Source organism: Pinus tabuliformis, chromosome 5_2, assembly GCF_031772625.1.
Source record: "Pinus tabuliformis cultivar Carrire ecotype Pingquan chromosome 5_2, CPIR1, whole genome shotgun sequence".
In the NCBI taxonomy this organism is placed as follows: Eukaryota; Viridiplantae; Streptophyta; class Pinopsida; order Pinales; family Pinaceae; genus Pinus; species Pinus tabuliformis.
Window position 1 is genome coordinate 441569157 of NC_142306.1, and position 72089 is coordinate 441641245.

The following is a 72089-nucleotide window of genomic DNA, read 5'->3' on the forward strand; positions in this document are numbered from 1 at the left end:
CCCATGCAACTTCAGGTGAGACCTCTATCCACACTCAGCAGACTGTTGCCGAAAGGGCCAATAGTACATGGATTTGTTTGGCTAATTAACTCTGAACCTAGGTCAGGCCCCAACAAGCCAACAAATGGTTCTGTTGCCTGGACCGACATCTTCCTAGAGATGTCTAATTTCGTATCATTGGAATTCGACAAAGAAAGGAGTTGAATATTGGTTGGACAGAAAGATTCACAAGTTCGCAGCGCAGAAAACAAGAATCCACGACTATCAAAGGAAGAGTGGTTAGATTGCTACTTGTATACGGAGATCCACAAAATTTTCTTCGCATCCTTCCCCACTGAGTTGTACGAGTGGATCACGAAGCTACCGAATAGCCAAGGAAGGTGTAAACTCGACAAACCTATTGTGTGGACTCTAGAGTTGGTGCACAGATTGGAAGCATCGAAAGACAAGATCGCGTGCACTATCGATCACTGGCTCGATCAAATCATAGGAGGATTCATCACTGAATTCACAGCAGAAATGTCAGTCAGCTATAGCTAGGAAGAATGATGCTTCCTCAAGGGACCACGAGGTAAGTACATTAAATATTTGAACACTTGGATTAAAATGCTACTGTGTGAAAAACAGGTTATGAAAATAAATTGATGTTTGGGGCTACACGGAGTGGGAGAATCTACAGAAATGAAGGTAGCATAGAACTAGAGACTAGCCCCTTGATTTCACCTCCACGAGGAGGCAAAGAAGAGGTCGTGAAGGTCTCTCCAATAAGTGCGATCAATATGATAAGATAGAGAATTCTGTGCATACCACCCCCCCACACCACCACCAATTTCACCATCTTCACCCCCATCTTTGACCATACGACCTCCACCAACACCGCGAAGCAGTATGGCAAGTGCGATAAACCTACCAATGTTCAAGGGAGTAGGGAATGAAGATTTGGAATAGTTTTGGTTCATAATAAAAGCTGTATGGGAAGCACAGGGTGTCACAGACTACAATATAAAGAAGGCAACACTTGTCAGCACTCTGCAGGATCGCATGTTGATCTAGTACATTAAGCATTCCAATGACAATCCAAATGCAGGGATTGCAGATATCCAAGCTACACTAAACAAAGAATTTAGCAGGCTAAAGTCCGAGGCACAGTCGATCATTGGATTCAAGGAGATCAAAATTCTACCAGGCAAGACCCCGTGGGAATTGGATCAAAAACTGAAGTGCACAATCCTCGAAGCGAACATGACATTAACAGATGGGCAACACTGCGAATGGTTTGTAGCATCGTTAACACCACATCTACGGAACACGCTGTCGCAACAAAGACTAACCACTCAAGCTGAGGCTTTGGAGGTCGTGATGAGATTGCATGAGACTCCAATACAAGATCCTAACCTGGGAGTTTAGCATATTCACACACAGTTGAAAAACTTGTGCCTAGAGATGCAGAGTTTGAAACAAGACAGGACGACTTGACCAGAAGTGCGCGACGAGGTATGGTGCGTAAAATGCAAAGGCCAGGGGCACGACAAGGACCACTGCCCGGTATTCACGAATTACCTTGCGAGAGGAAGGCCAATGCCACTAAGACTGGAGGCACAAGCAGGACCAAGTGCAGCACCTGCACTATGGTGCATGATTTGTCAGATAGGAGGAAAGCATCCTACAGATAATTGCCATCTATTACAGATGTATACGGAGAATTAAGAGCAGTTGTTCTATAATTTCTGTAGGTTAGTAGGACATGATGAGGGCACCTATCAAAGTTACGAACTAATGATGGATCGAACTCCTATCTATAGAGTTTAGGCCAAAACATGGCCCCTCAATCAAAACGCAGGAATGGCGCGCACTAGATTTCAAGGGTGCAGACGAGACCGAGGTGGAAGGGGGCCAGGAAGAGGTCACGAACAACTGATATGTTACAATTGCGGAGGGTCGGGGCATTATTCCCACAATTGTACGAATCCAACATTGTATTGTACGTTGTTTGACCATGAGATGGAGGATTGTCCCACACTGATAGCAAGGTTGCACAATAAAGGAGCAGTCCAACCTCCCCCGACTTAGAACCTGGAAATGATGAGGTCTGAGTTGCGCAAGGAAGACCCTAATGTAAATATCATGCTTCAGAGTGGTATTACGATAGGGGATGACAAAGGCAAGCAGCCTGAAGAAAGTACTTGGGTTCACAACGCTCCAATGAAGGAACTAGAATTTGATTTGGAGCGCGCTAAGGAGACCTTCATGGAAGCTAAGAGGAGCTTCACTAATGCTTCCACTTTAGGAAGTAAAGACAGACTGGAGCTGGAAATGGACCCATTGATAGTCACTACATTCCTAGAGACATGCATGAAGCTGCTACACAATAGCAAGGCTATAAAGGGGCTGCAAGAACTCATAACTAGATGCGCTGGGACCGCGCCAGGAGAAGCATGCGTAGTCCAAAAGCTCAAGAAGCACACGATGTGAATAGGAAGGGAGATGAGATTGACTGCGTATATCAGGGAATATGATATGGACCAAGTGATTCTAGATCTAGGATCGGACGCGAACGTCTTGCCGAAGTATACATGTGAGCACATGGGCAGGCCTACGTTGTAATGGTCTCCTATCCAACTGCGAATGGAAAACCAACAAATGATGCTACCTATGGGGAGATTGCAGGGAATCACAGTAGATATCGGAGGAGCAAGCGCACTAGCATATTTCAAAGTGATAAATATTGTTGATGACAGCAATCCCTACCCCATGCTATTGGGAATAGATAGGGCCTAACATGAATGGAGTGATAAGTCTAAAGAAGCGCAAGATGATCTTTGAGAAAAAGTCATTGCGCGTAGTGGTACTTTTAGACCCTGCAGAGGGATCACGCTACATGGAGCTGGTGCGTGAGTATGATAGCGACGATGACTTGGACTGAATCTACAAGATAAATGCGTGGGAGCAAGACTGGGTAAATCCAACCATAGATGGCTAAATCTCATGGGAGCGTGACAGCTCTTGCACATCAGAATCCGACGACGAGATAGAACGTTGGCAGAACCAGTTACACGAGGTAACCACGCGCAATTGTAACATGATAACAATTTCATTACGCTGTGTAGCAATAGAGGTAAGAGATCTGCCTATGTATGATGGGTTATGCGAGGTGGATGACTTCCTCAAAAAAATTGAAAGAGAAGTACCAGAACAATAGCGTTTCGATGCTCTAAAATGGGTACTACGCGCTACACCTGCAAGATGGTGGGATACACACCAAAGAAGTTTTGAGGACTAGCGTGAATGCAGAAGAATGATGTGCATGCAGTTTAGGAAGCCTCTGATGTGATTAAAAAACAAAATTTTCGAGCGAACTAGCCCGTGTACCCACCTATCCAGGTGGATACAGGCATATGGTGCGAAACCTATACAAATGCACACCATCCTCGCGGTAGGGAACATGATCAGTAAGAAGGTGCAGGTAAGGCAATGGCACAAACAACTCCTCCGGTTGGGACCATGAAGTATGGAAAGATCAAGTGCGCAGAAGAATATCCACACATAAGATTTTAAAAAAGTAAGCGAAGTCCTAAACAAGGTCCTCAATGTGAAGCGGATTGATTGGCACCTGTGCGTACCAGCTGTTAGCCCCCTAATTTGATCTCTTTTTTCCATTTTCCCCTTCCTAAATCATAACCATTTACCATTGTTTTACCTCTCTTACACACGCTCATCTTGCACTAGTCCAAGAACGGTGACATATTTCATATAAACTTTATTTTTCATATTTTTAATTCAACTTAGCATTAATTAATCATTTATTAAAAGATTTCTTGCTTATAATCACTCTTTGTAACTTATCGATATCTCCAATGTTTGTTTGGTAGTTATAAGTACTTACCATCACCATTGATCCTACTGCAGGATAGAATCTTGCACAATTGCCAGCACAAGGAAATCCTCACAGCAGATCGGAACCTCCTTGATCACTGCCTCATTTTGAGCAGCTTCAGCCACGACAGCAAGATCGATCTAAAGGCAGCCGAGCTTCAGCCATGACAGCAAGATCGATCTAAAGGCAGCCGATCTTCAGCCATGATAGCAAGATCAATCCAAAGGTAGCTAAGATCGAATTTACGAAGAACAAACAACTAGAGATTGGCTACGGCCAGTTTTGTTAAACTGTCTAATTTTGAAGGCCGAAAAGCTAAATTCTACATTTGGTTATGTAATCGGTTGAATGATCTATTTTGGCCTTTGGCCAAAGATCTATATAATGAAGAATGTAAATAGGACGAGGATAGTTTTTTATAAGATTTTTCTTGATAGAACATAGACACAGCTAGAGAGGCGATAACAGGTTGTTGTATTTTGTTATCGCCCGCATCTGGGCTGGACAATGTATTAACACATGTACTTGCCTCAGTGAATTAATAAAAAAGGAGCTCTGCCTCATGTTTTATAAATCGTATTCTTGTTGATGAATTGATTAAAGTACAGAGTAGAATTTCCATTTAAAAATGGAAAGGTGCTGGTTGGCTAGGGCCCAGCCAAGCCAACACATTTACCCTATTTCCTGTTTCTTGAAATTTGTGTTTACATTGTCAAGTGTGATTTAATTCAAACCCATGCATTCCTATATGAGTGAAAGCAGATCCATTGTGTGAAGAAGCTAAATTTCCTTTTCATGCACTTGATTTCAGATTGGTTTTCCCCACCAGGTCCAAGCAAGAGAAATAACCTTGCACCAGTGCACGTTGGTGTGATATTTCCTTTTCTGCAATTTTGTTTGGTTGGTTTTCCCCGCCTGGTCCAAGCAGGAGAAACGAACCTGCACTAGTGCACGTTGGTGTGATACAACAAGCCTTCTTAGTCTACTTCCCACAATCTTCTTTCTTTCATTAAATGTTTTATGACAGGATAAATGTATATGGATTGTTTCTTTATTCCTACACTCTGTCAAGATCAGAAATATTCATTTTTATGTATGCAATTTGATTTAATAGTATAATAGCACTTGCAATAACTAAACACTCTGTTACAGAGTAATTTGTCACCATTGGTCACCGTCCCTGTTACCCCTGTTTTCGTACGTTGGAGGACGCATTCCGGGACCTGTGAGCAGCGACATAACCTAAAAACACTTGCATTATGTTCCCCTGAGTATGTACTTCATGTTCCCTGAAGACACTTTCTGCAAAATATCCCTGAAAAGTGCCCTTTTTCCATTAGCGCGGGTTCACAATGTCTTACCCGCGCCAATAAGTGAGATCCTCAAAAGAGGGTGCGACCATTGGCGCTCTGTCTTAGAACAACACTCGCGCCAACCAAATTTGGAAAATATTTTTGACAAATGCGCGCCCGGATGTTTTTTTCCTTTTATTGTCATCAGTATTTTTGGAATAAAGCTGGCTTTAAAGATGTCGAGACTCATCATCTATCCTCATCATCTATCCACAGTAGCTTTTTGGGGATAATGTCAATCCACAATGAGTGTCTGGATGCATTGTATCTTCTTCCCTTCTCCATCTATAAAAGCCCATCCTCATGCACTTGACAAGCTAGTTCCGAAGTGTTGGAGTTCTTGAGTTCTGATGTATTGGTGCTAGTATTGATTATAGTGAGGTTATGCTACCGAAAGTCTAAACTGTGTATCCACAAGTAAAGAGAGAGAGAAGGATCTATTGCAAGGCATATGTAGCTGCTTGCCCAGCCAGAGGAGAGATTCAACGTCAGAACATTGGTTGTAATTTTCTCTGTTTGTTCATTAATAAACGACTATTATTATGGTTCCAATCTTACTATTCATGATGATGATGTTTGATTTATGTCCTTTCTGACTGATATATAGTTGTATATCGTGGATTTTATGCTTGTATTCGCTTCGTTCTTTGCATGTGCAGGTGTCCATACGCGGAGATCGCTAGGATTGTGACCTGCCGGAGCTAGAGAACAGAGATATCGACTCATCTACGACAATAGCGTTGGATTCCAGGTTGGTTCTTCTTATCCACTTTCGATTTACGACTAGGAACTTGCATAATAGCGTGATTGATTGTTGCTAGACCCATTTTGGGCTAGTGGGATCACCTCTGTCCGCAGAGGGGATTTACCTCTCCAACAATTTGGCGACTCCGCTGGGGAAGAGCTATTTATTGTTTGATTTATAAACCTTGGAGTTTGTCTTGCATGTTATTTTTCTCTTGTCTCCTTGCGTAAATGAGCTTTCTGGGTCAGTTTTTCTTGCTGTTTGAATATTGTTGACCAGACACTGGCTGTTTTATTTATTTATTTTTTGGGCCAGCAAAGCTGACAGTCGCGCCAGTCCTGTAAACTTTGCCAATGTGTGTGTTGAAAGCTCTTCAAAATCAGATTTTCGTCTTTTTGCATATTTTGCAGCTTCTGGACGTGTGTAGAAACTCTATTTGATTGGTTTTTTACCTTTATCCTTCGGTTGTTTGCCTATTTCTATTGATCTTGTATCCCAGCCCTAGAGCATCTAGTGGCTTGGCGCTTCTAGCCTTCCATAGGAGTGTTGGTTTTCGTTTATCTAGTCAGCTCTTTGCTTGTTTCCCGCACTTTTTCACTTGACTTTGTGTTGGACTTAGATCACATAGTTCATTCAATTCTTTGTGAGCTTTTCGACAGGTTGTCTTGCTGTTTCGGATTTGGTTCTACTTGCATTGAGTGAATTTGTGTGTTTCATTGTGTGATCATCTCTCGAACTTGTTTATATGCATCATGCCATTTTAAAAAGAAAGAAAAACAAATGATCTTTTTTGCATTACATTAGTTAGCACTTTGCATTGTTATTAGCAATTAGTTACTTTTAAAAAGAAAAGAAAAAAATTTCATTTCTTGTTATTAGTTGCATTAGGATCTTTGTTGCTTAGTGATCATTTTGTTTGTGTGAAAAGATCTCAACTCTCCTGTAGATAGCATTCATTGAATGAAATGTTTTATTTTGGCATATAGTTTGCATGCAAGAAATTTTTGAGAGATCACATACGGTAGGACCTAAAAACTAAGACATAACTGAAGATAAACTGTAAAATGAACTCAATTAACCTAACAACGCATTGGAATTTAACGCAAACATTCTAGAGGTCTAGGCTAAAGACGTGTTCGAGCGTCGTAAAGCCTGGTAGCTTACCGTCGAGTGGTTGGGTGATCCTCCACGGTGAAACGATAAGTGCCAGTACGGATTGTGCTCCCACGTACCGTCGAGTATATATTGGGAGACCCCTATATGCTTAAAACCTTTTATCCATAGGAAGCCGTGTCGGCCGCCCTACTGATCGCAATGCACTGAACACAGCATTCGGGAAGATTGACCGCCCATACCCTTAAAAGTATTATGCGGTTTTACGAAAAGTTTGGCACACCCTCTACCTAGAACTCCAGAGCAGTTCCTTTTGGCCTTTTTCAGACTCTATAACGGAAAAAGTCCGCCTGAGCATTTGTCACTTTGGGCTCACTAAATATTCAAAGGAGACTAGAGTCATCTTTTTGTCCTTTTCTCGACTCTTAAAATATGAAAAGGTCAAGTTGTGTCTTTGCGTCCTAAAATTTATTCGGCCACGATAACATTTACCCGATTAGATTTTTTTTGCGTTAGCTTGAGTAGGGTTCTTTCTCATTTTCAATGGCATCCTTCCCTGAGTCTACCGGCCAACGTGTTCCCCCAGATGGAAACCCTAGTCCATTTCCTTCTTTTGGAAATGTCGGTGCTCCGTATATGGCAACTTTGTCTTTGCCTGGGTTAACCATCGGTTTGCCCGTATGTTTTTTTTCGACCTCGATAGTCCCGAGTGTGATGACTCCTATTCCACCGTCTCCTCCACCCGAACAACATCATGTTGATTCCAAGGTGGGCCTCTTTCCTTCTTCGCCTGTTTCTACGTCCTCATCTTTTACTTCGCCTGGCGAAAGTCTGGATTCAAGTAACCAGGTGGCTAAGAAGAAGAAGAAGAAGACAAAGAAGAAGAAGACTCCTAAACGAGAGGTTAAAAGTACAACTCAAGTCGAGCCACCTTCTGCTCCTCCGCGAAAGGTCAAATTTCCTTGTAGGTTGTGCAAGGAGGACCATCTTCTTCGCGATTGTCCTGGTATTCCCAAGGTCTTAGAAGTATGGTCTCGTGATCCGGCCCACCCCTCATAGTCCTCTGAAGTTCACAGCGATGCTACCCTATTAGCTGGAAATGTTAAGGGAAAAGGGAAGCTTCGAATCCCCTGTAGACTTTGTGAAGGCAATCATCCCCTTCACCTTTGTCCGCTCATGGATAAAGCCTCTGTTGTCTTGGAAAGTCTTACAGCTCCCTCATCCCAACTTCCCATTGGTTATCAACGTCTCTCTACAGCCACAGATCGTTGCCTTGCTGACAAAGAGATCGACCAAGATTCCTCTCTTGTCCAGCCTCCTCTTCCTGAACCTGGCTCTGCCAAGCCTGTTCCAGACCAACCATTGGTCAGAAACAGTGTCGACTTGAGTTCACCAGCTGTCGACCACTCTGTTTCGGAAGAGCATAATTCCTATGTTTTTCTCGTCTCCTCAGATTCTCCTGAATCCGGAAATGACTCTCCTATCCCAGCTATTCCCGAGAGTCCTGCTTCGGTTCCTTTAGAGCAGGGGAGCAATCATACGATTCCCCTCCAAGTAGTTCAGTCGTTTCCTTCGTCTGGAGTCGTTTGACTACCTCCCGCCTCCCATCCCATGTGCCTTTCTGGGTCACGGTACATGCCTATAATAAAGCGATACCTGGCATTGTTTTGGATGAGGGTGCATCTGTCAGTCTTATGCCTGCTACTACTTGGCAAGCTTTGGGCTCCCCACAGCTTGTGCCAGTCGCACCGAATCTGACGGCTTTTGACGGAGGAATTAGTCAACCATTAGGGATCCTTCCAAAGTTCCCTATTACTTTGGGAGGCAAAACCGTCTATATAGACGTATCAGTTACCCAAGGTGCTTTAGATTTCAATCTTCTCCTTGGTCGTGACTATGTATATTCCATGGGGGCCCTTGTCTCTTCACTTTTCCGTGTAGTTTGCTTTCCACATGATGGAAGAATTGTGACTATCGATCAATTATCGTTCGTTCGTCCATGGGTGCCTCCTGCGCAGTCGTCATCCACTCCTGGTTTTCATCCACCAGTTACATCTGCCCCACCACAGATCAACTACGTGGCCACCTATCCCGTGCTTGTCTCCAGCAATGCCGCCGTCATGCACAGTGTCCTGGGGGCATTGGGTCTTGACTTCCAAGATGTTGTCCTTCCACCGGGAGTGGCACTCTTGGAAACCCTGACTTCCTGTTCATTATGACGAAGTTTGGGCGGAGCATAGTTCGTTTTCCTAAGTCAAGCTCCTTAAAAAATGAAACATCTCCTTCTTTCCAAATTGAGTCTTTGATTAAGATCTCGTAAAATAAAAGTCGAGTCTTTCCTAGATCTCGAGAGTGAACCTTCATTCCATCCACCTCGTTGAATGCAATGAAGCTTGGGGGCATGTACCTCGATTTGCGTTATCATGCTGGGGGCATGCGAACTTATAACAAGCATAGTTTTTCGTTTCAAGCTTGTGTAAACATGAAACCGAATCTAAGCAGAGTTCTCCATGCTTCAAATGAACCCATACCTGATTTAAATCTCGTGATTGACTTTTATCTGCTAAATTTTGTTAGATGAGCCTTGGTTGTTTCATTCCATCGCCATCATCTCTTTGGCCGATCATATGCTCTCACTTGGTTGTTTATCCTTTCCTGAGGAACCGCAGCAATGAGTGGTTTTATTAGCTAGCCTCTTGACCATTACATGTTTTGAGCAGTTCCACCATTACTGGAACCAGTTGCTACCCTTTACACCACTCATTCCTTCAGGACGAGTCGCCTTTACGCTCTTTTCTGACTCGTAAAATATTAAAAGATTGCCGAGTATTTTTCCTTTTTGACTCGTTAAAGAAAATAAAAATGGAGGTCCGCTTTCAGCTCTTTTCTGACCATTTAAAGATGAAAAGATTGCCGAGTTACTCCTCTTGACTCGTTAAACGTTAATAAGGGGCGGTCGTTTTAAGTTCTTTTTGTCGACCGTTAAAACATAAAAAGATTACCGGGTTTTTGTCGTTTCAAGCTCGTTAATGGTTACGAAATGACGTGGTTTTGATCGCTTTTTTACTTTTTCGGGTCGAAATCACTATTTATGAAAAGTATCCTCGATCGTAATGGTCGGGCGGTTCTTTCGAGCATTTTTTTATACTTTTTCGGGCTCGAGAGACACAACTTTACGAAAAAGGACACCCTGGAGTTTCCTTTTTCGCTGTCTTTTCAAACTCTCTAAACATGAAAAGACACTGAGTTCTTCCTTTGTCAGACTCGTTAAAACCTGACGACATCGGATGTTGTCGAAATGACGCACCAAAAGCATATGCTATCCCCATCAAGCTTGTTAAAAATAATTGGGGTACTCGCCAGAAATGGTGGGGGAAAAAGAAAAATTTTGGAACCATAACTATTGTCGTGTCGGCAGTATGTCACTCTTGAACATGGCACTTCTGTGCTTTCGTGTCTGGGTGGGGATATCTCATCTCATTTTTCACTTGCCTCCATGGGTTTGGGTAATCCTGTTTGACCTCTCATCTGCTCATTGCCTCGTCATCATGACCTCTGATCCATTGATGTCAAATACTGCCAACTCGACTGTCGTGCCGCCGATATGTTCAAGAGAAGTTGAACTTTGCAGAAAAACAACCTCTGATAGCTCATATAATCCTGATTCACAACATTATCTCTCCGTCTCGTGTCGATGATGTGGGAAACATTATGGCCCACCTTCGATCAAGGTCACTTCCTGTCGACTTCAGCTCATTATCCAGGAAGTTGATCTAGAGACTCCCTACCGGTGCCTTGGAGCCTGCATGCCTTAATGGCAGGTTCTTCGTGTTCGACGCGAGGTTTTCATCATTGGCCTCCGATCGAATGATTCTACGGGTGTTCGACATCAGATCACTAATTCACACGCCATAGATTGTACCTATAGTACCTTGAGGGCCATTGTCATTATTGGTGGTACCTCTCGCGTCTGTTAACAGTTTCCATTATTGACTGGTAATTAGACGATGTTCATGCATGTTCGACTTCAGCTCATATATTCGCATGTTTGAACTTGTACTTTTGTTCGGGTCGAGATGGAGTGCAAGACCCTGGATTTTGCTATTGTAATCCAGGTGTGATACATGACTAAATCACTGGATGGCTGCGACCATATCTGAGTCTATTCATTGATCCTAACCAGATGGCTGCGCCCATACTATGGATCTAGATTATTATGTACTCTCTTATGGATGGCTGCGACCATACCACATACATCATGTACTTGAGCTATCAGTTGTATCTCTCAATGCAGATTCTCGGCAGCAGCTACATGTGTTCTTGTAAAGCATTTCACCCCTCTCTCTCTCTCGGGCCTCATGCTTTAGGGGGCATCTGTTACACAGTAATTTGTCACCATTGGTCACCGTCTCTGTTACCCCTGTTTCCGTACGTTGGAGGACACATTTCGGGACCTGTGAGCAGTGACATAACCTAAAAACACTTGCATTATGTTCCCCTGAGTATGTACTTCATGTTCCCTGAAGACACTTTCTGCAAAATATCCGTAAAAAGTGCCCTTTTTCCATTAGCGCGGGTTCACAATGTCTTACCTGCGCCAATAAGTGAGATCCTCAAAAGAGGCTGCGACCATTGGCGCTCTGTCTTAGAACAACACTCGCACCAACCAAATTTGGAAAATATTTTTGACAAATGCACGCCCGGATGTTTTTTTCCTTTTATTGTCATCAGTCTTTTTGGAATAAAGCTGGCTTTAAAGATGTCGAGACTCATCATCTATCCACAGTAGCTTTTTGGGGATAATGTCAATCCACAATGAGTGTCTGGATGCATTGTATCTTCTTCCCTTCTCCATCTATAAAAGCCCATCCTCATGCACTTGACAAGCTAGTTCCGAAGTGCTGGAGTTCTTGAGTTCTGATGTATTGGTGCTAGTATTGATTATAGTGAGGTTATGCTGCCGGAAGTCTGAACTGTGTATCCACAAGTAAAGAGAGAGAGAAGGATCTATTGCAAGGCATATGTAGCTGCTTGCCCAGCCAGAGGAGAGATTCAACGTCAGAACATTGGTTGTAATTTTCTCTGTTTGTTCATTAATAAACAACTATTATTATGGTTCCAATCTTACTGTTCATGATGATGATGTTTGATTTATGTCCTTTCTGACTGATATATAGTTGTATATCATGGATTTTATGCTTGTATTCGCTTCGTTCTTTGCATGTGCAGGTGTCCATACGCAGAGATCGCTAGGATAGTGACCTACCGGAGCTGGAGAACGGAGATATCGACTCATCTACGACAATAACGTTGGATTCCAGGTTGGTTCTTCTTATCCACTTTCGATTTACGACTAGGAACTTGCATAATAGCGTGATTGATTGTTGCTAGACCCATTTTGGGCTAGTGGGATCGCCTCTGTCCGCAGAGGGGATTTACCTCTCCAACACACTCATTTTAAGAATTAAATGCTAAGTGCAAGAAGCTCTGATCCAGTGCAAGAACTAGTTTCTTGCCACGGGATCTGAGTGCTTTGAACCTGGAAAAGTTCAAGCCTTACAGGAAGTAAAAATCCTTTAGTAAAGATACCATTTATACCTTTTGCATGAATCTCTATCCCTGCACTAGTGCAAGCAGACTGCGATAGTGCAGGACAGATTAGTGCAAGAAGGAAATCTCTAAAGGAGCAGGTTTAAGGGCCCATTTGATGAGACTGCTAAGTGTCTCTGCTAAAGAAAAACACCAAGTCAGTAGTTAAACAATAATTAGCTAGAGTGATTGCCCTTTGTCTTTAATTCCCTCTTGCAAATGCATTCTTCCTTGTTCGAGTCTTAGATTATTTTGATGGTTCAAGTTGCCTTTTTCTCTTTTTAGTCTAATTCTGCAATCTTTCCTTTAAAGAAAGTAGGGATTTATATTAGAAAGATTCATACCATCTTTGTCATTGCCTGTGCTTCGTCTCTAAGTTTATGGATCCCCTGGGTTGACAAATTAAGTGTTGAGGAGTTTGCTTAAGTGTAATTCCTGCACCCAAAATTTTGGCGTCGTTGCCAGGGAGGCGATTTGATTTTGTAAGAATTTTCTGATTATACAATAGAGGTCATTTTTTCTTTATTTTTGCAGTATTGTTTGGAAAATCTACTTTGAAGGAATTTTACTCGTGTTGATTGATTTCTGACAGCTTTTTTTTATTAGAAGTTGTTTGTTATTTTTATTTCTTTTTTTGAAATGAATGCCTAGAAAAGGTAAGGGTTCAAAGCCCACTAAGGGCCAAAATAATTATGAAAACAATTCTCATATTGGGTCTCCTTCTGTGAGCAGGATGCCCAATCCAATTCAAACCCATCACGCAGGAACATTCCACCTAGATTCTGGTGAGAATAGCTTAGGTGTGGTTCAGTCTGTTGGGAGCAAAAGGGAAACAATGGCAAACCATGAAGATCATGTGGAAGGGACTGGTGAAAACCAGGTAAGTAGGGAACAATCCACTTTTGTGTTTCCAATTATGGAACCTGATACTATGGCGAAAATGAAGAATATTCCACCATCAGCTCTCCCTTATTTCCATGGTAAAGTTCATGAAGATCCTGACTCTTTTCTATTCGAGTTTGATATTCTGTGTAGAAGTTATGATTATTCAACTAATGCTCAGAAGTTAAGATTATTTTCTCTTACTCTCAAGGACTCAGCTCTATGCTAGTTTGTGGGGTTAGGAGGAAACACTATAGCCTCTTAGGATCATATGAAGAGAGTTTTTTTGTCTAAATATCAAGAATATTTCAAAACTCGGGACATACAGGATGAGATTTTTACAATCATACAATATGATGACGAAACTCTTGAAGATTACCTAGAAAGATTTCTGTATATTTTGCAAAGATCGAAACTTAAGCTTGATTCTAGTACTATTAAAACCTTTTCCTTAAGAGGACTTATTGATAATGATAGAAATAATTTAAATCTGTTAGGACAAGGTGATATTTCTCAACAAACTTTTGAACAAATTTGTGAACTGTGTAGGAAATTTTCAAGAAATCAGTATATATCCAGTAGAGGAACTTGAAACAGAAGTAGAAAAACTGAATCTACTGATGCTATGATTATTGGACTAGAAAATAAAATGGAAAACTTGAAAAATTGATATGATGAATACTGTTACCAAACAGTTGGACTCTTTAAAATTTCAGCAAAAACTCATGAAGGAACAAGAGTCATTATGTATTTTCTGTCCTAAATGTAGAGACAAGAATCCTCCTAAAGAGTGTCCTCTTAATTTGAAAGAAACTAATAAGTGTGTTATTTGTGCAGAAGACCATGTCACAGAAAAATGTCCCTCTATACCAGGACTTTAAGTTGTATTTACACGGGGACAGCCTGAAGCTGAATACTTGTATACTATGGGAGAAAAAAGAAATTGGCCTAAGGTAGGTGCAGGTATGGCTCCTGAATTTTATCCACACTATTTTGGTTATAAATCACATGCATATTCCTATCCTAACACTAATTAGCAGTGGAAGTATGGGAATCAATATTAGCATGGGAAACCTTCTCAACCATGGCAACAAGGTTGGAGAGGGCCAACTCATTCTCCATATTCCTACCAGCCACCCATGTAGTCATATCCATCTATGCATACACCTTATTCAATGCCTCAACTTCCAAGTTAGTCTACTCCACCATTCCCTTTACCTCCACCTTTTTGGCCTCCTCAGTTTCCTGCTCAACCTATGCCCAATCCTAACAATAATAAAGCCATGCAAATTATCTATGTAACAAACCTACCTATACCATTCGAGTACCAGTCTATTCTAGTTGGGGTTCATGATATTCAATTAAGATCAGGAAGGACTGTCACATCAGAAAATTAGAAGCAACCTAGAGTGATTATTGAAGAGAAAGGAGAAGAGGAAACTCTTAACCATTCTTCGAAAACTATCACTAAGCAGTGCTTACCCTTTGAATCCTTGCCATCTTCTTCCAACCAACCTCACTTCCCAGAGAGACTAGTAATGGAAAGAAGTGAGCCTATTTCTGAGACTAGCTTGGAATCAGAGCTTCGGAATCCTTTCATTAAGATACCTTTGCTTCAAGCCATCAAAGAAATCCCCATTTGTACCAAGATTATTAAGGAACTTTGTCTCAAGAAACCCGGGAGGAAGAGATTGGAACCCCAAACCATTCAATTTGTTGGTAGGGTGGCAGAGTTGATGACGGGATGTGTGTCTATGGAAAAATATACAGATCTTGTAAACCCTATTATCTCAATTCAGATTGGTAATGTCATTGTCTCTAATGTTCTTATAGATCTGGGGGCAGCCATTAATGTCACGACTAAGCAAACCATGTATCGAATTCGGTTATCTCATCTTCGCCATACTCCCACTGTTCTTGAATTAGCAGATAGATCTAAAATTAAGCCAGAAGGAGTATTGGATGATGTGATCATCTCATTAGATTCTTGGTAATATCCTGTTGATTTCATTGTGCTTCAGCCAAAGAACCTAGTAGGAGGACATCCATTGATCTTGCGATGACCATGGCTTGCTACAACCGATGCATATATTGGATGTCGTTCCGGTGATATGTATATTTCGCATGGAGATTCTAGGAAGAAAGTTACCTTGTACCCCCTGCCAGATCCATTCAGGATCTTCAATACACTTTATGGTTGGATCAAAGTAGTGATGAGGAGACTCAACCCATTTCCCTTATCCATCAATATACTAGGTCTTCACAAGAAGATGAGATTCAAAATTTCCTGAATAATCTAGACACTATGAATAATTTTGAGCTATTGAGCCAAATTTTCAGCCTAGGTTTTCAAGATAATCATGATTCTCATTCTTTTGTACCGCTGCATTTGACCAACCCCTTGATTACTCCTGAGCCTAATACTACTATTGTTGAGCTTAGCCCCGATAAATCCTTGCATATTACTTCAGATTTGGACTCATCTTAGCAAGAGCATCTTGTGAATTTGTTGCAAAACCATCTTTGTGCCTTTGCATGGGGCTATGAAGATATGAAGGGTATTCCTCCTAAAACTTGTACATATCATATTTATATTCAAGAAGGAACCCGACCTACCTGACAACCCCAAAGACAAATGAATCCAACTCTAAGAGATATTGTGAAGGAAGAAGTACAGAAACTCTTGGATGCTGGTTTTATCTATCCTATTTCCGATAGTCAGTGGGTCTCTCCATTAGTGCTAGTACCTAAGAAAGATGGAGGATGGCGTATTTGTATTGATTATTGAGAATTAAACAAAGCCACTCTCAAATATTATTTCCCTTTCCCTTTCATTGACTAGGTGCTTGATACCCTTGCAGGAAAGAAATATTTTTCCTTTTTGGATGGCTTTAGTGGCTATAACCAGATACAGATTGCACCAGAAGATCAGAATAAAACTAATTTTACATGTCCATGGGGTACATTTGCTTATAGAATGCTTCCCTTTGGTTTATGTAATGCCCCGACTACCTTTCAAAGGGCAGTCCTGGCCATTTTTGCTGATCTAGAATTTGTAGAAATTTAAAGGATGGCTTTTCTGTGTTTGGTGATTCTTTTCAGGAAGCTCTCGAAAATTTGGAGAAATTACTTCTTCATTGTCAAGAAGCCCATCTCGCCTTGAGTGACAATAAATGTAGATTAATGTGCAAAGCGGGAGTGGTACTTGGCCATTTGATTTCTGGTAAAGGTATCTAGGTTGATCCAGCAACAATTGAAATCATTTTGCATCTTCCTGCACCCAAAACTCAAAGGGAAGTAAGAGATTTTTTAGGACATGCTGGTTACTATAGGAGATTCATTGAAATTTTTTCTAAGATAGCTACCCCTCTTTTCTGACTTCTAGCTAAGGATAGTGAATTTTCTTGGACCATAGCTTGCCAATAGTCTTTTGAAACATTGAAGGAAAATTTAGTACATGCACCAGTTTTGAGAGGACCTAACTAGTCCCTGCCTTTTCACATTTCCTTTGATGCTTCAGATTTTGCCATTGGCGTAGTTTTAGGACAAGAGGAAAATAAACAATCTTATGCTATTTATTATATTGGTAAGAATTTGTCTTCCACTGAATTAAATTATACAGTTACAGAGAAAGAATTTTTAGCTGTAATTTTTGCAATTAATAAGTTCAGGCACTATATTACAGGATATGAAGTATTTGTACATACTGATCATTCCGCGATTAAATATTTGATGAACAAGCCATTGACTAGTGGTAGAGTGACTAGGTGGTTATTATTGTTGTAGGAATTTAATATTACTATTGTTGATAGACCAGGAAAATCTAATGTTGTAGCAGATTTTCTTTCTAGATTAGATAATCTTGGTGAAGCAACTCCTGTTAATGATGATTTTCTGGATGAACATCTTTTTGCTATGTCAACAGATTCTCCGTGGTTTGCTGACATTGCTAATTACTTGGTTACTGGGAAAACACCACCCCACTTGTCTACTCGTGAAAAGCGGAATATTATTCAGAAAAGTGTTGCATACTCCTGGATTCAAGGAGATCTCTTTTACACTAGTCCAGATCTGATTATCGTAAGAGAGGAGGAAGTGTTTGACATATTAAAATATTCTCATGATGAACCTTGTGGATGCCACTTCGCTGATAAGCAAACTACATATAAAGTATTGTGTGTGGGTTAATTTTGGCCTTCCTTGTTTAAGGATGACAAAAAAAATGTCAGGCGATGTGATAGCTGTCAACGAATGGGCCAGCCTAATCAAACCAATGAAATTCCTTTGTGCCCCCAAGCCATTTGAAAAATGGGTTATTGATTTTATAGGGCCAATAAATCCAACGCCACTAAGTAAAAATCATATCTTGGTTTGTACAGAATTTGTTACAAAATGGGTAGAAGCTGAAGTTGTTTCCTTTTCTACAGAAAAAGTTGTTGTTGATTTTCTTTTTATTGAAATCTTTACTAGATTTGGTGTGCCTAGAGAAATTGTTTATGACAATGGTCTGCAGTTTATTTCTAATCTGTTACAGGGTGTGATGGAGAAATATAAGATTCGGCACAGGAAATCCACGTCGTATCACCCACAAGCAAATGGCTAGGTAGAATCCACAAACAAAGTGATCGAGTCCATTCTTACAAAGGCAGTAAATATGCATCGGAAAGACTGGGCTGAAAGATTACCAGAAGCTTTGTGGACATACAGAACCACTTGGAGCAATAACACGATACATAGACCATATGAGCTGGTATATGGAAAAAAAGTTCAGTTACCAATTGAATTCCAGATCAAAACTTTCAGAACTGCAGTTCAGTTGGGACTAGATCTCTCTGAGGCACAACAACAGCGTCTTCTCCAATTAAATGAGTTAGATGAATTTCAATAGAACATACTAATTCAGTAGCAACGCAAAAGGTGGCATGACAAGTCTATTCAGAAAAAACAATTCCAACCAGGTGATTGGGTGCTCCTTTATGATTCTAGATTTAAAATCTTTAACGGTAAATTCCATACACGTTGGATGGGACCTTATGAAGTGATTCGAGTATTTGAGAATGGAGCAATAGAAGTTAAAACTATTGATGGAAAAAATTAATTATTCTTCGTAAATGGACACAAGTTAAAGATGTATTTTCAGCCACTTACCAGGAAAGATTTTACACAGCAAGTCCAACAACAATTTGGGACGGTAGTGATGAATGGTAATACCAACCTTTTGAAAACATGAATTCTTCTTCTTCTTAAAATAAAAAATAAGAAAAAAAGTAAAGAAAAAAAAAACATTTTCCTGTAATTATGAAAATCAGTTCGTTGACATGATTGAAGAAGGATCAACGTGAAAACCAGCTTGCTGACGGGAAGATCAAAAATTTCTAATAAAAAGAAAATGTTGCTTGATCTTTAGATATGATAGCGACCAACAAGTAAAAGCAGGTTCAGCAAAACCAACCTTTATACAATTGGGGTAATTAGCATGGATATTTTTATTCAAGTAACGCTTAATTTTCGCTGCAGTTATTTTTTTCTTGCACCAATGCAAGCAGACCTTCCAGAAAATTTTCTACCTTTCTTTATATTCCACTTTCATAATATTCCCTCAGTTTTCTTCTTCAATCCCAAAATGATTTACCTTCCCATATTCTTCTGAATATACCCTATCCGTTTCGAAAAAATCCCACTTTACCCTTGATTGCTTTCCCTATCCACTTTTGTTTATCCCCTCTTACGATATTATTCCTGGAATCCCTGTAACAGAATTCCTTCCCATTCTGAAATTTCCCTTTTCCCACTTCTTTGTTCCCTCTTGAATTCATTGCAGGATCTCGTGCACAAAGATCAAAAGGATATGCTATGAAGTATCAAGAAAGGGCAAAGAGAATTTCCAGTATAAAATTGAGGAAGTCCAGCCTATATTTTATTTAAGTTCTCTATTCGTTTTTGCAGATATTATTCTTGCACTAGTGCAAGCATGTCGTCCTATATAATAATGCAAGAAAAATGGTACCAGTAGAATAGCATAGTTTAAGTGATGCAAGCAGACCATGCAAGCATGCACCCCATCAAAAACATAGTACAATTTTCTCTCTTCATAGCATACGACATAGGAAATTGGTCATCATGAAAGTGTATAAGAAGTCCTTTCACTTAGTTGATGAGTACTTGTGCTATCATATTAACTAGGAGAAAATTATTTAAAGTACAAGGTGTTTTTAAGTTAAGAATCATGATCATTTTTAATGAATGCTAAGTTCTTTTTTTGAATTATGAAGGAATGCAGAAGTTTTTAACCATTGCTTCAACATAATTTCCCCTTTCTGCCATAATCATAGATGTCTTTCACTCATAATGATTACCTTACCTAGCCGTTAAAACGCCGCCGCATGTACCAATCCGGCCTGATCTCAAATATTTCATGCATCCACGACTATTTCAGTGGAATGAATGGGTGATAAGATGGAAAGGATGGTGGATTGTTGGATCCCTATCTATAAGAACCAATTTTCTTGGTGTTTCATGTAAAATTCTCAACTATTCATAGCCATTAAGCAGCGATGCCACCTATTTGAAGCGAACCATCGTCTCTCAGTAGGGTAGAAGAGACTATCGAGTATCGAAATAGCCTTTCACTATTGCAAGACTTGGGTTTTCTTTAGTTCTTGCAAAAGTTTGATGGGCACAACAGAGAAGTGGCCTTACAGTTTGCCAAAAGTTTCAAAAATGGCCAAGTAAAAATTGGGCCTCTAAAATTTGAAGTTATGGAAGAGTTTGTACCAGTAGTGATAGGTTTTGAAAATACTGGTGAGCAGTGGTTTGAAAATTAGAAACTAGAAAGGAAGTGATGCCATCATTTTGTCATCGACAAGAAGATGAAGGTAGATTGGAAGGAAGGAGTTCCGCGCAGTGCCCTACTGGGACAGTGGTAGGACCTCCTTTTCATCCTACAGAAGTTTGTAACCTGTGAGGGAAGGTACTCCCGCACTTTTGTATACCATTTCAGGATGTTGCAGAATTTCAAAGCCACCTAGCACATCCAGTGGAGGATGAATTTCCCCTATTTTTGGCTTAAGAGCTTGGAAAAATGGCCAAAGGTGTGCGGGATGGACGGGAAGACCAGGCCAACAGGAAGTTATATCACGAAAGCATGATAAAGATTTTGGTCTAGAAACAACTAGAAGTTAAAGGCATGACCTGGGAGGCACTGTTAAAACAACTACATAAAAAGATAGCTACCGGAAAGGAGACAGAGGACCCCACCAACACAAGCAAGGGTCCGAGTAAGAATGAAAAGGGGAGGCTTTCTTGCACCAGTGCAAAAAGGAAATGATCTGAAAAAGTAGAAAAGGCCCCATCTTCAAATAAGAAGATAGGTAGCACACCTATTGAAAATACTCCTTCTACGCCACCATTATAGGCACAGACCCCCGAAGATGACAACCTGTCAGTCCTTGGAGATGCAAAAAATTTGAAGAGGTCGAATATGATACTCTGTTGGTCGGTTTCATTAAAAAGCCCCGGAAAAAGAATAAAGAATCTAATGTAGGCAAAGAACCATAGTCCCCACAGGGGGTTGAATCCCCTCCTGCACCAGTAAAAGAAGAAGAAGCAGAAGAAGAAGAAGCAGAAGAATAAGAAGCAGAAGAAGAAGAAGCAAAAGAAGAAGAACCAGAAGAAGAAGAAGCAAGAGAAGAAGAACCAGAAGAAGAAAAAGCAGGAGAAGAAGAACCAGAAGAAGAAGAACCAGAGGAAGAAGAATTTCCTGATGTAACCATGAGGGATATTGAGGTCCCTGAGGAAGACACAACCCCTATTGAGACAAAAAAAGAAAAATATTTGGTAACTCTTGCTGCTTGGGTAGTTGAACTAGAGCTTCAAGTGCAGAACTTAGAACATCTTATAGCTAAAGCACGGGAGGATAAAGAGAAAAGTAAAGGAGAATTGACTGCCGAGATCCAGAAAAAGAGAAGGGAAGTTAAATTCTGGAAGTACCGAGTTGTGCAATGTTTCAAGCGAATTAAAAAGGTGACAAATAACTAAAGAACATATGAAAGAAGAAGTCTAAAACATTGCAGGCTGATTCCAGTATGCCAGAGCAAGATTGAGCTAGAATGCTCAAAGTTTTAAAGGTTGTTTGCAAAGGTAAAGAGTTGTGTGAGGACACACAATAGTTTAGGGATGGGAGGATGTTAGCCCCCTAATTTGCTCTCTTTTTTCCATTTTCCCCTTCCTAAATCATAACCATTTACTGCTTTTTTACCTCTCTTACACACCCTCATCTTGCACCAGTCCAAGAAAGGTGACATATTTTGTATAAACTTTATTTTTAATTCAACTTAGCATTAATTAATCCTTTCTTATATGATTTATTGCCTATAATCACTCTTTGTAACTTATTAATATCTCCAATGTTTATTTGGTAGTTATAAGTACTTACTATGACTATTGATCCTAGTGTAGGATCGATCTTGCACCATTGCGAGCACAAGCAAATCCTCACAGCAGATGCAAACCTCCTTGATCACCACCTCATTTTGAGCAGCTTCAGCCATGATAGCAAGATTGATCTAAAGGCAACAGAGCTTCAGCCATGACAACAAGATCTATCCAAAGGCAGCCAAGATTGAATTTACAAAGAACGAACAGCTGGAGATTGGCTACGACCAGTTTTGTTAAATTGTCTAATTTTGAAGGCCAAAAAGCTAAATTTTGCATCTGGTTATGTAATCGGTTGAATGATATATTTTGGCCTTTGGCCAAAAATATATATAATGAAGAATGTAAATAGGACGAGGATAGTTTTTTGTAAGAGTTTTCTTGATAGAACAGAGACACAGCCAGAGAGGCGGTAACATGTTGTTGTATTTTGTTATCGCCCAAATCTAGGCTGGATGATGTATTAACGCATGTAATTATCTTAGTGAATTAATAAAAGGGAGCTCTGCCTCATGTTTTATAAATCTTATTCTTGTTGATGAATTGATTAAAGTATTGAGCAGCATTTTCATTAAAAAATGGAAACACACTGGTTGGCTATGGTTCAACCAACCCAGCAAGTTTACCCTATTTCCTGTTTCTTGTAATTTGTGTTTATATTGTCAAGTGTGAATTAATTTCAAGCACATGCATTCCTGTCTGAGAGAAAGCGGGTCCATTGTGTGAAGAAGCTAAATTTCCTTTTCCTGCACTTGATTTTAGATTGGTTTTCCCCAGCTGGTCCAAGCAGGAGAAATAACCCGTCACCAGTGCACGTTGGTGTGATATTTCCTTTTTTGCAGTTCTGTTTGGTTGGTTTTCCCCGCCTGGTCCATGCAGGAGAAATGAGTCTGCACTAGTGCACGTTGGTGTGATGCAGCAAGCCTTCTTAGTCTACTTCCCGCAATCTTCTTTCTTTCATTAAATGTTTTATGACAGGATAAATGTATATGGATTGTTTCTTTATTCCTACACTCTGTCAAGATTAGAAATATTCATTTTTATGTATGCAATTTGATTTAACAGTATAATAGCACTTTCAATAACTAAACACTCATTTTAAGAATGAAATGCTAAGTGCAAGAAGCTCTGATTCGGTGCAAGAACTAGTTTCTTGCCACAGGATCTGATTGCTTTGAACCTAGAAAAGTTCAAGCCTTGCAGGAAGTAAAAAGCCTTTAGTAAAGATACCATTTATACCTTCTGCATAAATCTTTGTTCCTACACTAGTGCAAGCAGACTGCGATAGTGCAGGACAGATTACTGCAAGAAGGAAATCTCTAAAGGAGCAAGTTTAAGGGCCCATTTGATGAGACTGCTAAGTGTCTATGTTAAATAAAAACACACACTCAGTAGTTAAACAATAATTAGATAGAGTGATTTCCCTTTATCTTTAATTCCCTCTTACAAATGAATTCTTCCTTGTTTCAGTCTTAGATTATTTTGATGGTTCAAGTTACCTTTTTCTCTTTTTAGTTTGATTATACAATCTTTCCTTTAAAGAAAGTATGGATTCATATTAGAAAGATTCATAACATCTTTGGCATTTCCTGTGCTTCGTCTCTAAGTTTATGGATCCCCCGGGTTGACAAATTAAGTGTTGAGGAGTTTGCTTAAGTGTAATTCCTGCACCCAACACCGGCGATTCTCTGGGCTTATAAGACCACATGGAAAACCCTGACCACGGAAGCACCGCCAAGGCTGGAGTATGAAGCAACCACAGTAAGCCCTATAGTACTTGGAGAGCTTAGACCATGCATGATAGCACCGGTAGATATGATAGTTTGCAGAACCTTGGAAGCAGAAATCCAATAGGGAAATTTTAGAGTCCAAAAAGTTGAAGAAGAAAGGGTACGATTAAGGAAGAAAAGTGCCCTGGTGGATGCAGAAGTCAAGAAGCTGGAAGACGAGATAAAGGAAGATTTTCTCGGAAAATTGATCATGGTGATAAGGCACGATGCGTACAATCGCAATGACAAGTTTAAGGCATATCACCGTGAAATGGATAGTTTGATGCCTTGGCTTGGACCGCACATTGCTAAGCATATTGACCAGGGTAGCGTGTTGCAAATGGTAAAGTGCGCCATGCCAATTGTAACAAGAAAAGGTGGGTATTCTTCAGGAAACATGATGAATGATAGGATGAAACTTTACACGGGTGGTGTGACCACCTAACTAGCTGAAGGAAGAACAGTCTTAGCGCTCCAAGCAGTTGAAAGGAATTGCGAGACTATAAACTATTCTGCCTAGGAGATGCGCAATGTTGGAGCTAAGCGCAGAAGCAAAGAGTCACAAGGTTCATGCCCATGCACGGGAGTTGCGCTACCGCGTGGGTTGGCTATAATGTGACCATTGAAGTCACTATTCTTGATGGGATGCTCAACTTGTGACCAAATAGAGCAGGCGGCAAGCATTTACGACGCGAATTATGGGCAAGATTTGGAAAAATCCGTCGCCAAGGGAGCATTAATGAACTGGATTTGGGGGGAACGGTCGAATTAAAATTAAAAAAGGACTATAAATTACAAAGGGCTGCCTAGCAAACAACACTTGGTCATTTGCAAATTGAGCTATTGAGCATAGCCCAAATTCTTGTGTACTGAGTGTTAATTGAGCCCTTGAGTTCATGAGTGCTAGATTTCTGGGCAAATACGATGGCAATAGCTGAGGACATTATGAAGATAACATAAATGACTGCCCAAGAGGCCGCACAAGCCCTAATTATGGGGGATGCTACGGAAGGTGTCGGGATTGAGGTAGAAATCCCAAAGTCACCATGCACACCAAGACCCAAGAAGGACAAACAAGCAATGGTTCTCGTATGTGTGTCTTTGTGGAACCTGCTGCACACCAAGCTACCAATGGAGGATACGGGTAAAGTCGTCACCATAGAGACCGATAAGGAAGAAGAAGACTTGGAGGACCTAATCATCATCGAAGATGAGGACGAAGGCATGGAGGAGGAAACTGATCCTGCACACGCCCTAACAAAGCTTCCTGCCTATGTCCCCCCACGGAAAGGAAAGGCTAGAGTACCCAAGGACCTTGACAAGACCAAGAGCTAACTCCAGACCCTACTCCTCCCAGACAATATTATTTTTGAGGGCACGCACATAGGACGGGTGCCGAGTTTAAAATTTGAATATTGGAACCTCACTGACCACGAGAAGTTCCCTCACCTTGGGACCTCGCACCTCATGAAGCCCAAGCAGAACACTACGGTGGGGGTTACAAAGTTAGTGCCGTGAAAGTGGTTGCGTGGAGTGGAAAAGGTCGGGCTACTGAACCTGCTCTAGGTGCCGCATTTCCACCATGCCCCAATAACCATTTTTGTCATCAGGCAACTGCTCTACCTGGTGCATGATGGGTTTTTGTGGTTGGAGGAGCCCATTCCCATCATGACATACTTGATTCACTGCATTTCCTGGCTTCCATGCAAAGGAGAGGACCCCACGGACATCTTGGAAGGGAAAAACAATGACTTGGGCATCGCAAAGGCCATGAAGGAAAAGTACAAGATGGTGAAGAAGAAAACGGGCTATGCCATATCTAGCATTAGTGACAAAGAAGTGAAAGTGGAAACTCAAATACTAGCCAGTAAGGTGATGCACAAGTGCCACGTAGATGAGGTATTCGTGCTAGTGGTAGCACTAGCCGAGCAATGCATGGAGGGGGTCCAATTTAACTGGTTCGAGTTCCTTTGCAAGGAGTTTTTAGAGAATTGTATCGAAGTTCAGGAACACGACAAAACATTCCACTATGCATGGTTTCCAGTATCCATAGTTCTCGTGGCAGGGGAATTACCAGAGGATAGGAAATTCCCCTTGATTGATAGAGATCTGCTAGAGGCCACGAAGTATGCTTTGCTTTGGGCCACAAAGGATTCCAAGAGGATCCGCGACAGCAAAATATTCTGGGTGTTCATGGAGATGACCCTTAGAATGGGGATCAACTGCAAGCTACGATTGTCACCCACTGTCTACAACAGCTTCCAGGGTTTTGCGTAATTCAAGGCAGACATACGTAGCATTTACATTAGAGTGTGCAAGGACCTGACCAAGCAATGGAGGAAGCTACCCTTTGTGGCCACCAACGATGTCATATTTAACATCTTGAAGACATGGTCGTTGGAGTGGCATGCTCCCGACATCGCAGAGATAAAAAAGTCAGTGGCACAAAGGAAGAAAGACGAGGCCAAGCTGAGCATCGCACAGTTGGTAGAAAAGAGAAGAAAGGAAGCAGCGGCAACAGAAGTACCGGCGACATAGGACGCTGCACAGATGGCAACTGAGCAGGAAAAGGTCGTAGCAGCAACACAGGAGGCATCTGTGAAGGCAAATGAGGGCGAAACGCCGCCTTCGCATGGGTAGGAAGCAAAGGAAGAAGAGGGGGTTGTGGACCCACAAATTGTGTCCATATAGTTGAAGCTCCAGCACCCAGCCGAGCAGACAAGGTCATGTAAGAAGGTCAAGGTATCAGAGTTGTCTATTGACCCGATTAGCCTAATCGAGGGTGATTTTCATGACATCAGCGAGACAGTACGCGATGTCACCTCTAAGGTCCTCCAAAATTTCATGCAGGAGAACTAGATTGTGTTGGGGGCCCTCAGAGCATAGTTGCATGAATTATAGGTGTGCCCTCCTCAAGCCAGTACCCTGTTGACCAGCCTCGCAGTCGGGACAACGACAGCAAAACAAATGTTGCACGCGTGGATGACGAATACCATAGTGCTGCTAGAAGGGGAACTAGTGACAACAAATGAGGCTAACAGGCCTATGGTTGGCATGTTGAAGGGTCTCGATATCAATATGGCTGCACTCCCATGAGAGACCTTATATGTTTTTCAGGATGGGATAGCTACAGAGCTGAGTGCTAGGGACAACGACACACTACAAGTCCTCAGCGAGTATAAAATAAATATGGAACAACTGAGCTTGTAGCGCGACGAAGTAGTGTCATAGAATCAACAGCTGGTATAGGTAATAGATGAAGCTTTCCAAAGCATCCTCGAGCTTGCCATCCCAGCAAGCATACTAGCAAAGGCACACATCCACAGGTTAGCAGCAAGATTACACGAGGCATGGGAGGAAATGAAAAAGGTTCAGCTAGAGCTGAATCTTTAAATCACCGAGCTGCGGATCAAGGCATAACCGTCCACCCATCCGGAAGTTAGAGAACAACATGCTAGTGCTATCACAGCAAGACTGGATGAAATTGGTAGTGCAATGTGAGACTGAACTAGCATGTTGGAAGAATCATTTGAGGTCCTCACAAATCTGTAGGAGGACCTGAACATCCAGCGCTTAGAGACAGAGGTGCGAGAACTCCAACAACAGTATGACAGTGTCAGAGGAACTATGCAAACGGTGGCCCTCACTCAGAGGCTCGCGCAGATGCAACAGGCTAAAGCGCTGAAAGAACAGGTGGACATGGCAGGACACAAGGAAACAGTCCAAAAGGCATGCATTTAGCCTTGGATCGATGGGGCCTTCACCATCACAGAAGAAATTAAAGGCAAGCTCGCACACATGCAGGGGATGCATGCACTAATGCAGAGAATCACTTATGACACAGAGGTCTCCCCGAACAATGGATGCAGCAGATCCAGCAAGCAGCAGCTTAGTGCGCTGCTGACCTTGCCACAGTTTGAGAACAGTTGGAGGGACTCCACACAAAGATCTCTGCGCTGATAGAGTGGCTTGAGGGTGAGTCACAATGTTTGTGTTGGGGGCCTGTTGGGAATGGAATCCCCCCAAGGCATGTTTTGGGGCTTAAAGCCAAAGTTTTGACCAAATCTTTTTGTAAAAGCTCCGCGAATTGCGAGCGCGGGGAGAAAAAGTATAATAGAGTCACAAGGTTGTCCACCCTAGTTTTTGTAATGTAATGTCGGCTGGAGAGACCTGCCCATGGTCCACGGACCATGGGATTTTATAAATAGAGCGAGGCTCTAAGTGTATAAGAGAACAGATAGGGAATGAGAATAAAAGGATGAGAAGTCTAAGTGATTGAGTAAAAGTGTAAAGTGTGTCTGTGGGTTGTAGAGTAGGAGAAGGTTCTGCAACTGAGTGTGCAGAGGCCAAGTAGTCTGCATCTGAGTGCATGGACCCCTGCAGCTGAGTCTGCAGAGGCCAAGTAGTCTACAGCTGAGTGCACGGACCCCTGCAAGTCGAGTTTGTAACCATTGGGAGAATCAATAAAGAGAAATTTTGCTATAATTCTATGTATATTTTCCTGGTTTAATGCATGATTGGATATAATTTTCAAGTATATTATTTATTTACTGCACGATAGTGTATGACTTTTTTGTATTACTAATTATAACTTAAGACATTCAAGTAGGCAAAGGTAATTAATTAACACTGAAAGATAAGTAAGATCTCAGGTAGTAGCACAAAGCGTGGCACAACCCCTAGTTAGGGTTGCGTGAAGGCAGTAGATCAAGCCGTGAGGAACAGGAAGTGCCCAAGAACAAACAGAGGACTAGTCTTACCTCTCAGACATCTCAAGGGTGTAGAAAATTAGTTCTAGCACCCTCCCATACTACTTCAAGTGGGACCTCGGTCCGCACTCCGTGGACTGTTGCCGAAAGGGCCAGTAATATAGGGATTTGTTTCGCTAATTCACTCTGAACCTAGGTCAGGCCCCAACAAGCCTACATGGATCCTTCCAAGATCATGGTAATAGTCAATTTGGAGGCCCCAGGGAGTGTCAAATAGTTGTGCACAACACTGGGCCATACTAGATATTATCTAAATTTCATCAAGGCTTATGCCCAGATTATCGTGCCTATGGAGAAGTTATTAAAGAAGGACGCTACATTCTATTGGGATGAAGAGTGTTAGCATAGTTTGGATGTATTGAAAGAAAAAATGATCACCGCCCTGATCTTGGTCTTCCCGGATTAGAAGGAATTCCATGTGCACGTTGATGCCTCATGTATTGCGTTGGGAGAAGTACTAACACAGGCTGGTGAAGGAGAGATGTATCATCCTATAGAATTTGCAAGAAAAATGTTGTCAAAGGATAAGAAGAATTACTCAACAACAAAGCACAAAGGATTGGTTATGGTGTATGCACTCCAAAATTTCAGACACTATCTGTTAGACAGACATTTCAAGATGTACACTAACCACTCCACCTTGAAGTACCTAGTCAATAAGCTTGTGTTGGGGGGGAAGATATGCATATGGTTGTTGCTATTTGAAGAATATGAATTTTAGGTAATTGTGAAGCCAGGAAGGTTGAATGTAGGACCTCACCATTTGTCATGAATTGAAATAGGGGAGGAGCCTACTAATTTAGAGGAAGGGTTGCCCAACGCGCATATCTTCATAGTGCACATAGCAGATAACCACTTTGTAGATATTATCCACTTTTTGACCACATGGATGGCTCCAGAAGGATACACCAGTTAGTAGAAGAAAGAGTTGGTAGTGCACGCGACATATTTCTCGCTAATTGCAGGACATTTGTCTAAGATGGGATCAGATGAGATACTCCGATGGTATGTGCCCAATTTTGAATGAAATAACATCCTCGTTGAAGCTCATGGAGGAGTTGCGGGAGGCCATTATGCAGGAAAAGCAACAACGTAGAAGACTTTGCGCATAGGGTTGTGGTGGCCTACATTACATAAAGATACCAAAGAACATTGTAGGGCGTGTGATGCATGTCAGAGAATGGGCAGGCCATTGTGGAGGGATGAGCTGCCTCTGAACCCTCAGGTGTCATTATAGCCATTTGAGAAATGGGAAATCAACTTTGTAGGATCGATTCAACCCCAGGCAAGAAAATAGGTGCACGCTATATCATCACTGCGACAGAGTATCTGACCAGGTGGGTAGAGGCACAACCTATGAAGGATTGTACAGGGGCTACAGCTGTAAAGTTCTTGTTTGAGTATGTGTTAACTAGGTTCAGTTGCCCAAAAGTGTCAATGAGTGATCATGATACACACTTCCTCAATGAAATGATCAACGCGTTGACAGAAGAGTTCCAGGTGTATCATCAGAAGAGTACACCATATCATCCTCAAGCTAATGGAACAGTTGATGCCTTCAATAAGATCTTGGAGAATGCGCTGAAAAAGGTTACAACACACAATGGAATGATTGGGACACATGTGTACCGGCAGTGTTGTGGGCTTATAGGACTAATTGCAAAAATCTAACAGGTCAAACACCTTAATGGTTGGTCTATGGCATAGAAGTTATGATGCTTATGGAATATATTGTGCCTAGTCTCTGCATAGTAGCTTTCATAGCAATGGTGTTCTGCAGAGCCTTGGAAGAGAGGCTCGCATAGCTAATGGATCTTGAAGAGGATAGATTCTTGGCTAGATTCCATCAGCAAGTCCAGAAGGAACGTGAAAAGTCTTGGCATGATCGCCACATCAAGCTGCTTACCTTAAAGGTAAATGATTTGGAATTATTATATGATAGTAAGTTTGCTAAGTTTCCAAGAAAGTTTCAGATGCACTGTTTGGCGCCATATATCATCAAAGAAATCACAAATGGGGCATGGTTCATCTTGCAAAGCTAAACGAAGAACCTTTTCTGGGAAAAGTGAATGGAAGCCAATTAAAGATGTATGCAGGAGATCTGACTAAATAACTATATGATGGCTGGACAAACTTAGTGCTCTAGGCAATTGTAAGGGAGCACAGGACTATAAACTACACTGCCCATTTTTGGGGACTACGTGACAGGGAGGCTGTGCGAAAAAGGGTGATGTCACAGTACCTGAAGCCACACGAAGGGGGTTGTGCTATGGAGGGAGATACCACGTAGCATAGCCAGAAAGTGACCATTAGAGTCACTGTTCATGATTTGACAGCTCAAAGATGGTTAAGAGGAGCGAGTGTACAACATTCAAGGCTGAAATCTTTGCAGATCTGTTGCCAAACCAGCATTAATGGATAGATTTTTGGGTAACGGTCGGATTTGAATTCGAATTCTCCTATAAATTATGCGTGCCAATCTAGTAGAGAATGCTTTGCACCCTTAGGGTTTTTGAACTGTGTTGTATGTTGCTTATGAGCCACTCGTTTTTTGAGGATTTGGTCGCGAGCCCTGCTTTTGAAAATTTGCCCGAGATAAATCAGAAATTCATCTTGGAAAAGATTTTGGTTCCAAGCCCTGCTAAGACTGTGAGCACTGGGGGAGACATTGCATCTGAAGGAGCTACTCCAGAGGTGGTGAGCATGGAAGCTCTAGCTCTTGTGCCTACGGCACCGAGGTTGCCTATGCGGAAGACTACACCTATGTGAGAGACCCAAAAGCCGAAGAAACACAAGCAGAAGAGGCTTGTGTTAGTGTGTGACTTGCCTAGGAAGCATTTTGCTGCCCAGACACAAAAGAAGGATAAGCAACCTGAGAAGGTTGTAGATTTGGAGGTTGAAGAGGGCGCTGAAGACATAGATGCAAAAGGCACAGAGCCCATCACCAAGTTGTCAGAATACATTCCTCCACATAAAGGTAAGGCGAAGGGCACTAAGGACCCAGAAGCGGACAAATTCATCATTCACATGCCCCTATTTCCAGAGAAGATAACCTTCGAAGGTCTGCACTTAGCATGGGTTCCCCTTTTAGAAATGGAAGATTGGTACCTAGCTGACCAAGAGAGGTTCCCCCACCTTGTGACAGAAAACTGTATAACATGAGTGTATTACAAAGACTCAGGTGTCACTGAGTTAGATTCAGTTGAATGGATCTGCAGAGTAGAGAAATCAAATTTTTGAACCTGTTGTGGGTGCCCCACTACCACTGCTCCAACATTAATACCACGTGTATACGACAACTGCTTACTCTAGTGCACGATGGGTGCTTATGGCTTGGCACACCTATCCCCATCACGGATATGTTCATCCATAGGATCACGCACCTACCACATAAGAGTTTGAATCTGGCCAAGGAATTTAGTGGAAATACAAGTGAAAGGGACTTGGTGGAGCGGATGAAAACAAAATTCGAGCTTATCAAGAAACCGCAATGCTACTCCATAACCTCCATCAACAACCCCGCGGTGAATATTGCCACCCAGATACTGGTTGGAAAAGTTATGAGGAAGTGTCGCACGAATGAGGTTTCGCCACCTGTGGTGTCAATGGCTACACAATCTGCAGAGAGTGTGTAGTTTAACTGGTCGCAATAATTATGTAGTGAGTTCCTTGCAAAATTTTCGCGAGGCCCAAGATGAAAGCAACACCTTCCACTACGTGTGGTTGTTGCTCTCCATTGTGCTGGTTTCTTGGGATTTGTTGGAGCACAACTAGTTTCCTCCCTCTAGGCCATGAAGGACCCTTCGGGGGTCACTGAAACAAAAAATTTCAGGGTATTGATGGAGGCGAGATTCTACATGGCCATCACCCAGCACCCATGGTTGTCCCCAATCGTGTATGAATAATTGTTCGAATATGCTGAGTTCAAGGCAGACTTCCACCGTGTTTACATTCAGGAATGGAAGGACCTGCAGCAGAATTGTTTTTATCTACCATATCTAGTTACCAATGATGCCATTCAGGAAGTGATCAAGCGCTTTCGAGTAGATTGGCACACTCTGTCTAACTTGGCAGCAAGTACTAGCAAAGGAATAGGGAGCTCAGCAGAGGAAAAGTGGAAGGATGCAGCGAAATAGGTGGTGCAGAAATTGGCAGCATAGCGAAATAAGGAGGCCAAAGAGAAGGCCTGAATGGAAAAGGAGAAGGTCGAATAGGAACATTGTGACTCCGAACAAAGCAAAAAATCCCCTTCGCCTGAAACCGAGGAGGAATAATAGTCAGCGCAGGGCGATGGAGGCGATGAGGGGTAGAGCACCCCATTTTGGGTAAGGAAACACAAAGAACAATAGTAGGATGGGTCTCGAAAGAAGACAAAGGTGACTAAACCATAGGTGGATCCCATTATGATGATAGAGGGAAATCTCGATGAGATCAAGGAAAAAGTGCGTGATAGTACAACCAAACTTTTGTAGCAATTCGAGCAATAGCAAATGCAGTCATTACGTAATATTTAGAAGGATTTGTGTAAAATGCAGATCCAGACCAATAGAATATAGGTGGGCGCAGGTGAGGTGAGCACTGCACATATGACCCTGGCACGGGGGACAAGTTAGGCTGTTGAACTCGTCAGGAAAGTGGACCTCAGGACAGTTGCGCTACTAGAAGGGTCCTTAAGCACGGAATTGGCTGATGAAAACATCATCATTAGCACCCTGCAGAACATCGGCCTCAATGTTGCAGTGCTCCCTAACGAGTTTCTTCATGCGTTGCAGACAAGAGTGACATCAGAATTGAGAGCACGGAAGTAGCGCACTCTCAATGTAATAAGCAAGTACCGGGTGAATAATGAGAAAATGTTCACCGAGAAGACGTAGGCCTTGAAAGAAAGGGATACCATCCAGGCATAGAACACCCAGTTGCACATACTTGAGGACGTCCAACTAGAGGCCAAGTTCTGGAAACTCGCTATAGGCATTCGCGATGCAAAGGTAGAAGTGGAAAGAGTGCAATTTGAACTTAATATGAAAATCACGTAGCTAGAACTCAAGTCACGGCCTTCAACCCTACCCAAAGTGAAGGAACAACGTAGATCTGCCATCAAGGAAGGGATATCTACTATGGATACCGTGGTCATTGACTACACAGCTTTGTTTTAACAAGCCATGGAAGTGGTGACAACCATGCAGGAAGATCCCAGCCTGCAAACATTGAGTACAGATATCCGCGAGCTCCAACAACAATACGACAAGGTTAAGGCAATGACGCACTCCATTGCTAAAGTGCAGTGCCTCGCCAAGTTGCAGGAGGGGAAGCATCTCCTTGTACAAGTAGAAGTAGCACAAAAAAAAGAGGCAGTGCTTAAGGCCAAGTTGGATCCTTGGTTGTAAGAAACCTAGCAAGTCTCAACCAACATTTAGGAAAGTTGACGAACTTTCATCTCACATAGCAGAAGATCAAGCGCGTCGGCGAAGGACCATCTATAGCAGGTGATTGAACAAGTGAAGTAGGAAACCACACAGAGCACGGATGAAGTAGCAGTTATGTGGGTGGAGCTGGGGGATCTTCATAGCAAGATCACTATGCCAGCTAGTGACTCGAGGGTGAGTCACGACCTTTGTGTTGGGGGCTTGTTGGGATGGGGTCCCCTGGGTCAGTTTTGGGGCAAAAGCCCAAGTTTTTATGTAAAAAGATGTAAAGTCTCCACAAATTATGGACGCGTAGTGCAGAGTTAGTTAAGAGTAAAAAAGGGTTTTACCCTCATTTATGTAAACTTGATTCAATTTTTGAATATCTACCCATGGTCTGTGGACCATGGGATTGTATAAATAAGTGTGTCTTAGAGATTCTAAGTGAGATAGAAGTATTTTGTCTATGGGTATGACAGAAGGAGTCTATAGAGTTAGCGCAGAGATGTAAGTCTTACAGGGGGGAAAAGGCTCTGCAGCTGAGTGCGTAGAGGCCTAGAGTAGTGTCTGCAACTGAGTGCGAGGACCCTTGCATCTAAGTTCATAGGGAAGTTTTGAGTCTGTAAGATTATATTGAAGATCAATAAAGAAGACTGTTATAGAAATTCCTGCGTTTTATATCCCTACTTCTGTTATTTATGATTACAATATATGTTGTGATAAATGATGTCTTTATGAAATAATGATGCTTTGATGCTTGAATTTACCAGATCTGTCTTATTAACTGAATGCAATTAATGTTAAGTAATTACGCGGAGATCATAATATTGTTTGTTATGTTTATTGAGCACTTGGGTAGGTCTGAGTAAATATTGATCTAAGGTTAATCTATGTTGCACGTAAGTGGATAATTTGTCTATTCAGGGTCCAAAAAAGTCGGTCATAGACATTCGTAGAGGTCTAAAGGCCAATTGAAGGGAATTATAGTGCTAAGTCTCAAGGGCTTAGAGATCTGCGCAGAGGTAGATCTAGGTCATAAAAAGACATCACACTGATCTCTGGATGTGGAAACTTGGTTCCAGAATCCCCCCATACTACTTCGAGTAAGACTTCAGTCCGTGCTACACGGATTGATGTCGAAAGGGCCAATAATGTAGGGTTTTGTTTGGCGCAACTAGCTCTAAACCTGGGTCAGGACCGACTAAGCCAACAATTTGGATGCCTTCTTATTCGATTTTGATGTCCTGTGCAGAGGATGCGATAATACCACCGATCCAAAAAAATAAAGTTGTTCCCTTCTACCCTAAAAGGAGAAGCTTTGAGGTGGTTCATGGGTTTAGGTGGGTGCACTATTAACTCTTGGGATGACATGAAAACTTATTTTCTCACAAAATATCAGGACTATTGCAGGACTAGGGAATTAAAAGGAAAAATCTTTAAAATGTCTGCAAAGGATAATGAAACTCTAGAGGAATATGTCGAACAGTTTTACTACAATTTGCAGAGATCCTCTCACTCTACACTACCAAAAGAAGTCCTAAGAGCCATCTTAATTAAGGGAATGAAATAAGAATGGATGTGTTATCTCAAAATCAAACCCTGATAGGCTACTGATCAAGTAGAATTTAAGTAACTATTTCAAACCTACTTTAGGCTGAGGCTTAGCCTCCTCAACCTGAGAGGGCTCTCTCACAAGATTAAAGATTTTGATTATGAGTAAGATGGCTAACTCTATGAAATACAATGAAGTAATGTAAGTGGCGGAAACAAAATTAGAAATTATCCATTGGGCTTATGGAGTCAAAATCATTTCAGTATAATAATGATATCAACCTTACATAGAAGTCAGGGCATCCAGAATTCAACACATTTAGAACACACCAAAAACATATAGGACCACACAGTTTATAAATGTATGAAGGAAATTAGAGCACAATCAGTGATTTCTAAGTAATCACACATTCATACCACTGCAAATAATGAGAAGAGGACAATACAATACATTATGAACATTGAATTCCTTCTGATTCCTGAGAAGCAAAGCTAATACTATATTATTAAAGTAGAGTCTTACATAAAGCACAATATTCAAGTTTCTCTGAAATTTTCCAACCCTTTGTACATTAGATCTTCTCCTATATATAGAGCTCTTTACATAACTAAGATTCCTTCCTCTAGGATGAGGAGAATTCGAATTCTACCTGACCTGACACCTATTGACACTTAAAACTAACTATTTAATGTAACTAACTATTAACTAGCAGTTTTAGGGACCTAAAACAATTAGGAGTGTAACTCCTCATTATGATTAAAACGACCTTATCTAATAATTAAACACTCCTTTTGACACCTATAACTCCATGAATTCGAATTTTATGGTGCTCATAACCCTCCAACTGGCCCTCGATGACTTGTCCTTTTACTATTCCTAGAAATTAGGAGACTGTTCCTTGCTCTGTTCTGGCTGAAAAATAGGTCTTGGGACAGAGCTCATATCTTCTCATAAAAAAATTATTTGGAAAAACGGAAGGAAAATTTTGTGAACCAATCCATGCTGAACAAAAACCTCTCTTGGTTGTTTGAAACACGTTTCCTACCGCCCATAATGTGTCTTTCAAGAACAGGTGTAAAACAGGAGAAATATGCTTGTGAAAAACTGCACCTACAACAGTTTCGTAGCACAAGTTTGGTCCTTCATTTCTCATAGATAATAATGGATTTGAAGAAAGTGGACGAGTTTTTTGTACTTCATTATCTTAGGAATGAAAACCTCTTTCACTTTTCAGAGAGGAGTTTTCAACTGCTCAAAAACTCTTCTAGTAGTTGACTGGTAAAAACAAGAAGACAGTTTGACTGATAAGTTGACTGATAAAGTTTGGAGTTCAAAAATGTCCTTATTTACTTGTTTTTCCCTGCTTGATGTTCAAAACCTGTTAGTAATCCTTTGCAGCAGCCCATCTTCACGAAGGGTTCCTTTTTCTTGTCAAAATTGGCCCACAAAATCATGATGTGCAGCTACAGCGGTTTCGTAGCGCGCTATGAAACTGCTATGTGAATAAAAAAAACACAGTTTTTTCTCAAAAATTATTCTTCTTGTGATTTCTTCACAGCTTCATCTTATGCCAATAGGCCACATATCTTTGACACAATTCATCCTATACATCTTGAAAAAGGTAATGTTCTAACCAAAATTGTGTTAAGGCTCCAATCACTTACTGCCCGGTTCTTTTATGCTGAGACTATCCTCTTGGTTTTCTCAACTGAATTTGCAGGTCCTCAAACTGTCTCTTCATCATCCTGATTTTAGTTCCTAATTTCCATTGATCCTTCTAATATATCTTGCCATCTTTATTGTAGGCACAGTCCAAGTGAAATATTGAGCATGGCTGTCAACTAGACTGTTCATGTCTTGGAACTTTTACATCTTTCCAAATGGCTTTTACTCTTTTGAAATTGGCTTTTTTCAATTGCATGTTTCCTTGCCCTTTTCTTAGGTTGAGAAATCTCAAAATTGGCAGACTTCAATTACTTTTTTAACTCCTCAAGGCTACATTCTTCTTCTTGAGTACAAGATGCCTTGTTTTTTTCATCTTTGTGTATGGTTGCACTAGTGGAACCACAGGCTCTTCAAGGAACTTTGAATTCTCTGTTGTCTCACTTTCCTCTAGCTCTACCTCTTGTATCTCTTTTGAATGACTTATCACAAGTCTTCTTGGCTTAAAAACAAATTTAGAAACCTGATCATCAAATTTGAGCTTCTTAGAGGTTTTGGCCCTTTCTGGTTTTTCCTTTACCTATTTCTATCAAGTCTGCTTGAACCAGAGGAGGCTCCTCAATGTCAATAGCTTGAAGCAAATCATTCAGTCTTCCTTTTGAAACCAGGCTTCTCTTAGTAACCATTGTCTTGCTCTTTCTCTTTAGTTAATTGGCTCCTGGTTACTCTTCTTTTCTTCAAACATGTCTATGAAATCCCTGCAAGGAAACTTGAAGATAAACCTACACTGTATATGTTTGAACACTGCCTTGCTTGAATTTGAAAATGAGAACTACCTCGCTTGAGCTTTCAAAAAGTTATGATGAGTGTCATCCTTAGGATTGCCAATTGTCTTCTTATGCATGAAAGAAACACGAGAAAAACCAAGACTAACTCACCTCACCTTACTTTTGGAAATTTGAAAGAATGCGTACGAGACATCTAACGAATCTAATAATGATAATGAATGGCTGCATGTGATAGGCATGGTTCAAGGACTAAGACATGGTTATGAAAAATTAACAAATTTTGATGGAAAAAACAGTTAGACAAGATCTGGCACAAATCCCTGATTTCGTAGCGCAACTAGTGTAAATTCTGTGTTTTGTGCTACGAAATCTCCTAGTTATGAAACTGTCTAGGTGTCTTCGTAGCGCACATAGTGTATTTTGGTGAGCTTGCGCTACGAAAACTCATAGTTGATTTCGTAATGCATGTAATTTTTGAAACAGCCTTAACAGATGACACTTTGAATAAATGTGGGAACAATGGTGGGTAAAACAACATTGTTGACCATATTTAAAAAAGGGAACAAGACTCTATCCTATGTTTTAGACTCCTTAAATAAAACAATGAGAATGACCAAGACCAATTCTTCCTTACCTTACCCTTTCTCTTATAAATCTTTTCAGTGATAAAAGTGGCTCCACTTTGGATAGTGTGCCCTTGTGGTACACTAAGAACTCGTAGGTCCAGTGCTTTATCCTCTTATGATAAACATAAATTTATTTGACAAGCATCCCCTTTAAGCTTCTTGGGCCTTCACCTCGGGCTTAAGCTCGATGATCACTGTAGGAGAAAGAAATTTATATCTACTAAAAAATGCTCAGTCAACCTTGAGCTTATTTGCATCTACCTACCTACCCTATCAGCTACAATTTCCACTTTAGGTCAAGCAACATGATATTTCCAATAAAGCCAATCAATTGTCTTTTCTGATATTTGAGGCTCTTGACTGCATTCGACCTCAAAATAACCATGATAGTGAGATGACCAAATCAACTTATAATGTACCTGATCTTCATAATGCAAATGAAAATGAAATACTGGTGTGCAAAGCTTTGCCATGTATTCATTTACAGGGTCAAAAAAGACATGGCTATTTTGATGATCATCATAACATTCTTCATCTTCAGACAACTGATTCTCAGCCACACATGATTCATTTGATATGCTATCCAACTGCTTTTTTGAATGATTCCCAAAAACAATGTAATTTTCCTCACTATTATGATCATTCTTTGAAGTAATCTGCTGCAAGGAATTACAAAAATGAACAACCCTTTCCTCTGCCTGAGGGTTATAAAAAATTTCTTCCATCATTTATTCTTGGTGTTTGTAATCATTTTCATACTCATTGTGATCAAAATCTTGGCAATTTTGCTGCATCTTCTCATTCATATCAGAGGATGTAACATGGTTTTCATAAGTAAACCCCTACTGACTTTCATGTTGCATTTCATGGGATGTTATACTTTCTTCTTGGTGTTGAAATGCATTGTTATGAAGAGCCTCTAAAATTTCTTCATCCATAAATTCATCATCATCATAACAATCGTCCAAATATTGAATAAGACTCAAAGAATGTTTACAACAATTTTTTACTAGCGATAAGGAATGATGACATTCTTTATACATCTCATAGAATTCATCGTGAAAATTAGCAAGCGAATATATTGAACCATTTTCCAAACTTTTATACCAAGACCATGCTTTTCCTTCTAAAGTGGTCGTAAACATCCTCATGAGACAATCTTCAGGGAACTGAACCTTAAGACTACGTACATGCATATGGAACCTAACCAAATGAAGAGCAGCATTATCTTTCTTTTCATCTTTGCATATTGGAAGATCATCTAACCAATCAACCTTGGGCATAGGATTTGGAAAACTAGGGATATGAGACCAATTCATAGGGGTATACCTGGTATTCATTCTTGCAATGGAACTCATTTTGAAACTTCATCAAGCTACTGATATTCTAGCAGTGGAGTCACCTTCCAATTTTTTATTTGATGTGTGGAGTCACCAAGGTAGATTGCAGCCTCAAAAACTTTCTGAGCTCCTGCTACCTTTAGAAGTTCAGCTTCTTGATTTCAGGAATGAATAATCTTTAGACTCCCAGCAGACGCACCAAAATGTTATCTCAAAATAAAACCTTGATAGGCTGCTAATCAGGTAGACTTTAAGTAACTATTTCAAACCTACTTTAGGCTGAGGCTTAGCCTCCTCAACCTGAGAGGGCTCTCTCACAAGATTAAAGATTTTGATTATGTGTAAGATGGCTAACTCTATGAAACAAAATGAAGTAATGTAAGTGGTGGAAACACAATCAGAAATTATCCATTGGGCTTATGGAGTCAAAATTGTTTCAGTATAACAATGATATCAACCTTACATAGAAGTCAGGGCATCCATAATTCAACACATTTAGGACGCACCAGAAACATATAGGACCACACTGTTTATAAATGTATGAAGGAAATTAGAGCAAAATTAGTGATTTCTAAGTAATCACACATTCATACCACTGCAAATATTGAGAAGAGGACAATACAATACATTCTGAACATTGAATTCCTTCTGATTCCTGAGAAGCAAAGCCAATACTGTATTACTAAAACAGAGTCTTACATAAAGCACAATATTCAAGTTTCTCTGAAATTTTCCAACCCTTTGTACATTAGAACTTCTCCTATATATAGAGCTCTTTACATAACTGAGATTCCTTCCTCTAGGATGAGGTGAATTGGAATTCTACCTGACCTGACACCTATTGACACTTAAAACTAACTATTTAATGTAACTAACTGTTAACTAGAAGTTTTAGAGACCTAAAACAATTAGGAGTGTAACTCCTAATTATGATTAAAACGACCTTATCTAAGAATTAAACACTCCTTTTGACACCTATAACTCCATGAATTCGAATTTGATGGTGCTTATAACCCTCCAACTGGCCCTTGATGACTCATCCTTTTATTGTTCCTAGAAATTAGGAGACTGTTCCTTGCTCTGTTCTGGCTGAAAAATAGGTCTTGGGACAGAGCTCATATCTTCTCATAAAAAAATTATTTGGAAAAAATGAAGGATTATTTTTTGAACCAATCCATGCTGAAAAAAAACCTCTATTGGTTGTTTGAAACACCTTTCCTACCGCCCAGAATGTGTCTTTGAAAAACAGGTTTAAAATAGGAGAAATATGCTTGTGAAAAACTGCACCTACAACAGTTTCGTAGCGCAAGTTTGGTCCTTCATTTCTCCTAGATAATAATGGATTTGAAGAATGTGGAAGAGGTTTTTGTAGTTTAGTATCTTAGGAATGAAAACCGCTTTCACTTTTCAGAGAGGAGTTTTCAACTGCTCAAAAACTCTTCTCGAAGTTGACTGGTAAAAACAAGAAGACAGTTTGACTGATAAGTTGACTGATAAAGTTTGGAGTTCAAAAATGTCCTTATTTACTTGTTTCTCCCTTGCTTGATGTTCAAAACCTATTAGTAATCCTTTGCAGCAGCCCATATTCAAGAAGAGTTCCTTTTTCTTCTCAAAATTGGCCCACAAAATCATGATGTGCAGCTACAGCAATTTTGTAGCGCGCTACGAAACTGCTGTGTGAATAAAAAAAACACAGTTTTTTCTCAAAAATTATTCTTCTTGTGATTTATTCATAGCTTCATCTTATGCCAATAGGCCACAAATATTTGACATAATTCATCCATTAATAGGTTGAAAAAGGTAATGTTCTAACCAAAATTGTGTTAAGGCTCCAATCACTTACTGCCCGGTTCTTTTATCCTGAGACTATCCTCCTAGTTTTCTCAACTGAATTCGCAGGTCCTCAAACTGTCTCTTCATCATCCTGATTTTAGTTCCTAATTTCCATTTATCCTTCTAATATATCTTGCCTTCTTTATTGCAGGGACAGTCCAAGTGAAATATTGAGCATGGCTATCAACTAGTTCATGTCTTGGAACTTTTACATCTTTCCAAATGGCTTTTACTCTTTTGAAATTGGCTTTTTTCAATTGCATGTTTCCTTGCCCTTTTCTTAGGTTGTGCAATCTCAAAATTGGTAGACTTCAATTACTTTTTTAACTCCTCAAGGCTACATTCTTCTTCTTGAGTACCAGCTGCCTTATTTTTGTCATCTTTGTGTATTACTGATGGTTGCACTAGTGGAACCACAGGCTCTTCAAGGAACTTTGAATTCTCTGTTGTCTCACTTTCCTCTGGCTCTGCCTCTTGTATGTCTTTTGAATGACTTATCACAAGTCTTCCTGGCTTAAAAACAAATATAGAAACATGATCATCAAATTTGAGATTTTTTAGAGGTTTTTCCCCTTTCTGGTTTTGCCTTTACCTGTTTCTATCATGTCTGATCGAACCAGAGGAGGCTCCTCAATGTTAATAGCTTGAAGCAAATCATTCAGTCTTCCTTTTGAAACCAGGCTTCTCTTAGTAACCATTGTCTTGCTCTTTCTCTTTAGTTAACTGGCTCCTGGTTACTCTTCTTTTCTTCAAACATGTCTATGAAATCCCTGCAAAGAAACTTGAAGATAAACCTACATTGTATTTGTTTGAACACTGCCTTGCTTGAGCTTTCAAAAAGTTCTGATGAGTTTCATCGTTAGGCTTGCCAATTGTCTTCTTATCCATGAAAGAAACATGGGAAAAACCAAGACTAACTCACCTCACCTTACTTTTGGAAATTTGAAAGAATGCGTACGAGACATCTAATGAATGTAATAATGAGAATGAATGGCTGCATGTGATAGGCATGGTTCAAGGACTAACACATCGTGAGGAAAAATTAACGAATTTTGATGGAAAAAGATAGTTAGACAAGATCTGGCACAAATCCCTAATTTCATAGTGCAACTAGTGTAAATTCTATGTTTTGCGCTACGAAATCTCCTAGTTACGAAACTGTCTAGGTGTTTTCGTAGCGCACATAGTGTATTTTTATGAGTTTGTGCTACGAAAACTCCTAGTTGATTTCGTAGCACATGTAATTTTTGAAACAACCTTAACACATGACACTTTGAATAAATTCGGGACCAATGGTGGGTAAAACAACACTGTTGACCATATTTAACAAATGGAACAAGACTTTATCCTATGTTTTAGACTCCTTAAATAAAACAATGAGAATGACCAAGACCAATTCTTCCTTACCTTACCCTTTTTCTTAGAAATATTTTCAGCGACAACAGGATGGAAACTTTAAATTTGATGAGGAAGAGAGACATTTCTCAAGAGGATTATGATGAAATTGTTCGCTTGTGTATCAGATGTTCGTGAGGTAACACATGCAATGGGTCGGGAAGCTGAGATTCTATGATTAGAGGAAGAAAATCGTCGAGTGGAGGCGTGAAAAGAGTAGAAATCGGTAACCTCCTGGAGGATTTCAACATAGACATCCTGGGCACCCTTACCACGTAGTTGGATGTCCTGCAGGCTAAACAGAAGTAGGCCTTAGCATAATAGAACTTGGTCATTTTTTGCCCACGTTTCCAGAATAAGCACAGTCAATGGGAGTGTCCATTAGACATGGTTTAGACATGCACTATCTACACCAAGGACCATGCCACTAAGCAGTGTCCATCACTTGCAGGGATGAAAGAAGTTTTTAAAGAAGCAAAAGAAGAGATTGAACTAGTATACTTAATGAACCAATGCAAACAGTGGCAGGGCCGACCTACAGGTATGTCGCAAGACCCATATCAGTTCTTCCCTTCTTCATCATTTAAACAATAGCAGAATTCTGGGATAGCGTGGCAAGGCCAATCACCTTTCTTGAATTGGTAGTCCCAACTGTTTCCTATGTCACCTTGTCCAACTTAATATTTTCCAGGTAATGGTTGGCTAAATTCTCCTTTTACTCCTTTTTGGAAAAATAATCCATACCCATCCTAGTGGCCTGCTTCTACTTCACAAAATTCAAACTGGTCTCTGAATTGGAAGCGACCTCTATGGATAACGAATTCACCGATGTGGACAGACCCTCAACCTCAACCTACATTATCAACCCCATATCCATTACAGCAAAATCGTCAACCCCTTCTGTGTCCCCAAATACCATCCTAACCAAATCCAAACCCCAATAATAGACAACTTCAACTGATACAAATCATTGAAAACTCAGACCTTGAGACCAAACAAACAGAATGCAATGAACTTAGGTTGAGGTCAGGACACATTATCACACCTGAGAAAGACAGAGACTAGCCACCAATTGAGTTAGAAACATCACCTATACATACACCATTAATTGTAACTGACACAGAAACAAAATAGGGAGAAGATATAGCTGAACAAAAAGATCCTAAAATAATCATAATTACTTCTCCCCCATTCCATGAAATACTAACAATACCTAAACCAATTGTTTAACCAGACTTTGATCTCATAGGGGAACTAGAAAATATTTTCATTGAAATTCCTCTCCTCCAGGCCATCCAAGATATTCCTACTTATGCTAAAACAATCAAAGAACTATATGTGAAAAAACCTGTGAGGAAAATAAAATCTCCACCAACTATCCATGTCATAGGGACCTTGTCTTATTTATTCTTGGGTGGGAAAACACTGATAAAATATGAAGATCCAGGGAACGCCATAGTTATAGTCCAAATATATGGTCGCTCCTTTCCAAACACACTAGTTGACCTGGGCACAGCCATTAACATCTTAACTACAAAAACTTGTGAGACACTTGGTATCACAGATTTGGAACCAACCACCACCTTGCTAGAACTCATTGATCGTTCGATGGTAAGATAAGAGGGAACTTTATAGAACATTATGGTTTCTATTTATTCATGGTAGTACCGAGTGGATTTTCTATTTATCAACCCAAAAAGTCGATTAGATGGGAACCTTTTAATTTTGGGTCAACCTTGGCTCGCAGTAGCCAATGCTTATATAGGTTGTCGTAGGGGAAGCATGACCACTCCTAAGGGAGGTGTTGTAAATAATATTGTTTTATATCCTCCTGCCAAACCAATTCCTCCCATTGTGAAAATACATAAACAACAATTCACATACCTGGAAGAAAGTATTTGTTCACCACTTACAATAGCCGAAGCGTTGTAATTCAAGGATCAGACTGAAGAGGATGTGATCAATAACTTTATTAATCAGCCAGCCATGGTGAATAATGTCAAATTTCAAATGTTAAAAGAAATCCTTGACAATGAAACCTTGGAAGACCCTTTGAAAGATACTAATGATCACCATATTCTAACAACTGTCGTTCATAACAACAAGCCTATTGAAATTGAACCAAGCAAGGTTTTAAATATCAATGATAGTCTGGACAGTGACCAACAACAAAATCTCATCCAGGTTCTGCAAAAATATAAGTGGGCTTTTGCTTGGGACTATCCAAACATGAAGGGCATAGACCCACAATTATTTACATAATATCTACACCAAAAAGGATGCTCGTCCTATCCAGAAACCTCAACAGAGATTAAATATGCATCTCAAATATATTGTAAAATAAAAGCTATAGAAGTTTTTGGATGTGAATTTTATTTATCCCATTTTAGATAGTAAATGGGTCTCTCTGCTAGTAGTTATTCCCAAGAAAAATGGGAAGTGGCATATTTGTGTGGATTATCAGGAATTGAACAAAGCCACGTAGAAAGATCACTTCCCTCTTTCATTTATTGATCAAGTCCTTGATACACTGGTAGGGAAGCAATTCTTCTCCTTTCTTGGTGGCTTCAGTGGCTACAATCAGATCCAGATAGCCGCTGAAGACCAAGACAAAACGACCTTTACTTGCCCATGGGGTACGTTTGCTTACAAAGTGTTACATTTTGGCTTATGAAATTCCCCAACTACATTTCAGAGTGTTGTGGGGAAAAGTATCTGATGCGGATGACCCTATCCCTACTCTAAAGGTGACAGTCTTTAGCAACAACTGAAATTAAAGCTTTGATGATTTCCTTTATGAAAGTACAGAGAGAATGAAAAGAAGGCCAACCAACCTGGTGTCTTTCGCTTAGTCGATCCTTGTCCTCTCTCCTTGTCTCTTGTTCCCAGCTCCTTGCTCTCTTTGCCGGTCCAGCTACACACAGATCCTGCACAAAACAAGAGAGGAAACTACAAGATACATGTACTCATAACTGAAGCATGGATTAGGGTGAATCAAATATACATGTAAATACAATACATCAATGCAATACAAGTATATAGGAGAACATGCAAAACTTTATTGATAGAAGTAACAGGGTTCTGAGAAGGTTACAACCAATGATGGCTCCAATCCAGCAGCACCTCCCCAGCAGCAAGAACTCTCCTCTTCACCTCTAGTAAAACAATCACCCAATAGCTCTAACTGTAAACCAACAGCACCTCCTTGCTTTACACAAAATTCCAGCCTCCTTAGACCTCATAGAAGAGCTCTATATATAGGAGAGAAGAAGAGAGGATGAGTCAGCTTGAGACTGCCTTGTGTCCTCTCCCTCTTCAGTTAATCTTCAGTTCTTAAGTCCACTTGGAGATCCTTGCTTACACATGGTGATCAAGTACCTCTTACTCATCACAGGGCGAATCTTATGAACCAAGTGTCAGTTTGGAAGCTTCCTGGGCAGTTGACACCTTGCAGAATGACTGTGCCACTTGGCCAATCTCGCCCAGCGCAGGTAGCCTTCATTAGATTTGACTTCCAGCGCAGGTACAAGGAGGAGTAGTTGCATTCCAACGCAGATGCTCAGTGGAGCAGCTGACATGATCCAAAATTAGCCTGTTTTGAAGTGTTTTCAGGTGGAGAACTGATTGGAAGTGCTGTTGTTTGATGGCCTTGCTCTTTTAGGGGTAAGAACAACATGTTTAGGGACTGAGGATCCCTGTAATTATTGACATTTCATGCTCCATGTCGCGAGGCACAAAAATGTCTATAACAGTTGCCCCCTAAAGTATGAGGCCGTTTATCGGGTGAAATTCTTTATCTAGAGGGTCCGAAGTTCATTCCAGTGCTGAGGAGGCGCCCTGTAATACAATACAATACATTATTTTTCATTTTATTTTCATGATCTAGCTGAGGCGGGCATTCCCATGCTCAGCTTTTTATAAATACATTTTGGTACATATGACAGACGATCGTCTGAAGGTAGACTAATAATTTTCTGCTGAAATTATCATCCTTTGAATAGGATGATCATCTGCTGCAATGATGTACATGGCAAATGCTTTTATATTTCCTGAATATATATCGCAGCCCGGATGGATGAAACTAGATCCAGGGTCTTCAAACTCGTTTGATCTTCACTCTAAGTACAAGTCGATCCATGTGAGAATTTCGCTGAAGTCGAACATGGAAAGACATCGCTTGATTACCGGTCAATAATGAAAACCGTTAACAAGCGCGAGAGGAATCACCAATAATGACGATGACCCTCAAGGTACTGCAGTACAATTCACGTGGCGTGAATAAAGGACTTGGCGTCGAACGCCACGCAAAATCTCCTGGTCGAAGGTCATTGATGTATACCTGTCGCCGGAAGTGAGAAACTTGCCATTGAGGCATGCAAGCTTCAAAGTACTGATGGGGGTGTTCCTAGATCAACTTCTTGGATAATGAGCTGAAGTCGACAAGAAGCGATCCGTCAAAGGAGGGCCTTAATGAATCCCACATCAATGACACGGAACGGAGCTAATGATTTTAGTGGAGGTGAAAACAAACTGTGACATATGATTCAGGGTGGCGATCATGAATGGATGAAGGATAATGTATGGCAATGGATGGGACACGGTTGACACTTTCAGAATGACCCCTCTTGAACATATAACGACACTGATGCGATGGATCGGTAGCATTACCCCAAATGTGGATGGTTTGGCGAGGACCATGGCGATGAGACCGGTGAATGAAACAACCCAACCCGATGTGGTACGGAGGAAAAGTGTCATGTTCAAGAGTGACTTGCTACCATTAAACTTTGATGTTCTCCCAATTTTTCCCCAGTCATTTCTGACCAGTACCTCTTTATTTTTGTCAAGCTTGAGGAGGATAACATATGCTTGTTCTATAACCTGCCCTTCGGGCAAGCCCATCGCTATGATTTAACGAGCCTAGCGATAGGGAAACTCGTTCTCGTCTAAAGACAAGTTTGTCGCTATTTAATCATTTTAACGAGTCTAACGACAAGGAAAACTCGGTCCTTTTCATTTTTAGAGAGTCTGAAAAGGTACAGAAAGTTAACTCCATAATTCCTTTTTCGTCAGCTAATCCCTTAAGTCCGAAAAAGTATAAAACAATACAGAAGGGATGGCTGTTCGGTACTTTTAACGAGCCGAACAAGACAAGCGCTCGATCCTTTTGTGCAATAATCCCTCAGGTCCAAAAAGATTAAAATTTAGAGGAGGGATAGCGTTCCGGTCATTTAACGAGCTGGAAGGCCAAAACTCGGCAAACTTTTCATATTTTACGAGTCAGTGAAAAGAGCTCAAAGAAGACTCGTCTTTTGAGGAACGAGTGATAAACAGGGATAGCAGCAGATTCCAGGTACAGGTTGGAATTTTCCAATCACGGTAATGTCACAAGGATGGCTAGGTGAAATCACTCTTTGCAACTGTTTCTCAAAAGAGGTAAACACACAAATGGAAGTGAATGATCGGCCAAATGAACAGTGGAGGTGATGGATGAAAACACGATCAAGGTTCTTATGGCTGATGAATTTACAATCTCAAAAGGTCATTTACCGGTTCATTTTTTCTGGATGAGCTTGAACTCTAAGGGAAAGCCTGCTCACAATCTTATGTTTATTTTTTTTTAACGAGCATGAACTATGTGCTAAAACTGCTCGAAGATAAGCTTGCATGCCCCCAGCATAATAATTCAAATCGAGGTGCATTCCCCCCAAGCTTCATTGCATTCAACTTTGTTGATTGGAATGAAGGTTTACCATTGAGATCTGGAAAGGGGATTGTTTAATTTTTTAATGAGGTTGACATAGTAAAAGAACTATCCTCATGGTTTTTCATTTTTTAACGAGGTTGACCTGAGATAGGAACTATCCTCGATCTTTCAGATCCGCTAGAAACAGAAGGTCTCATATTCCATTGTGGTCATTTCCGCCAGATTATTTGAAGGCGGCAATGCGGAAGTACCCATTAAAGTAGGGTCCTTTAGGAAAATGACTCCGATATTTTGGAGAGAGTGATTCCTTCCCTAGATCATAGGAATGCTTCCCGTAGTAAATGGTGGCACAACTTTTGTCGAAGTTGTTGTCGAACTGCCTGGTTGATCATTCCCTTTACTGTTTGACGACTGCGGATTCCCGCAGTATTTGCACTTTGTCGAAATGAAAGCATCATTTTGCTATTCAGAGGTCGACACCATTAGTACCTGGCACCGGGAAGTATCTCCACTATCAACCAGATTTTGACTTGGATTGGGAAACGGATCAGTTAATACAGCTGGGGTTTGTGAATTCCTTAAGAATCTTTTAAACTCGGCTTTATATGGACAATTTGCTGTCCAATGATCCTCATCGCATATATGACATGGACTCGTTGGTTTCCCTTTCCTAGGAGGGCTTGAAGAAGTTTTCTGAGGAGATGACTCACCTTGTTTGTTCTTCTTCCCTTCGTTTTGTTTCTTCTTGCTTCCTGGTTGATTGGAGTTTTTGCCTTTATCCGTAGATATAGCATTTACCTCCGAAGCAAGAATCTCTTGATTTGTTTTTTCATTCGAAGTCTTACGGGATTTCTTATTCGAATCCCTTGTCGACTTAGCGTTTGCAGTTCCAATCACGCCAGGACCGGCATGAGAGTCACTATTCGATCCGGGAGGAGGGGGGATTGAAAATTCTGGTCTGGGGGCGTCAGGTATCTTATCATAGAGCGTGCCCGACTGAGTATATACTAAGTCCAAATATTGAGCACGAGCAATAACTTGCTCCTCTATTACGACGCCTCCCTTGGCCACATCTTCTGTTATGGCAGGCAGAAGCGACTTTATAAACCACTCAGCTAATAGCTGATCTGGAACATAGGTCTTTACCATTCTGCGACGACGACGCCACTCATGTATATGATCTGATATATGTGTGGCCGTTGTCTGCTTGAAATTGGTCAAGATCTCTGTTCCAGTTTCGTACCTTATAGGTAATTGAAAGTGTGTTAAGAAAGTCGTGGCTAGGGAACTAAAATTGTCGAAAGAGGCTCTAGGTAATTCAATATACCATTTAGCCGCCGGACCAGTCAATGTCCTCTGGAAAAGACGAAGCCTTATCGAATCATCATTCAAGGTATTCGACGAACACCACAGATGGAATGTCATCACATGATTCGACGGGTCTTCGCCAGGATTTCCATTGAATTTAGGAATGTCCGAAGGAAGTTTGTGAGGAATTGCTGGCCACCAATGGGCATAGGCGATCGGATCGTTCGTTAATCGATGTAAATCTGGTAATTCTAGGGTCGCCACGAAAGGCAACTGTTGATTCAGGTTTGGCGAGGCGTACCCAGGATACGATGGAATCGTCTGAGCAGTAGGCCTTTGCACACCAGCATAATGCAACTGATGTTGATATGAATGATATGGTTGGTGGGCTTGGCCACTGTAAAGTGGTTGATTTAACCCGTTCTGAATATAGGGTTGCCCACTATTCACAAAGATCTGTTGCTCAGATCCCTGGTACACCTGTTGAAACTGAGGTTGTTGGTATTGCACCATCCATGGTTGTGAAGCCATGTTTTGCTGTGCGACACTAACCGACGGTCCAAGATGCGGGGTTATGATTCCCATTTGTATCTGCGTCGTCCCGGTAGTCGGCGATTGTGGTTGTGTTGCAGGGTCAATAGGCTGTTGCATTACAACTTGGGGTTGACATACAACAGGCATCGATTGAACTTGCGACACGGTTACAATTGTTGGCGCCTTCGGGATACTAGACATAGGTACACATTGTTGCATGGAATATACAACTCTTGGTTGTTGGGGTAACATAGGTACCCAACCACTCGTCGTTACTTTAGTCAAACCTGAATGTTGTTGAAAACTGCCGTATGGGTATCCCCCCGGAAGGAGAAGTGAAAGGGCATATTGCCCCCCATACGGTAACAATCCGGAGCTCAAGGGTATAGATGGCCTTTGAGGACTGGATGGCCCAAACTGATTCCCAAAGGGATCAATTTGTCTAGTTTCAACATAAGAATTACTGGGTATTATACCGGAAGAACAAACTGGAACAGACCAAGTTGTCATAATAGTCCCTGGGTGGACTCCTTCTAGTTGATGAGAACTAGTTGGGACAGACGGTATGCCGGCAAACATCGTTGGAGTGGCAGCAGGAACTTCTGCTGTCGCTGTGTCATTTGGCACAGTTCTAGATGTCGACGGTTGTTCAGACATTTTAAGTCTATCCAATAAACTTCCTAACGATTCTTTAGGAACTTCCAGTGGCGATGGACAAACTTCTGATGCAGAAGGAAAAAGAGTGGTACCTACTCCAAAATGAATTGGAGTATTTGCTTGCTGGTCCTCTACGATTTCCTCTATTGCGATCAGACCAGGAGGAAGAGGCAGACCGTCAGGTCCGTAAAAGATTTTTGGTGCTGAAGAAGGGGTTTCTTCGACAGCGACAGTTGTTTGAACAACAAGACTCTGTGGACCGGTTTCAGATGGAACTGGTTCAGTTATGCAAGTACTTGTCTTCAGACTAGGATCAGTACAACTGTCCTTCTGTTGATGTTGAACTTCTTCAATAGAGGCAGGGATTCCAGAAATATTGGGAGTGACCAGAATCTCAGATGTTGTTGGAACTTCCGTTCTAACTTTAAAAAGAGATTTTGACCTGGTCAAGCGAGTTCGCTTCGTCCGTACTACTCTCGGTTCCGGAGACAAAGGTGGCTGACTCGCGAGTCTCCCCGAACGACGGAGTTTTAATTGACTTTCCTCCACGGTTGCGGATTACTTGATCAACTAAAATACAAAAAGGGGAATTATGTTTCCGTATTGAATGAATTTTATTAGACGCTTTTAAACACAACTTTGCTTTTTCATGTTTTAAGAGTCGAGAAAAAGCTAAAGATGACTCTAGTCACCTTCGATGTATTAACGAGCCCGAAGTGACAAATGCTCGGTTGGACCTTTTCAGTTATAGAGTTTGAAAAGGGCCAAAAGAAACTGCTCTGGAGATCTAGGCAGAGGGTGTGCCAAACCTTTCGCGAAACCACAGAATACGTTTTACGGTACGGGTGGTCGATCTTCGTGAATGCTGTGTTCACTGCATCGCGATCAGTAGGGCGGTCGACACGGCTTCCTAAGGATAAAGGATAAATGCCTATAGGGGTCTCCCAATATACGCGACGGTACGCGGGAGCTCAAGTCCGTATTAGTGCTATCGTCCCTCAGGAGGAATCACCCACCTTCGTAGAGATCGACAGTCACTACGTTTAACGACGCCGGAACACGTCTCTACCTAGACCTCTATTGTGAGCGTTATGTTACAATGCGTTTTTAGATTCATTCAATATATTTTAAGTTGATCTTGTTTATCAGTTTGTCTTTCAGGATCACCACGAGATGTATTGGTACAAATTCCTAAATGCAGCTAAAATGATAAGCAAGCTTTCACAATCTTTTTAGCTTTGAAAATCCTAACTACTGAGGGGAGAGAAAAACAATATCTTTCCACACAGAGCATAAAGCACAAACTAATGCACTTTCTCCTAGATCAGACACCCAAACTTATCAAAAATGCAAATGCAAGATGCGTGTATTTCTTTTCTTTTCCTTTAATGTTGATGCAGACAAAAGGAAATTGTTGTGTAATCTTCGAATTCAATTTGAAGCGTAAACAAACAAGTATTGTCTAAAATAAAAAGACGGTTTACAGGTACCTGTTTCAACACTAAAAATACATGAATTCAAACCATAAAGTGAAAAACAAACAAACTCAAACAGCCATGAACAGTAATAAAACTAGCTCTTAAGATCACAAAGACACTTTTACAGTTCAGGATCTAAGAGGCCACAGCTATACTGGTTCGCTTTTCACAATGGGAAACTGTAACTGAAGTAAGAAATACTGAAAGAACATTCACAGTTTCATCACACAACTGAGGCGGAATAATGTCAAGGAGAATGGTTTACAACAAGTACAATGACCAGCAAGCAATCAGCAAAAAATCAGTGAAAACAAGGCCAAGACACAAAGGGAAAGCTGAGCAAGACAATGGCTAACTGGACCAGCGCAGGTTCTAGTATGCCAGTTTGACTCTCAGCGCAGTTCCCGAAGGGAGTACCTGCGCTGTAATGCAGACTGCCTGTGGACAGCCTGCACTGACACACGAGAGTTGCGTCTGCAAAGTTTTCCGGGTCATAAAAAGCTCAAAAATGCACTGTTTTTGATGAAATAAAAAGCTATAGGTCAAGTACAGGCTAAGGGATGATCAAGAGGATGAAGATCTATCACAAAGAGTAAAGAGTCTTTTGTAGATAATCTCTTCAAATCTTGAATTTGCTCAGCAAATGAGCAAGAGTAGCAGTCCCTCTACTTCGCTTTTGATATAGTCAAAAGCTTTTCGATTTGGTACTCTTTTCTTCAAGAAATGGATAGCAAAATACTACAAACACCAACAAGATACTAGGCTCCCCAGTGGAGTCGCCAGTTTGTTGTGGGGAAAAGTATCCGATGCGGATGACCCTATCCCTACTCTAAAGGTGACAGTCTTTAGCAACAACTGAAAGTAAAGCTTTGATGATTTCCTTTATGAAAGTACAGAGAGAATGAAAAGAAGGCCAACCAACCTGGTGTCTTTCGCTTAGTCGATCCTTGTCCTCTCTCCTTGTCTCTTGTTCCCAGCTCCTTGCTCTCTTTGCCGGTCCAGCTACACACAGATCCTGCACAAAACAAGAGAGGAAACTACAAGATACATGTACTCATAACTGAAGCATGGATTAGGGTGAATCAAATATACATGTAAATACAATACATCAATGCAATACAAGTATATAGGAGAACATGCAAAACTTTATTGATAGAAGTAACAGGGTTCTGAGAAGGTTACAACCAATGATGGCTCCAATCCAGCAGCACCTCCCCAGTAGCAAGAACTCTCCTCTTCACCTCTAGTAAAACAATCACCCAATAGCTCTAACTGTAAACCAACAGCACCTCCTTGCTTTACACAAAATTCCAGCCTCCTTAGACCTCATAGAAGAGCTCTATATATAGGAGAGAAGAAGAGAGGATGAGTCAGCTTGAGACTGCCTTGTGTCCTCTCCCTCTTCAGTTAATCTTCAATTCTTGAGTCCACTTGGAGATCCTTGCTTACACATGGTGATCAAGTACCTCTTACTCATCACAGGGCGAATCTTATGAACCAAGTGTCAGTTTAGAAGCTTCCTGGGCAGTTGACACCTTGCAGAATGACTGTGCCACTTGGCCAATCTTGCCCAGCGCAGGTAGCCTTCATTAGATTTGACTTCTAGCGCAGGTACAAGGAGGAGCAGTTGCATTCCAGCGCAGATGCTCAGTGGAGCAGCTGACATGATCCAAAATTAGCCTGTTTTGAAGTGTTTTCAGGTGGAGAACTGATTGGAAGTGTTGTTGTTTGATGGCCTTGCTCTTTTAGGGGTAAGAACAACATGTTTAGGGACTGAGGATCCCTGTAATTATTGAAATTTCATGCTCCATGTCGCGAGGCACAAAAATGTCTATAACACAGAGGGATAGACTTAGTATTTTTGATGATCTGACAAATGAAGGACTTGAAATTTACATGGATGACTTTACCCCGGATGGGGATGACTTTGATCAAGCACTACAGACATTAGAGAAGTTTTTGGAATGATGCCTCACCACCAAGCTTTGTTTAAGTAATGTTAAGTGTCACATGATGATGACAGAAGGCGTAATTTTAGGACACTAGATTTATGCGGCTGGGATACAAGTAGATCCAACAAAGATATAGGTAATTCTCCTACTACCTACACCCTCTACTCAAATGAAGGTACGTAGCTTCCTTGGATACGTAGGTTACTATCATAGGTTCATAAAAAAATTCACAGATTGTTGCACCTTTGTATGCTTTAACAGGAAATGTTGACTTTAAATGGTCTAATAAATATGACACAACTTTTACATGTTTGAAGAAATTAGTTTCGACGACACCAGTATTTCATGGACCCAATTGGCAGATACCCTTGCATATCTCCATAGACACGTCAGATGCAGCAATAGGAACTTTCCTTAGCCAAAAGGAGGAAAAAAAGCCTTACACTATTTACTGTATCAACAAAAAAATTTCTTCTACTGAACTTAGTTATGCAGTAACAGAAAAGGAATTTTTAGCTGTCATTTATGCTATAAACAAATTTAGACATTATATAACTGGCTATCAAGTTTTTCTGTATACTGGTCATTCCACCATTATATATTTAGCTAACAAACCAATAACAAATGGTTGAGTGACTCGTTGGTTGTTACTTTTGGAGGAGTTTGATATGACTATTAAAGACGGTCCAGGGAAGGAAAAACCAGTTGCGGATTTTCTGTCTCGGGTTCCAAAGATAAATAATCCGCTGGCATTGGATGACCAGTTTCCAAACGAACATTTGTTTGCCGTAGCAATTAAAATTCCATGGTATGAAGATGTAGCAAACTATCTGGTAGTGGGAAAGCTTCCCAGACACTTGACAACAAGGAAAAGGAAATAAATTGTCTGGCGCAGTGCCCGATTTTCTTGGATTGGTGGATACATTTTTTATACAGGGTTTGATATGTGCATACGTAGATGCATTCACAAAGATGAAATCTACGACATCCTGAAGGCCTACCATGATGAGCTTTGTGGAGGACACTTCACAGATTGCAGAACTGGGCACAAGGTACCACAAATGGGCTATTATTGGCCCACCATTTTTAAAGATGCTAAAAAATATGTCTAGGCTTGTGAAAGCTACCAAAGGATGTGTCTTCCTTTTTAATTTGAAGAAATTCCACTACAGCCCCAAGTGGTAATAGAACCTTTTTAATGATGGGCATTGGATTTTGTTGGCCCATTTTATCCACCATCAAACCAAAAGGCTTACATACTGGTTGCTACAGACTATGTAACAAAGTGGGTAGAAATAGTAGATTTTCCAAGAGCTACGGAAGAGACCGTAATTAATTTCCTTTTCAGGTTATTTGCATGGTATGGGTTACCTAGGGAAGTGATAACAAGTGGAGGGGGACAAGTTGTAGGACACAAGATTATAGCCATTGTACGAAACCACCACAACATGCATAAAATCACTTCCCCGTATCTCTCGTAGGCGAACGGGTAGGTTGAAAGCACTAATAAGGTCATCGAAGCAATTTTATAAGAAAGTTTTGACATATTGGTGGGACTGGGCTACTATTCTGCCACATGCCTTGTGATCCTATCACACAAATTAGCGAAATACTACTGGATATTCTCCGTACCATCTTGTATTTGGAAAAGAACCCATCTTTCCTATTGAATTTGAAATAAAGACTCTTAGAATAGCCCAGGAAATTGTTGGCATTTTGGCACAGGTGTAGCGCTACGGTACAGGTGTTGTCCTTGATGGCAACTCTCTTTGAAGACAGATCTCAGTCCATACTACAAGAATGAAGAGAAATTTCATATACACAGGTTCATCAAGCCCAAGTTGCGTATACACGCTGGTACGATATATACTAAGTCGCGGATACGCAGTCTCGCTATATATGAAGTCGTGTATACACGCAGTTTCATGAACAGAAAAGAGCGTACATGTCGAGAAGCTTTCTTTTGGTCCGTGGTAGTTAGTCCTCGGTACTTGAGCCTATGTTTTTGGACCAAGGTATCTCGACAGTCGTGTTGATGCCGAGTTTTGAAGTTGATGGTATTGTATTACTATGGTTTTGGACCGTGGTATTGAGGAGGGCCTAAGGCTATATAAGGAGAAGAAGATCATTAGGCAATTGTATGGAAAAAGTCTTGAATATCTAATGAAGAAAGAGATCTAGTATGCAGGTTCTGGGTTGATGATACATTGCTTGATCTGAGCTAAGGAGAGATCACACCGGTTGATGGAAGACTAGATCGAAGGATAGATCGGGATCAAATTGTTTGAAATGAACTATCTTTATATGGTTGATTATGCGTATTTTTAGATCTGCATACTGACGCAATGTTATGTTCTAGGTATGACTGATGTCTGGTACAGCTGCGAAGTTTTAAGAAAATACTTTTAGATCTGTATGCATGTTGGCTTCGGTAAAAGCGCGTGTATATGCGGGTTTGTTTCATTGAAGTAGTGTATATCTTTTGAAGCTTAATTTTTGGGGTTGCAGTTGGGTCTGACTGTTGTTGCAGAGTTCTGTAGTCTGCTCTGTGTTCTGGTGACTGGGTGTTCACAGGGTTTCAGTGGTTCAGTGATTCAAAGATTGATGATGCTAGTATTGGTTGTTTTTTGCTTCAATGATTTGTTATGAAAAGTGAATGAATTGTGGTCTTCAGATTGTAATGTTGTGCTTTAGGAGTATCCAGTCTGAAAATTGATGAAAAGTGGTACCTGAAGGAAAGAAGATTGTAGTCCAGCACCTACGTACTGGTATCTTAGCTAGTACAAGAGCAAAGGGGGTTGGAGCTCCCTTCCAGGAGAGTCTGGAAAACGAGAGAAGGTTGTAGCCTTCTGCAGGTTGTAGCTTGCGTACTGGTATAAGGCTGCACCACTACAAAAGATTGTAAACTGAAGTTTCTTATTAAAGAAAGATAGAGACGACTTGCAGCAGGTGGTTTTCACCCACATTAGGTTTCCACCTTATATCATGGTGTTCATGTGTGTGGCTTTTGTGTGATGATCTGTTCTGTTATACTGCACCTGTTTACTTTTAATATGGTTAATAATGTCCTGATGCATTTACTGAAGATAAACTAACTGAATCATAAGATTTCTGGTTATACGCTGGTTGCTTTAGACACAGTAGCGTGTACACGCTGGTTCACTTAATTGAAGCAGCATATATATTTCTGAGTATGAAATTGAAAAAGTTTTATTGATCTGATAATACTGATTCACCCCCCCCCCCCTCTTAGTATTATTTCCAACAATTGAAATCAGAGCCAGGTTCTTCAGAGAAGCTTGATTGCTTGAAGGTAGATCGTTCATCATGAGCAACTACGAGAGAGAAGCATCAATCAGGCCACTGGTTTTTGATGGGAGAAACTTCAATTATTGGAAGGTAAGAGTTACTGCCTATCTTCAAACTCTTGGTACAGAAGTTTGGGACATCGTAGAGACAGGCTACACTTTTCCTTCAGCTACTCCTACAGATTCAGCCGAGAAAAAGAAATATGAAACAAATGCGAAAGCAGTCAGTACTCTATTAGGATGTATATCCCAATCGGAATTCATGAAGGTAATGCACTATAAATCCGCAAAAGAAATATGGGACAAAATTGTCACGAGCTATGAAGGAGACGAACAGGTAAAGCGTGCTAAACTTCAAACTCTCAGGATTAAGTATGAGACTCTCAGAATGTATAATGATGAAAGTGTGGCTAATTATTTCCTTAGGGTAGATGAGATTGTTAATTGCATGAAAAACTTGGGTGAATAAATAAAAGAGGCTATTGTGGTTGAAAAGGTTCTAAGATCATTGTCCCCCAAATTTGAATCTAAAGTGTCTGCAATAGAAGAAAAGGAAAATCTACGAACTCTTACTATGTCTCAGCTTCACGAAATTCTAACTGCTTATGAAATGAGAAAAGGAGGTCCATCAGACAGAAGAGAAGTTGCTTTCAAGGCTTCAGGCAAAGAAGATTATTATGAAGCAAGTCACGTGCCAGAAGATGAAGAAGAAGAATCAAATTTTGTCAGAAATCTTCAAAGGGGTTCTGGAAGGTTCAGAGGTAAGTTACCTTTTAAATGCTTTTCTTGTGGAAGAGTAGATCATTATGCTGCCAAATGTCCTCACAAAGATAAGAATGACAAGGGAAAGGAACCTGTTAAATGGAACAAGAAACAGAATGAAAAGAAGAAAAGCTATTACACTCATGAAGATAGTGATGGTCTTTCAAATAGTGACGAAGATGAACAGGGTAATAGATATAAACTTTTAATGGATTTTGAAGATGATGACTACATGGATGCTATAGATGTAGAAGGCTTTTGTGAAGAAATGAATAATCTCAAAGTTTGCTTAGAAGAGAAAAGTGCTATTATTGATTCTCTACAATGTCAACTGGTGGAAAAGGAAAAACATCTTGAAAAATTGGAATGTGAGATTGTTTGTCTTAGAAAGGAGATTGAGAAAACAAAAGCGATTAATCTTAAATTTGTTAAAGGATCTGAAACCTTGGATGAGATTATCAATGTGCAGCGTTCTCCTCTGATCAAGACAGGTCTGGGATATAATGGAGAAACATCTCAAGCTTCTACCTCTAAAAGTTATCTTGATGCAACAAGGAGGAGCGAGAAAAGACCAAATAAAAGTCATCATGTGAATCAGGGACAGTTTACCTCAAGAACAAATAAAGACTATCAAGAAATTCGGGGACAAGCTGCCTTAAGGACAAACAGAAGCTACAATCAGCCACAGGTAAAATCTTCCCAATTTTCCCCAAGAATGGATGTCAATAGAAGCCACAATCGGTTGGATGATAGATTTGATTATCGCAGAAATTTCTTTAATGGCCAATGTTTTTCTTGCCATAACTTCAGTCACAAAGCAGCTCAATGTGTTGCCTACAAGACAATCATGACTAGAGAAGCTCAAAAGAAAAGAAGTATGACTGGAACCATGAAAAGGACTTATAACAACTTTTCGGTTCTTGAAAATGAAGTTGAATGCTCTATTTGTAATAACTTTGGTCATGAAGACTCTGAATGCAGGAGCAGGTTCTGGAAGACAACTCAGAAGGAACAAACCTCAAATGTCAGAAAATGGAGAATAAAGGAACCGCAACCAGAAAGATGTGGGATAGCCTTTTATGCAGAAGGTCAAGAAATTCTATGGTACATTGACAGCGGATGTTCGAAGCATATGACAGGGGACAAAGAAAAACTTGAATCATATAACGCATTAGAAAAGGGAAAGAAATTTTCTTTTGGAAACGATATCTCTGCAGCCATAAAAGGAAAAGGCGTTGCTCCGTTGAAAGAGAAGGTCAAAGCTGGAAATGTTTTGTATGTTGATGGATTGAAGCATAATCTTCTGAGTGTCAGTCAGATGTGCGATCAAGGAACAGAGGTAATATTTAGATCAAATGGATGTTGTGTTCGTGATCTTGATACAGGTGAAATAGTGATCAAAGGAAGAAGGACTCCAAATAATCTATACATATTTGAAGAAAGACAACAACAATGCTATTTGAGCAAGGATGATGAACACTGGCTATGGCATCAGAGGTTGGGGCATCTAAGCTTTCCACAAATAAGGAAGCATGCAAATATCAGGCAGTTCGTGATCTTCCAGATATCAAAATTCCAGACAACACCATATGCAAATCATGTCAGTTTGGAAAGCAAACCAGAACTAATTTTCCTGAGAAGGAAGGATCAGCTAGCATTCCTCTTGAGCTAGTACATACATATACATGTGGTCCATTCAGAAAAGGAACACCTCGAGGAGAAGAATCTTTGATATTATTCATTGACGATTTCTCCAGGTTTGTCTGGTTAGGACTTATGAAGCACAAAGATGAAGCAATCGAAAAATTCAAATCCTTCAAAGCCTTGGCTGAAAATGAATCAGGACACAAAATTAAGTGCCTCAGATCTGACAGAGGTGGGGAGTTTACCTCGAATGAATTTTTCGATTTCTGTGAAGAACATGGGATAAGAAGAGAATTCTCTACAGCTAGAACTCCTCAGCAAAATGGAGTTGTGGAAAGAATGAACAGAACAGTCCAACAAATGGCTCGTGCTATGCTTGATGAATCAGGTACTCCCGCAACTTTCTGGGGTGAAGCTGCACATGCTGCGGTTATTACTCTCAACAAAACAAATGTCCGAGTAAACAACACTCAAACTCCTCATGAGCTCTGGTGTGGTAAGACTCCTTCGGTGAAGCACTTGAAAATCTTTGGGAGCAAATGTTATATTAAGAATACTGATGAGCAACTTGGAAAACTTGAACCAAGAGCAGATGGAGGCATTCTTCTTGGTTATTCTCCACATAGAAAAGCATACAAGTGCTACAATAAAAGACTTGGCAGAATTGTTGACAGCATTGATGTTGTGGTTGATGAGAAGGGATACATTCCTAGGCAAGTTCATCATGAAGACATCGAAGAAGATGAAGGCTACCCTCAAAGACAGAATGATGAAGAAGAACCTCAAGAAGAACCAGAGGAGCAGACAAGAATAGAAGAGAAGACTCCATCCAGATATGTTCAGAAGAATCATCCAGAATCTCAGATTGTGGGGCAGAAAGAAGCAGGAGTACAAAAAAGAAGAACAATTGCAGAAGCTTCAAGCTATTTGGCATTACTCTCTTCCACTAAACCAAAAAATGTGAAAGAGGCATGCAAAGATGAATGTTGGGTCAAAGCAATGGATGAAGAACTTGAGCAGATGGAAAAGAACAACACTTGGGAATTGGTTCCTAGACCAAAAGATAAGAATGTCATTGGGACAAAATGGGTCTTCAAAAATAAATTGAATGAAAATGGAGAAGTAATTAGAAACAAGGCCAGACTTGTTTGTAAAGGGTATGCGCAGCAAGAAGGAATAGATTTTGAAGAGACCTTTGCTCCTGTTGCAAGACTTGAGGCCATCCGAATGTTCCTTGCTCTCTCAAGCTTTCAAAACTTCAAGGTATTTCAAATGGACGTGAAATCAGCCTTTCTGAATGGAGACTTAGAAGAAGAAGTATATATTGAGCAACCAGATGGTTTCATTCTTGGGAATGATCCAAACCTTGTATGCAGATTGAAAAAGGCTCTCTATGGTCTCAAACAAGCTCCAAGGGCTTGGTACTATCGTTTGGACAAATATCTTCACCAACAAGGTTTTTCAAAAGCATCAGCAGATAGCAATCTCTATATGAAAGTTGAAAATAACAAATTGCTAATACTTGTTGTGTATGTAGATGATATTATCTTTGGAAGCAATGAAGAGGCTATGAGTCAAAACTTTGCCTTGGTTATGCAGAAAGAATTTGAAATGTCATTACTTGGAAAATTGACATACTTTCTTGGATTGCAAATCCAACAAAATGAAGGAGGTATTTTCTTGTCTCAAACCAAGTACCTCAAGCATATCTTGAAGAAGTATGGCATGGAAGATTCAAAGCCAGTATGTACCCCCATGGTTATAGGATGCAGCCTCAGTACAAATGATGAATCAGCAGCAGTTCATCAACCAACTTATAGATCCATGATTGGGAGTTTGCTTTATTTGACAGGTACCCGACCAGACATTATGCATGCAGTAGGAATTTTTGGAAGATTTCAAGCCAACCCAAAGGAAACTCATCTTCAGGCAGTCAAAAGAATCTTCAACTATCTTCAAGGGACTCAAAACTATGGCTTATGGTATCCTAGAGATACAGATCTCACTCTTCATGCTTACACAGATGCAGATTGGGCCGGAAGTGTGGATGACAGGAAAAGCACAAGTGGTGGTGCATTCTTCATGGGTTCCAGATTAGTATCTTGGTTCAGCAAGAAACAGAGTTCGATTGCTTTATCTACAGCTGAAGCAAAATATGTGGCTGCAGCATCTTGTTGCACACAAATTTTTTGGATGATGCAGACCTTGCAGGATTTTCAAATCACTTGCACTCCACCTGTCTCTATCTCATGTGATAATACAAGTGCGATCAGCATTTCAAAGAATCCAGTCATGCATTCAAAGACCAAGCACATACCAATCAAGTATCACTTCCTCTGGGAACAAGTGCTTGAACAAAAGGCCAAGTTGGAGTATGTTTCTTCTAAAGAACAAGTTGCTGATATTCTCACAAAACCACTGCCCAGGGAGACTTTTGAATATCTCAGACAAAAGCTGGGAGTAGTTGATGCTTCATCCTGCAGTTGAAGCTTGTCTGTTCTAAAGAAAAGTTAGTGTATGCGTGTTGTATAAGGGATATCCGTGTACATACGCTGATTTATGCAGGTGAAGTTGCGTATATGGAGTTCTGAACAGCAAGGGCAGACTCTGGTTGGAGAAGGTCTGAGATGGGTATGCCAGAGTCCTTCAGGCACAATTTCAGCGGGTGCAGCAGGCACAGTTTTAGGGGGAGCAGCTTAAAGTCTAATAAAGCATTGTTGGCATTTAGATGTTTTTGGTTCTAGTTCACAACTGTTGTTGGTTTCAGGAGAAGGAGCACAGAAGGAAATCTTGGTTGCTGATCTAAAAGATGATTATCAGATGCTGCTGGTGACTTTCATAAGTCTTGGTCTAGATTTTTCGTCTCTATGTCATGTATCTCTTTTGTGATATCTCTTTTATGATGTCAAGGTCATGTAACGGCCTATGTTGGTTTCCCCACTATGCCTGGGATGAATGATGTAATATAATTGGTTGTTATATGTAAATTTCTGACGTATCCCCTCTTCGTTGGGAGTATGGATGTATGTATTGAGTCTTTTGGTGATAGGAAGGTCCTTTATGATGTATAAGTCTTGGTTCTTTTTGAAGAACATCTTTTGCAGATCTTGCCTACAGTCAGGGGGAGCATGTTCACCATAGCAGAGTAGAGATATCAGCATGTTCTCAGGGCGAGCACAGCCCTTTGCCCTTGATGACAAAGGGGGAGAATGATTCTAAGGATCTTGGGGTTGCCATCAAGTCCAAAGGGGGAGATTGTTGGCATTTTGGCACAGGTGTAGCGCTACGGTACAGGTGTTGTCCTTGATGGCAACTCTCTTTGAAGACAGATCTCAGTCCAGACTACAAGAATGAAGAGAAATTTCATATACGCAGGTTCATCAAGCCCAAGTTGCATATACACGCTGGTACGATATATACTAAGTCGCGGATACGCATTCTCGCTATATACGAAGTCGTGTATACACGTAGTTTCATGAACAGAAAAGAGCGTACATGTCGAGAAGCTTTCTTTTGGTCCGTGGTAGTTAGTCCTCGGTACTTGAGCCTATGTTTTTGGACCAAGGTATCTCGACAGTCGTGTTGATCCCGAGTTTTGAAGTTGATGGTATTAGATTACTATGGTTTTGGACCGTGGTATTGAGGAGGGCCTAAGGCTATATAAGGAGAAGAATATCATTAGGAAATTGTATGGAAAAAGTCTTGAATATCTAATGAAGAAAGAGATCTAGTATGCAGGTTCTGGGTTGATGATACATTGCTTGATCTGAGCTAAGGAGAGATCACACCGATTGATGGAAGACTAGATCTAAGGATAGATCGGGATCAAATTGTTTGAAATGAACTATCTTTATATGGTTGATTATGCGTATTTTTAGATCTGCATACTGACGCAATGTTATGTTCTAGGTATGACTGATGTCTGGTACAGCTGCGAAGTTTTAAGAAAATACTTTTAGATCTGTACGCATTTTGGCTTCGGTAAAAGCGCGTGTATACGCGGGTTTGTTTCATTGAAGTAGGGTATATCTTTTGAAGCTTAATTTTTGGGGTTGCAGTTGGGTCTGACTGTTGTTGCAGAGTTCTGTAGTCTGCTCTGTGTTCTGGTGACTGGGTGTTCACAGGGTTTCAGTGGTTCAGTGATTCAAAGATTGATGATGCTAGTATTGGTTGTTTTGTGCTTCAATGATTTGTTATGAAAAGTGAATGAATCGTGGTCTTCAGATTGTAATGTTGTGCTTCAGGAGTATCTAGTCTGAAAATTGATGAAAAGTGGTACCTGAAGGAAAGAAGATTGTAGGCCAGCACCTACGTACTAGTATCTTAGCTAGTACAAGAGCAAAGGGGGTTGGAGCTCCCTTCCAGGAGAGTCTGGAAAACGAGAGAAGGTTGTAGCCTTCTGCAGGTTGTAGCCTGCGTACTGGTATAAGGCTGCACCAGTACAAAAGATTGTAAACTGAAGTTTCTTATTAAATAAAGATAGAGACGACTTGCAGCAGGTGATTTTCACCCACATTGGGTTTCCACCTTATATCATGTTGTTCATGTGTGTGGCTTTTGTGTGATGATCTGTTCTGTTATACTGCACCTGTTTACTTTTAATATGGTTAATAATGTCCTGATGCATTTACTGAAGATAAACTAACTGAATCATAAGATTTCTGGTTATACGTTGGTTGCTTTAGACATAGTAGTGTGTACACGCTGGTTCACTTAACTGAAGCAGCGTATATGTTTCTGAGTATGAAATTGAAAAAGTTTTATTGATCTGATAATACTGATTCACCCCCCCCCTCTCAGTATTATTTCCAACAATGGGATTGGATCTCACAGAGGCCCAAACTAAATGACTTCAGCAAATAAATGAATTGGATGAGGCTCGCTTACTTGATCTACAATGAACTACGATTATTCAGCAGCAAAGGGAAAAGTGGCATGACAGTCTTATTAAAAAGAAGAGGTTTCATAAAGGAGACTGAGAACTCCTCTATGATTCTAGATTTCAAGACTTTCCAGGTAAGTTACAGATGAGGTGGCTTGGCCCATATGAAATTCAAGAGGTGCACAAAAATGGCACTCTTACTTTGACCACCATTGATGAGTCTAGACATTCTTTCTAAGTGAATGGACATCAGGTACGCCTTTATCATAAACCACTCACCAAAGAGACTTTTTGCCAACAAGTATGTAATGATCCCACTATGCAAATTTTAGCTGCTAGGGGTAATGACCCAGCAACTTTATTTTCATAAAAAATCATCTCTCTATAGCTATAAATAATGTATATATTTATTCTTATGGTTGGTTTTAATTTATTTTAGATAGGCATCACTGTGTAAATATGGGGATTTCTCTTGATTTTTGGTGTGTTTAATAAATTGTTGTTCAGTCAATTGAACAGTTGTTGTTCAAAAGAATGAATATCTCCAATTTTCTTTCTGTGCGTTTGTTATTAAAACAATTGATCAATTTTTGTTCAGTCAGATAGGGCCTAAATCTACCTCAGGCTGAGAAAAGCAGGTCTAGGGTAACATCAAACCATGCTTAACCTGGTAGCTAGCCCTACCAGGTCAGGAGAGGGCTCTCTCCTTGTCAATATCAAAGAAAATATGGCAAGCAAGGCTTGAGATGACTGATATGAATTCTAATTTTAGGCTAGGTATGTTTTCTCAAAGGATTTTTTTTTATTTTAAGGGTTGGCTGCTAGATCAGATGGGGAAGGTAGCTTTGGGTCCGGGAAATCAACTCAGATTTGCAGAGGTTTCTGTGGGGCGAGGTAGGCAAGTGTTTTATTAATTTAAATTGAGTGAGATGGAGATTCTTAAGACTGGTGAGGAGTTGGAGAGGGCATGAAAGTCTCAGGAATCCTCTTCAAACAGTTGAAAACATGAAAAACTAAACAAACCCTAGGTAGAGCACTACAACATCAATGATTTCTACCTCTATCCTTGATTCATTTAGTTCAGCTGAAAAGAGAGAGATGATGGCATACATAAACACATGTAAACTTGAATTACAAAAGGAAAAACAATACCAAATCAACTTGCCACAAGAATCCCAAAAAATGTTGCAAACCTTGGTCTATTCCTTTGCCAAACTGCAGAGATGAATGTACAATAATTCTCAAAACATTCACAAGAGTCCAACCTTCTACCAAAGTCCAACCCATACACTATGAAATTCATAAAATATATACATTTTCTCATCCTTGTACTAAGGGAATTGAGCTCAATCATTTTCTTCAAAATAGAATCAATTACATTAAAGTTGGACTGAATTTCTTAAAATAGGTGTTGAAGATGAACTTGTATCTCCTAAACCATACAACCTGTTACAAAATTGAAAGAGGTTTTGTAGATAAGATCATGATGGAGAAAAAACTCTCTCAAATTTTTGAAATTCGTTTCCAGTTGCTCGAAATCTGTGCCACAAAATTATCTCTAAAACAGAAAATCATTAAAAATTCAAATCTGTGAAAATGAGATGTAAAGATCTAGTCACATATCCCAATTCATGACACCCGTGAATAAAGTAAAAGAATTTTTTGTTATATGGCTCTTGATTAACAAAAACCTTCTTGGGTTTTGCAAAATTACTTTCCATCAGTTGTAAAATGGCACTGCACTAAAATGACTAAAACAGTAAAAAATATGAAAAATTTTCTTTGATTTAATGTAGGATCCAAATATCACTATATATATCCCACATAGTAGCACTTCTGCATAAAATGAAGCAGGTTTTTGTTACTTGGTATGTTATGAACAAAAACATCTTTCACTTTTGAAAAATTCCTTACCATTATTTCATAAACTGATTTTGTACTAAACTTGTCATTATGTGTAGCAACTAACCTCAAAACATGCATAACCAAGAATCACTCATTCATTTTGATCATATCTTCTAATCTGGGAGCTGGTTACGGGAGTGTGATATACCATTAGAAATATTTTTCCGAGCTTCTTCTGATGGACACACTTGTGACATGTTTTGTGCTGAACATCATGTGCAAAACATCTAACAAAACCAGACATAGTAAGAGCTCATGTTGATCCCTAGTGACATGCTATGAAGACTGGAACTAACATCTCCAAATTATTTTATGTGTTTTTTGTTCAATCAATCGAACAGTTTTTCTTCAATCAATTGAACAACTATTGTTCAATCAATTGAACAACTCAGATTTCTTTCTTTTATGTGTTTTTTGTTCAATCAATTGAACAGCTCTGATTTCTTTCTTTTATGAGTTTTTTTTAATCAATTGAACAACTCCGATTTCTTTTTCTGGTGTGTTTGTTGTTCAATCAATTGAAAAACTACTATTCAGTCAATTGAACAGCTCTGATTTCTTTTCTGTGTGGTTAATGTTCAATCAATTGAACAACTATTGTTCAATCAATTGAATAGCTCTGGTTTCTTTTTTTGGTGTGTTTGTTGTTCATTCAATTGAACAGTTGTTGTTCGATAGAACAAACAAATTTTATTTATTTTCTAAGACCAATAATTTATGTTCCATTGCCATTCATTTTTAATAAAATTTCCATTTTTCTCTCCCATATTTTCTTATCAAAGCCATTTTTTGGATTTGGAATTTGAACCCAAGATAAAGGAAAAACAGTAATACTAATACCATTATGATTTTTAAAACCTTTGATGGTTATCTTTATTTTGAAACTGACCTGGATCATTTATATAATGACTGGTTGACTATCTTCTCTATGGACATATCATAAAATGATTCACTATCTTCATATCATGTTGGTTCATCTTTCACACTTTCAATTGATAATTCCCTTCGATATCATGATATAGGGATAAAATAATAACTTTCATTGGCATTTGTTTTACTTATCACACCATCCCTAACTCTTAAGGAGTAAATGAGCCTCCCTCCCTTTATAATAAAAATATGAAAATATGAAAATGCAACACAAATATTCTTAAAGAGGATAGGGGGTCTCATCACGAGCCAGCCTACCATGATCATAAGGGTGTAACAAGTGACATTCCATTATGGCCACCACACTAGGGTAATGACCTTCTTGATAGTCAAAACTGTCGGAAGGATAGGAGGTCTCATAACGAGCCGGCCTGATCACTTTTCTATATCCTGGTGAATGGCACTATGATTATCTAGTTACCATGCCAACATAGTGGTCTCTTTATAGCAATGAAAAAGAAAATCATCTAAATACTAAATGGGCAACTTTGGCTCATTTTTGGGCTAAAAAGAAACCCTATCAAGGCTATGATTGTCTGCTAGCAATAGTGGCTCTGCTTGTGGTATTGAAGTGCTATGTTACATTGAAAAATATTCTTTATCCCATTACTTCCTATTGATTCATTTCTAAGAGTGAATTTACCATTTGAACACTGTTTATAACTAAATTAACCAACATGCATGGTAATCTATATTTTTATATGCATTATATCACTATTGTCCAATCAATCTACTAGCATTCATTACCACATATCGTTGTGTTCGTCACATTTATTCCACCTAAGGAAAATATCTCTTTATATAATGATCTATTCTCTGTTTTATTCCTTTAACGGGCATTTCAAATCTTTGCGACATGTACTGATTTGACCATTTTTTGCCATATTTACGCCGCTTTGATTTGTTCCAACTGCATTTATGAATTCCCAACGTCCTTTCCCTTTTTCCCATGATTTATTGTTGTGGACACCTTTTTCTAATTGGAGGGGGAAGGTCTGCATTATGAATAGCGTTCATAATAATTATTAAATTGGTTTTTGATTCGAGAGGGGAAGGACTGCATTGTGAATAAGCGTGCATAATAATTATTAAACCGTTTTTTATTGGAGGGGGGTATTTAAGCATTATGGATAGCATGTGAATTAATTATTAAGTTGCACCAAAAACTGTTGATGTGATAAACAACACAACTGTCTTTAATAACAACTCTAAACAACTTCACTGCTCTATTAATAACTTTAACATTTTGTATACGGTTTATGGTGTTGTTCCAAACTGTGAAATTGTGAGAAAAGTGCAAGTGAACCAGCTACTGAGAAACAACAACCATCGGAGGAAAATCCATCCGCAAAGAACCTATAGTGCTTCGAGTATCAGAACAAGCTTGCGAAATTCTTAAGCGTGTCGGCTGGCTTCAATACCTGGCCAAATTGTCGGGATCCCATGAGGAAATAACACTTGAATTCTTGTAAAACCTACAAAATAAACGCACGATGGTGAAGGGAAGAAATATAATAGTTTCTGAAGTAGTTATCGCTGAAGTCTTTGAACATCCAGTAGAAGGTACAAGATGGACTAATAAGCATGTTCTCCTACATGGCACAGTTGCGGTATTCTAAGACCTAGATGAACAATTGGTACGCAAAGGCAAAGGGATTTACCCTACAAATTGAAAGCAACCATGAATTTTTTACCATTTTTCATAGGTACATCACTTGTGATGGATGTCAAGATGTGGTAAAACCTCGACAACTCAAACTATTAGCTATTATGAAGCAAAAAATTATAGTTTATTTTCCATTTTATTTAAATTCTTTATTGCATGACATTGCTAGTTGGGTTAGGAAGGCTAAGGACCCACATTCTCTCATCAGCCATCATAGTCTAATTAAGTTAGTCATCCTTCATGGATTGGCCCAATAGCAATTAACTTTGTATAACCTTGTAAATCATGCCTTAACCCCACTAGAAGAAAACCCAGATGTGTAGATAGGTATAGATGATAGAAGCATGGATGACACAGAGACTGAAAAGCAAGGGTAAAGGTAACAAGTCCAAAAATGGAAAGAAAAAGAAGGAATCCTTCTTTGGCCTCAGGCCCAGCATAGCATAGGCACTCTGCAAGGATAAAATCACAACAACGCACCCCAATTCCAACAGAAGAAGCAAGGTCATCTCATATGCCCTCTCCAAGTCCGTAAAATTATTTTTTGTAGGAGTATTAGGAAGAAATGGCTCAAGTATTTGAGAATATGGGGACATACTATGAAGAAAGGGATCCATCTAGAAACTCTAAAGGGAAAAATAATTCCCTTAACTAGTCTGCCTCTATCAGAAGTTCTGGCCATGCTGAAACTTTGCCATCTACTGATAATTTGGAGGGTCAGAGGGAATCAATTTCGTATATCATGTCCCTTGAGAAAGAGGCCCATGCAAAGGAAACCCTCAGGGATGAAAATCAACCAGAGGTGAATGTTCAATTCGAGTCCCCAGAGAAAGAGGCCCAAGCAGGAGAAACCCTTGAGGAGTAATCCATTGCAGAAGAAACCCTGGAGGATGAAAATCAACCAGGGGATACTGTTTTAATGAAGTCCCTAGAGGACAAGACCCATGCATAAGAAGACCCTGAAGATGAAAATCACTCAAGAGATATTGTTTGATTGGAATCCCCAGAGAGAGAAGCCCGGGTAGAAGAAGAACTCAAAGATGAGAATCAATCGGGGGATCTTCTTCCATTGGAACATAGCCCTGATATTGGCATAGCTCCTCCTAAACCAAAAATAAACACAGTTGTGTCACCTCCAATCAGAAATCCCACGACGAAGAAAACGTACAAGGACAGATTGAGGAGGCTGATTAAGAAATACAGGAAATAGAAGAAAATAGTCAAGCAATTGAGAGAGTGGTTAAAGGAAGCATTTAGGATCCAGAAATTGAAAGTGGAATTGGAAGTTGTAGGGACCTAAAAAGAACAATTTTCTTTGGAGGATATTGAAACTCAGAATGAGAGTCCTTGTGTTTGTTCAATAGGGACCCAAACAGAGAAATTTCCTTGGAGAATATTGAGACTAAGAATGAAGGTCCTTGTGTTTTATCCATGGAGACCCAAATGGATTTTCCCACCACAGATGTTGTTGTCCAAACAAATTCTGAGGAGAATGCCCAGGTAGACTATTGTATGCCCCAAGGAATAGTTGAAGTTGTTGTTAAAACTGATTTTGAAGGGAATGTCTCGGTAGATTGTTTCATGTCCCAAGAAATAGTCAAAGTTGTTGTTCAAACTGATTCAGTGATAACACATGATAGTGAAACTTAGACAGAGGAAACTCCTCCCTATGTTCCTTTGGTAAGGGAAGTTGTTATCATGAAATTGAATAACGAATTGACCAAGACCTGGTAGGAGTTAGCTCAACATAAGGAAGAAGTAGTACCGTTACAGGTACACTAGGAGTTGCGGAAGAAGTTTGAGGAACTTACTATAACAGAAGATGAAACTTTTTCCAACTTCAAATATGAGCAAAAGAAGTTAGAAAAAGCACAAGCCAAGCTTTAGAAGGCCAGGGAACAAATTGAAACAATTTACTCTCTTTACTCTGATGCTTTGTCCTGTCGATCACCTGCCACTAATTATGCACTATTCTTGTTAGAAAGGTACCTCTTGCTGAAAGTTAAAGCTGTCAAGGTTGCTAAGTCAGCGGAATTCAAGACTACTCCAAACTTTGTAAAATGTGTTATGGAAAAAAATGAGTAGGTACAACACCTTCTATGTGAATTATACATGTGCAGCTTCTTCTTGGAGGATGAAATGGATAGTAATCCTGGCCCCTTCATTGGGGACATTCAATTTCAATCTTTCCTCTCTTTTGCTACCAATCAAGTTAAAAGGGCTAAAGCC